Source organism: Cydia fagiglandana, chromosome 23 (assembly GCF_963556715.1).
Source record: "Cydia fagiglandana chromosome 23, ilCydFagi1.1, whole genome shotgun sequence".
NCBI lineage: Eukaryota > Metazoa > Arthropoda > Insecta > Lepidoptera > Tortricidae > Cydia > Cydia fagiglandana.
The window spans coordinates 9,679,353-9,751,441 of NC_085954.1; the positions used below are offsets into that span (position 1 = coordinate 9,679,353).

Here is a 72,089-nt window from a genome sequence, read left to right on the forward strand (position 1 = left end):
GTCCGTCTGTCACAGCCTATTTTCTCGGAATCTACTAGTCCAATTAAGTTGAAATTTGGTACACGTATGTAAATTAGTGACCCAAAGATGGACATGTTTTTTTATAATTTGAAAATACATGGGATCGAGGTTATTTAAGACAATAGCCAAAAAATAACCATCCCCCCCCTTATCTCCGAAACTACTGGGTCTAAAATTTTGGAAAAAATACACCAACTAGTTCTTTACCTATAGATGACAGGAAAACCTATTAGAAATGTGCAGTCAAGCGTGAGTCGGACTTATATACGGAACCCTAGAAACGCGAGTCCGACTCGCACTTGGCCGGTTTTTTACCTTTCGACTACCTATTGCATACATCAACACGCAATGTATTGGATTATCGTATTGTATACAAGAAAGAAGAAAGCTTATTCTATCTGTTCTTTATTTTTACTAGAGATGCACCGGATATCCGGATACTATCCGGCCAATCCAGCCATTATTTTAATATCCGGCCGGATACCGGATAGTAACATTACTTGATTTCGGAGTAAACAAGATTGGATTTAAGAAACAGTCACGGTCATAATCTTACTCGTTATTATTTTAAATCAATTTAAACATTCCATAGTCATGCACGTACACTCATTTTGAACCTAGAAATGAGTCCGCACGAACGTTCACTACTAAACAGGTCAAAATCTGCACAATGCGCACTTGAAAAACCAAAATGTAGGTATAGTTCCGCCGGCCGAATATTCGGCGGCCGGATACCGGATATGCGGCCGATGGGCAGGCCGCATATCCGGTATCCGGCCAAACAACTATCCGTTGCATCTCTAATTTTTAGGGTTCCGTACCCAAAGGGTAAAACGGGACCCTATTACTAAGACTTCGCTGTCCGTCCGTCCGTCCGTCCGTCCGTCCGTCCGTCCGTCCGTCCGTCCGTCCGTCCGTCCGTCTGTCCGTCTGTCTGTCACCAGGCTGTATCTCAGGAACCGTGATAGCTAGACAGTTGAAATTTTCACAGAGGATGTTTTTCTGTTGCCGCTATAACAACAAATACTAAAAACAGAATAAAATAAAGATTTAAGTGGGGCTCCCATACAGCAAACGTGATTTTTGACCAAAGTTAAGCAACGTCGGGCGTGGTCAGTACCTACTTGGATGGGTGACCGTTTTCTTTTTGCATTTTTTTTGTTTTTTTTTTTGCTTTAAGGTACGGAACCCTTTGTGCGCGAGTCCGACTCGCACTTGCCCGGTTTTTTTACCCTTTAGTGGCTATAGCGCAAAGCACGGCATGGCACCAAAATTGCTTGCACAAATCGACTGCACCATGCACGATTTGCATTTAGATTGGGTGTGCAATTTGTTGGGGTGAACAAAAATTGCTATGATACGAGTAATAGCAGTTTACGAACAATTTACCTGAATTAGATTGTCATGATTTCATGAAATCTAATTTACGAATATACAAGGAAAAACGATAAAGTGGATTCATTGTAAGTATGTATAATTAAGATAAGATAAGATAAGATGTTTATTTGTATAGTCATGTACAGTCGACGTCAAAGAGAAATTTACAGCCAAAGTAACAAAAAAATGTTTACACGACCTAAATGCTATGACAATAAAGTCGTGTAAATAATTTTTTGTAACGTTAGTCGTAAAGATCTCTTTGACGTCGACTGTACATGGAATGTTATTACAGTTATACAGGAAGCTTCCATGACACCCTGTCAGGCCTATGTATTAAGTTTAAGACTATTAAGCTAACAACCACAAGCAAATGAAAAGATGAAATAATTTATTAGGTTATTAAAGGGCATAACGCTCGGAACTTAATCGCGTATTTACCTAATTGTGCAATCTAATAATGTTTGATGATCGTGAAAGTTTAAATCAGTGGTTTTTATTATGTGTTGTATAAAACAAGAGATAGGCTGGGATATCTTAGAGCAACACCGGCTTCCGAGGTTATATGTTATATGTATATGTTAGTACAAAAATGTTTTTTTTTCCTTGTAGGTACTAGGTAGCTATTTTTACGTATAACGGTCAAACGACTCAAACGTGTCTGCCATCACCGTGTGCGTCTACCTCAAACTTGCAAGTTGCAACCCCAGTGTAACAGTAAAAATATACAGAGTAAGTATGTACCTTACAACTAGGGTTGCCAGATGGTCGGGATTTGGCGATATTCTCCCGATTTTTAGCACGTGTTCCCGATTCCCGACGAAGTGAAAATTATCCCGAAAAACAGCTTCACGTTATAAAACAATAATATCATGTTCCGAACTGTCGTCGAGCGAGCGAGCGACCGGCGTCGAGCGCGTAGCTAACGTAGTGCCAATAATGTAAAATATCGTTGTTTTTAACACAATTACTTTAATTTGAAAGTATTTTTTTCCCGACTCAAGTCCCAAAATCCCCAAAAATTGATATTTTTTCCCGATAACAGGCTTTCGATCTGGCAACCCTACTTACAACAAATGATAAAAATGGTTCTTAAAGAAAAATACAGTATTGTATGATACTACGGAACCCTCGTCGCGAGTTCGAGTCCCACTTGGCCCAAACTCAAAACAAAAACACTCGACGAAAAAGCATCAAGAAATTCATGACGCCTAGCGACATCTAGTTGAGAAGATAAGAGAAAATTTGTGACACTCAAATTAATAAAATTTACACTAGATGGCGCTCCACTAGGAACGTGTAGCAAAATATTTTATTATAAATTTGTTGTGAAGAAATAATATATATCGTGCACAAAAATTTAATCATACCCTAAAATAATCACTTTAGCACAAAAACAATTTTCTTAATTTTATAGCCAAGCATAGACAATTGAATGTAATCGAAAAACCGGTAACTTCCGACATGCTAATTTGACATTGAAGTGGGCAACATTGCTCGCTCCTAGTCGTTGGCCAAGCGCAGCAAACGGAGATGCAAAGAATTCGCAATCAGATAAATTAATACGTCATCTACCATTATAGTGTGATATTTTATCATACAATTAGTTCGGCTACAGTTGTAACAAACAAAAACACAGTAAGTAATCCGAGTGCTGAATCGCTTCGTCCTCACGCCACTGATGCGTTGTTTGGTTCGCGGTATCTCTATACAAATGCATAATATAACCTATTCTCGCTTTGCATAAATCTGTTTGAGTGTAGCCTTGTAATTGATGCAGTGTAAGTGGTAATAGCGTAATGCGATTATAGTCATAGTGAGCACGTCATCGGTGCGAAGCCATCGTGTAGTGATCGTTTCGCGCGTCTCGACCTCCACTGATACTGACGCGTCTGGTGTATTGCAGGCAGAATGCCGGCCGCGCGGGGCGTTAAACGCACAGCGTCGAAAACCAACTCTGCCACGTCAGCCAGCGTCCCGAAGAATAAGAAGAAACGCGCAGGTAAGATTTGGAAGTGTTCCCTCGCAATTGTTTTCTTTACCTTTTTGTCCAACGTCAATGACCTGTCAAAGTACGATGGCGGGAAATGCGTCGGTTTTCAGCCTTTCTTATTTTTACTTGTTTACTAAGCTTTGTATAGCCTTTATTAATAACTTAGTAAGTGTAATTGAAAATCAAATGTATGTTACATGTAATTATTATACTGTGTTAATTATAATTGGATTATTGAACAACTTATTAGATTTTGAGGTTATGCATTAAAATTAAATGTTTTAATCGTAAACATTAACATTTAATGAATAAAGTATTCTAATTAGTAGAAGTAGTTGTATGTTACTGCTACATTATGTAATAATCTCACCTCTCTAACGTAGGCATATTTAAATTTATGTCTTGGCTATAAAAAAAACTTCATGATAAGCCAGACCATAGATAAAATCATGGAAAGTTTACATGCAGCCGGCCTATTACTTAACACAATAATAACACGCTATAAATTCAGGGTTACGCAATGTTTACTCTAAGTGTTATCTATGACTCATAAGCATATGAAAAAATTGCAGTATATTGATACATGTATCAATACATCCATAAATCAATTTTTTTTTAACTGACTTGTCACATTTTTACTAAGCCGCTACATAAAAAAAAGTACCTATGGTGTATCTATACTTGGTCAAGGAAATCCTGTCAGTAGAAAAAGTTGGCAAATTTGAAAAATGTAGGCGCGAAGGGATATTGTCTCATAGAAAATTTTAATTTCGCGCCTTTTTCTACTGACAAGATTTGCTTGACCATCTGTAAGTATTCTTAATCCTCTTAATACATTTTCCTTATTATTTATAGTTCGTTTTGTTTAGCATTAGAAAGAACTTGCAAGAAGGTAAGCGATCTTGACATGTCTTTTAATTGAAAAACGCTTTTTAAAAATCAAAAACTATTACTTATGAAAGCAAAATAATATAAATGATTGTATTAGATTCATAATTGTTACATATTTGCCCTAAATTATTTTTAAAATGTCTTTTTCAATTTAAAAGACACATCAAGATTGTTTACCTTATTTCTAATGCTAAAAAAACGAACTATAAGAACAGTACTATTTCCTGCAAATCAATTTGAAAAGAATGATTCTGCATAATTCAATGTCGGCCATTGAAAAACCGTTTATGACCTTGACTGTGGAATGACTAACCATCTGTCTCACTACTCATGTAGTGGTAAATGACTACAATTATCTGTCTTGTTTACACACATATGGGTTAGGCTGCAGAGAGTTTCAACAACTGCACTTTTATGTAAGAAATATCAAAATTTGTAAAGTAAGAATGTAAAGAGAATTCTGTCCTGACCTTTGTAGAATTTAGACCTGTCATTTCATTGGCCAATAATTTAATTATAGAAAATTACAGTCTATCCTGTATAATGCTCTGACACATATGTTTATATTCCAGCGTTCCAGCTTGAAATACCGAGCGCGCCCAAGAAGAGGGGTTCCGTGTTCACATGCGGCCAGGGTGATGTAGGCCAATTGGGTCTTGGAGAAGATGTTATCGAGACCACTAAGTAAGTCTGAATCTGAATATATGTATGGGTCATTATCTGATTCCATTCCAATCATTGTATATACCTGATTTGACAGTTTGAATTAGTCTGTCGTTTTAATACAAAAACAGGATGATTAGGTTAGCTACTTGATGTGTCATTTTATTATTTGGGATACAAAAACACAGCTTAAGTTAAAAGTTATTCAGATTCGTTAAACAATTACCCACATTTAGGGAAACTTTGGCTGATGTAAAAAGTAACTTAATGTTGCTTAGCAATAAGGAAATCACCCTTATCAACATCCTACAGCTACATGTAAAAGAATAATTTTGTGTTTTGGAAAATTGTACATTTAAATTTTTTTTTCTTACTACAATTAGGACATTATATGAAAAAACTACTAAAATAATATCAAATTAATCATTTTTTTTTATTTGCACCTATTTTATTTCAGATTCAAGTATGTGTCTGGTCTTGGAGATAAAATTGTGGATGTATGTGCCGGTGGCATGCACACCATTGCTCTGGACTCAGATGGAAAGGTAACATAGAGTATTCCTTACACATGGGTTCTTTGCCCAGTAGTTTCCTTGCAATGCGGCTCATTTTTTGCTATCCCACTTATATTCATTAATCTTATAAGGTGTGTAAAATCTAAGAAAAAATCGTTTGATTGCTGAAGAATAATGCACTATGTGATACCACATTTTGTGGTAATTGATTATCAAAAGTCAACTTAACAATCAGTTACCACATATTATTAAATGGAACCGTACAGAGCCATCTACATTATCTGTCAATTTTGAGGCATGTATTTGTTTAAAAGTGCACACAAATTTATTTAATTTTACATTATTAGTACATTGTACGAGAAATAGAATTTAATAACGTAAAGTAGTATTTTTCATACATATATTATTGTAAGGTTCCAAAAAACCACCCTATATGTCACCAGGTGTGGACCTTTGGCTGCAACGACGAAGGTGCCCTCGGGCGCCCTACGTCCGGGGACGCCGAGGAGGGCGCCGCGGCCGCCGTGCCGCTGCCCGCGCGCGCCGTGGCCGTGGCCGCCGGCGACTCCCACTCCGCCGCGCTGCTGGAGGATGGGCAGGTGTACGCTTGGGGAGCCTTTAGGGTAAGAGGGAATTTTATTTTTCTCAAAAATGAACGGCAAAGTCTTTCTCAAAAATTCTCAAATATAGGTCGCGAAGTTCATGGTCACTCAAAAATTAAAAAGTTAAAAACGTTGCAGTCTCGATTTTGGGACTGCAATGTTGCATACAAATTCCTTTATTTGTCGTGTTCTAAACTTTTTAAAAGTTGAAATGGCCATATCAAATGAAGGCCCATTAAACAGCCAAACAGCTGTCTCAAATAGGTTTAGCGATGTTACGATTCGACTTCACAAATCGGTTCAAACCGATTTAGGTCTGAAGTCGACTAAATCGACGTGAGTGTTCCGTAAATCGACTTAAGATACGTTCACCCGCTCTAAACGCATCCTTTCATATTTGTTGATGCGTCACTTTCATTTGACATATTGAGGATTAAAATGTACGCAAATCGATTTCAAACCACGAAGAAAAATGTTGCCATGCACATTGCCGCCATTATTGAGTCGAGTCGAAACTTGGTATCTACAGGTAAAGTAAAATGAAACTTATTGTTTATGTTGTAAGGTTCAATTTCGCATGGGCTTAAAGCGATTGATTTGGCGGTATACTTGGATCGGTTTGGCAGTTTTGCGCCGCGTCGATTTGCTAACTCAACGATTCGCGGCAATGACACGAAATCGCACGAGACCGCACGCTCTTTCCTGCTTGCTCGTATAGTGCTTTCCCGTTTTAGCTTTAGAAATTATAAAATTGTGATTTACCGCGCAACAAAACTAAAAAAATATTACAAAACTTTTAAGTCAAAATTTTTGCTGTCGACAATTCAATTTCCTCAACTCAAAGACTACGGAGCGGTTTGAACTACTGATACTTAAAAAGTAGAAGTTAAATCGACTTGGCCAAATCGGTTTGCAAACCGATTTGGGTTTAAATCGGAGTCGACTTATTCGGTTTGAAAATTTTTCGATTTGGCCCGTCACTAAATAGGTTGGCGTATTTCAGGCAGAAAAATACACGTCTATTATTTTATTAAAAAAATAAAAAGGCGGCAAGGGCTTTTTTCTGTGAAAATATATACGTAACAACGTTGCTTTTGTAAAATATTTCTATGATATTTATATTTCTTACACCATTTTTGAGAAAAGCACTATATATGACTCGGCTGGAAGGCTACTTGCTGCAAGTAGCTACTTCCGAGCCTCGACAATAATGTACTATTAATTTAGCCACGCCGTTTTGTCGACTAAATAGTGTTTAGTTTTAAGTTTATGAAATACATTATGTATGTTAGTCTGTATTTGTAATATGGGTCTTGTTGCCTGAATTAATTATCTAAATAAATAAATAAAAATTTATCCAAGTTATCCTTGAGATCTTAACCGATTCGTTGCGTGTTCCATTTTCGAAAACTTTTGGCTGTGGCGCGAAACAATCACTTCATGACACGGCAGCCATGCCATGCGCCATAGAATATAATGACACCTCCCGTGTCATACGCCACGCGTAAAAAATATTGATGACACGGCAAGCGTGTCATCAGCCCCGAATCGGTTAATTCAAAATCATTGCTCCCGTTGGGAGCTTTTGACCGGGTCTTTAGGACCGAAGCAAGAACCTTAATCTTTTAACAGCCACAGACGGCTGTGACCGTTATCGGAAGTCGGTCTTGCCAAGGACGCCAATGACGGCTACAGCCGTCAGCTTCGCCAATAGGGCCAGGCAATAGGTAAAGTTAAATTTTGCGCTCAATGGTGATGGCGATCGCCTGGCGTCCGGAACACGGCATATTCCTTCGCTGTCTGGTTCCACCGTTCAAAAGGTCAACTCTTAAAGGCCCAAAGCTGTCCACTCTTTCTACTTGGAGAACGGACAGGTGTTCGCCAACAAATGCAATGATATATTTAACCTTTGAATGCCGAACGGCGCATCCATTTGTCGTGCCACTGACGCCACGGGGGTAAAATTTAGTTTTGTGAATAAATAATACCTAAAAGGGGTGTTTTTCAGAAGATTTTCATCAAAAAGCGATCGACGTCGAACGTCGTCTTGGCGTACAAAAGGTTAAAAAAATATAATTTGTTCCCAGGACTCTCACGGCAGCATGGGACTGGTGGTGCGCGGCCGCGAGGGCAAGGCGTGCCGCGAGCCGGTCCGTATTGACATCGGCGAGCCCGCCGCCGACGTGGCCTCCGGCGGAGACCATCTCGTCATCCTGTCTGTAAGTACCTACATGATGTAGCTTTTAGTATAGAAAGCGTTTATTCGCTACACAAAGAAAAACACCAAGTAACACAATAACACTGTATTTTCAATTCTCGTAAAGTTAGTTTATGTCTTGTCTAAGCTGCATCAGGATAAAAAACATTGTCTTTTACCACTAATGGCCACCGAAACGCTGATTACTAATTTTTAAGCGTTGTTGCCCCAGGAGCAGACTCATGTACTAATTTAAGTATTTAATCCCAAATTTGAATATCAATTATAGATGGTCAAGCAAATCTTGTCAGTAGAACAAGGCGCGAAATTCAAATTTTCTATGAGACGAAATCCCTTCGCGCCTACATTTTTCAAATTTGCCGCGGTTTTCTACTGACAAGATCTGCTTGACCAACTATATCTAAAATTCCCTCGTAAATGGAGGCATGTCTACATCTAGCCCTGTTTCGCGCAGCAATTTCAACGCAAGGCAACTTGGAGGAATGTTAACCTTTTGAATAACTAAAAGTGACAACTGATCGTGCCCACAGCGCCATGGACACATGAGTGTAATGGCGTACGCTGTGAAAGCAACCTTCACACTTTCAAATAAGGTTTACATTAGCTCGCTTGCACCCATGACCTTGGCGTGTGAAGCTTTTGATTATGGCGTGAAGCGTTCAAAAAGTTGGGGCCAGTTGCACCAAACCGTCTACCATTAAAGCGTTCGCAAAATTTTATTGTATGTGAAGTTTTATAGATCTCTGCTGCGTAACTTTGATCAGTGTTAACTGTGGTTGGTGCAACTGGCCCTTAATGTTTGTATGTTTGTTGTCAGACGACGGGTGGCGTCTACACGATGGGTTGCGGCGAGCAGGGTCAGCTAGGGCGCCTCGCTCAACGCTCCGCCTCCAGGGACTCGAGGCAGGGATTCAGTGAGTATCTAAACATTAAGGCCAAGTGAAGATGATAATCGTTTGTAGAAAACGCCAATTGTAATTTAAATAATATATATGGAAAGAGTCATGTGATTTTTCGCAGCATCTGTCATTTCAATACATTTTTACATTTCGTTTGGCGTTTGTCGATATACAATTATCATTTTGACTAGGCCCCCTACTGGTCATTCTGACTCGTTTATTATTAAAATGGCAGTTTGATTGCAGAACCAATCAAACAGTTATTTTTTTTAATATAAGCCAAGATAATTTGAAATAGAGAGTTACTTTCATGGTAAATTATGTAGCTACTATACATTTACTGCCATCTTTCGACAGAGGATAAAACTGTTAGAACGCCATTTGACTTTGATCATTATTCTTTCACTGATATGTGTTAACTTGTTCAATATTAATATTAACGCCAACTACTCGAGCGTAGGCTGAAGGTTATGGCGCTATCGCTCGAAAACATTGCACCATACCTTTGGCCTTGTGTCGAGTACATGGCGTTAATAATAATATTTAACAAGTTAACACACATCAGTGAAAGAATAAGGATCAAAGTCAAACGGCGTTCTCACAGTGTTAATCTTCTGTCGAAAGATGGCAGTATATTTAAAGTTGCTACATAATTTACTTTGACAATCCGCCGCTATACACTCTGTTCTCTGATATAAGGGATTAAAAAGTACAGTTTAGTACGGGTACTAAGGTCCGCTAACTTGTGAATGCTATTTTTTGTTATTTAAACTTTAAGAATTAGTTAACAAAATCCATGTTTTCATCAGGTGCCCTGCTGGCGCCGGCGAAGGTGACCCTGAAGTGGGCGGCGTCGCGCGTGTGGGCCGGCTACCACGCCACCTTCGCGCTCGACGCCGCCGCCGACAAGATGTTCGCCTGGGGGCTCAACAACTACGGCCAGCTCGGTGAGAACACAGCATCCATACTAGTGTCCATGACCCCACCAGGTGCTCTACTGACTCCAGAGAAGGTGACCCTGAAGTGGGCGGCGTCGCGCGTGTGGGCCGGCTACCACGCCACCTTCGCGCTCGACGCCGCCGCCGACAAGATGTTCGCCTGGGGGCTCAACAACTACGGCCAGCTCGGTGAGAACACAGCATCCATATCCATATCCATGTCCATGATCCCACCAGGTGCCCTGCTAACCTGAATAACTAATAATATACAACGTGTCCCAAAATTCAACGATACGCTTGCACCAGAAGATGGACCTGCTCATGACTACTCGAGAAAAAAAAAATATCTCAATTTATTATGGAATTACAAAAAAAATGATTGTTTCTAATTGAAATTATATGAATTGTTTCTAACAGGTATAACAGGAGAAAAACGCAAGACAGCATTATACGCGCCAACAGAATGCGACGCCTTCACTCAGGGCAGCGGTTGGCAGAGAGTCGCCTGCGGACAACACCACTCGCTCGCTTTAGATTCTAAGGGACAAGTGTTCGCTGTTGGTCGGTGCGAATATGGACGGTACGTATTAGTCAAATAAAAAATCAAAATTGTAACAGTTAAGTATTTTATCGACCCAGAAATGGACAGAAGATTGTCAGTGGCAAGTTTAAATTGTCAGGTGGTGAAATAAGCAAATACGCTCTTGGCATCTCGGTATAATTGGCGAGATTTCCGAGTGAAAATGGCCAGAATCGGAACAGCTGTCTACCTTACATCCAACGGACCAGTCAAAGAATGGCTACTGTTGGTTGGGCTAAAGATCAAATCTAGCCGTATCTATAGACTGTATCTTTAGGTGTTTAAATAAAAGTAAACAAAATCTACTCTCAAATGGCTCCTTAAGCCCTTAAGATGAAAATATTACATGATCAAATAATGTAGGTTAAAGTCGGGTCGTTCAGTGACAGATCCAGGCGGTTTTGTATTTGGTTGGTTAACCAATAAATGTTATAACTACCCGAAAATGTACAAATTATTTGTTTACTGTTATTTTAATACCTAAAGATACAGAGTATAACAGTTGAAATTTATGCTATATGTTACGGAAATTGCAGACAGGTGGAATGTTAATCTTTGTACGGATTGTACAAACATATTGGCCTGTTATTAAACTTATTAACGATTATCTAATCAAATTATCAATTCACAGGTTAGGCCTCGGCGACAGGGAGGGCGACGCGGAGACCCTCGAGCCGGTGCCGGCGCTCGTCGGTAAGAAGTGCGTCAGCATCGCCGCGGGGACCTGCAACAGTTTCGCCGTCACCGACACAGGTATCGTTCACTTCTAAACTCCTTTCGGGGTTGTCACATGGGGTATTTTTATTTCAGGTGTTACGGTCGTTTTAGTTGGATATTGTCATTGAGGTCGTTGTACGGCCTTTTTTGTTGTTTCCCGCCATGCTTCTCTATTTATTGCATTCCGCACAGATTTAAAGGTGACCCGGTAAGAGCTTTAACTTGGTCGGTCCATCGCATTGAGGGCCGCAATCTGGGTTTTGTGCCGTCCACTCTGAACAACAAGTCTCTCCATGGCGTCGACTTCCCTGCTGTTACGTTATTGGGCATTTTCACTTAAACTGTACCATTTACTTCTTTCGAAAATTCATTAACTTTTGGGTTATTTCTACTCAGAATTACGAGGATTTTCGATTTAAAAAGAAAAAAATATGTTCCAAAAATAATGACAGTTTTGTCATATTTTTCACATACATTTTGTAGGGACCGTTACAAAAGTGACACCCAAAATTTGTATAAAAAACTGGGGACACTTTTTTCTCCGTCTCATTAACCCAAAAGTTTATGATGTTTCGAAAAAAAGCCGTGTAGGATAGAAGAGTGTGTCCGGTTTAAATAATCTCATCTGTTCCATATCGGTACGAATGATTGTATTGATATTGCAGGTGAGATCCTGGGCTGGGGCATGGGCAGCGAGGGCCAGCTCGGGACGGGCGCGGCCGCGGACGCCGCGGTGCCCACGGCCGCCGTCGCTGCGGCCTTCCAGGCGCGCCGCCCGGGGAAGGTCGCCGCCGGCGCGCAGCACACTGCAATACTCGCGGTTAGTGCACTATCACACGGAAACACACCTTCTCAACAATATGTTCCTTATACGCTTTACTATACTACAATAATACATCAACTCCCAACATTACACATCTTGTAGTAAGGGATCATCCATTAATTACGTCACACGAATTTCTAGGATTTTTGACCCCTCCCCCTCTCCTTGTCACACTTGGTCACATTTTGCGAATCCCTCCCCACCTGGTGTGAAGTCACATTTTAAGCAATTTTGTTTTCAACAAAATCGGCAATACTAACTCGACATTTTTTTTTTAATAAAAAAATATTTTAGGTAAAAGAAATATTAGTAATTTTATAACACAAAACCAACAGATCATTTTAAATCAAATCTCATAGAAAAAGTGGCGAGCTATGATAACACCATCTATGCCGACCCCGATTTGGAATATTTGTGACAATTGTAACGTCCCACGATAAAGGTACCTTATAACGGTCGGCACTTACGCTATTATTAACGCCGCTCCCATAACAATGCGACATAAGCGCCGGCCGCCATACGGTACCTTTTCCCGTAGAACGTCATATTTAATAAAGTATAATATTACTACTAAAAAACTGTTCCTCCCAACAGCTAGACACGTCACCGGTCAAAGAAAAGTCCCCGACGCCAGAAATGGAGACGGAAGAGCAGCCAGTAGAAGCGAAGGAGACGAAAGGAAAGGAGAAGCCGAAGGGCAGACAGAACAAGAAGCAGAAGAGGGGAGAGCAAGAGGATGAGGTGTCTTCCACGTCGAGCGCGCAGCCCGAGGTGCCGGAGGAGACCAAACCGCAGGTACGTACTCGTAGCTACTTGTATAAGCTAACTTATGGCCGCGACTTCATTCCTGAGGGCGGTTCCAGACTCGCGCCAATAAGCACGTTTTTGGAAGCGCGTGTAGGCACGAAGGGAACAGTCGCTCGTTAGAAAAGGGCCGGGTACAGTGGCTCACTCGACCTAATTTCAACACGAGAGAGGCAATATTTGGGCGACTGAGCCACTGTTCGAGCTGAGGCACTGCTGTTTTCACTTTGCCCTTATAGACCAGCGGTCGGCAACCAGCGGCCCGCTAACCTCTCACTTGCGGCCCGCGAGCCTCCCTGGCTATTTTGTATGTAATATTAACAAATGACAATGTCTGATAAAGTCATAAATATTAACAAAGTTCGGCCCGCGTCAACTTCGGTAACTACTATTTGGCCCTTGGCTGCTAAAAGGTTGCCGACCGCTGCTATAGATCAACTGTAGTGAAATATAGCGCGCGTGTACACGCTTAATGCCGGAACGACCGTACACACGCAGAAAATACTAGTGTGAAACCACTCTAATTTCTATTATCGCCTTTGTGCTTTTTACCTTTAGGGGAAAATAGGAATAATGATTTTTAATACAAGTTTTTATCGCCTGGACGAGTACGTCGTATTTGACTTCTTACCACTCATTGAGATGATTCTATGACACATCCCCTGGATGCTTTCTTACTAATATTATAAATGCGAAAGTAACTTCCTATCTGTCACCTCTTCATGCTTAAACTGCTAAATTGATTTAAATGAAATTTGGTATGAAGATACTTTGAGGTCCGGGGAATGGAATATTTTTTGTTAAGGAAATCATAATTATACGCAGTCATGGGCAAAAGCTAGTGCATACTAAAACACGGCAAGTTCAATAAATTTAATGAATGAATGAATGAAAACATATATTTTCAGGCAACTATTGGCCCATAGATAAATACAGCATACATATTATTACAAAATATATCTTAAAACTTAAAACACAATTATGGTTGCTACAGTATTTTTTTTAATATTCTTTAAAACATTTAGGTAAAAAAGCGGCGAAAATCATCATCGTCAACTTCAGTACCGGGACGCAAACCAAAAAAGCAGTAGCGGCTCGGATAGGACAAGACATACTTATTTATAGGCACGAATGCACATTTTATTATGGAACCGGGGTATTGGTGGCATGGCAGCTATTAACTGTAATGACTTCTCATACATTTTTGTTAGAAAAATATTTTTTTTAGTTGTGGCCATTTTGCCTTAACCTAACCGACATGATACAAAACTGGTTAAACTGTGTTCTTATGTCCCAAATACTAAAAGGATCTAATCTACTACCCAGTATATCTTGGTTATATATTAAAAAAATGATTTAATTGGGCATATAGGCACCGAATAAATAATAGTACTACCGTACAGAAAGGACACTTCCTACAAAACCAAAGTTCAGGGACGAATCATGCTGTTCCTTTCGGCTATTTAGGGTTGTCAAAATTCAAGTCATTATTATATTATCTGTGGTCGTGCGCGCAAAGGGACGCCAAGTTGTGCCAACCCTAATAATTGCTCGGAGCAATGCTGAGCCGAACGGAGCCGAGAATGGCCGAAAGGAGGAGTGTCTCCCCACTGATATAGGGTAGTATATTGGGTAAACAACTTTTATATTAATATCTGGGATGTGAAAGCAGTGTTTAATACATATTTCAATCGAATCAATACATGAGAAGTCACTAAAAGACTGCCACCAAGATACCGGTGTCCGGTTAAGTCTAATAACAAACCTAAAGTAGAGTTTACATTATTTTGAAGGATCTGGTAATCACATATGCATTTGAATAGTGGTGGTTTGTTTATTTTTAAAACTTTATAGTCGAGTTGGGGGGTTGTAGAAAATAATCATCTTGAAAATTATTATTTTTAAAGGTAAAATGGAGTAGTAATAGGGTAAACTAACCAATGATTAGCCCTTTAACTCTTTTCGTCCTGGTGGTCATCTATACCAACCACCTATTTTTTTAGTCATCATAAGCCATACAATACTGCACGCTTTTATTACTAAAAATTGTATTATTTTTTAAAAATTGTGACAAAGGGTTAAATGTACTTTGATTGGCTGTTAAATAAAATTTAAGGGGCAATCATTCAAGGAGAGCCGACAGTCGACCAAGAGTAATTTGTATAAGTTACTAGTAAATAATTTAATAGGGGGTATTACTGCAATGTTCTGCCGCCAGAGTGCAGCACTAAGCTAGCTAGTAAACTACAGAGTAACTTATTCATACCGTGCCTTAAACTGTTTTTTGACAAGTTTTCACAGACAATAAAATATTGATGCATCAAGGCGGTTTGTTATTGTTAACAAACCGCCTTGATGCCTACTGAGAAATGCGAAAATTGAAATTTAGTTATCTGCCTCTTAATCGCTCGAATATGCAATAGTGATAGAGAGGTTAGATAACGAAATTACGATTTCCTTGTTTCGCGGTAGACCCCCAGATTGTGATGGATTCCGTAGATTGTTTCGCGTAATATTCCCTATTACTTTAACAATCGCAGTAGTATTATCATGTTGGGTAGCTCGCGGTATTTAGCTAGTAGTGATGTCCTGTGTCGTCCATTTTGTTGTGTTTTAGATAATTTACTTGAGAGTAATATTTAATTTGTTTTCTAGAAGGTAAATGGCGATGAGAAGAAGGAAACTCCTATGGAAGTAGACGAATCTGGTAAGAGTTTATTATAGTCTTCTTATGATTAAGTGTAATAACATTTTTTGTCTAACGCCGTGCCTCCTCGGGAGCTCTGGCCAACTTAGTTTTTATATAAGTCATAAGTCAATGAAATTTATATGGGATTGCGGGTTTAGAAATTAGAAGAATGTCTTAATTGAATATTGTATTCATATTTATTTAAAACAAATTAAACGAAACTAAATCAACAACAATGAGCCTAAGAAACTAGACGAATCTGCTGGAACATTTCAAACTTCCTAAAACTATTTAAATTTAGAGTAACATTCAAAAGGCATTAGCACTGTCTCACTCTTACTATTCCGTTCCAAGGATTCATCTGTCTCACATTCTACATTTATACATCGAGTTATCTAGCCTAGCCTTATAAAAAAAAACCGGGCGGCCACCTATCCAAGTACTGACCACTCCCGACGTTGCTTAACTTTGGTCAAAAATCACGTTTGTTGTATGGGAGCCCCATTTAAATCTTTATTTTATTCTGTTTTTAGTATTTGTTGTTATAGCGGCAACAGAAATACATAATCTGAAAATTTCAACTGTCTAGCTATCACGGTTCGTGAGATACAGCCTGGTGACAGACGGACGGACGGACAGCGAAGTCTTAGTAATAGGGTCCCGTTTTACCCTTTGGGTACGGAACCTTAAAAAAACTAGCCTTGTTAACGGATTTTTTATTCACAGACAACTCACAAGACAAAAAAGAAGACACGCAACCGGACACGGAAGCTGTCGAGCCACCAAAAACGGAAAAAACAGAAGCGGCACCCACAGAGAAAGCCTCAGAACCAACACCGGAACCAGCACCAGAGAAACCTGAAGCAACCAAACCAGAGCTCTCCGACAAGACCGAAGTCAGCCAAGACTCCCAAGAGACAGACAAACCGACAGACGTTGAGATGAAAGATGAAAAAGTTAACGGGGCACCGGAAGAAGAGAAAACGGAGGTGGAAGCCAAGAAAGTGGAGGCGATACCAAACGACACAGTTGTGGCCACTACGGCGTGATGCTAGAGTTTAGTTGTGTGCTTGTGACGAGATTATTGCATAGACTGTGGAAAGCTGTAGAGTTAGACCAAACTATAGCAGTGTTGCCAACTTGGCATAAATCATGCCAGATCTGGCATATTTTCACTCACTTTGGCACCAAAATTTTCCATTTAGCATCTGGCATATTTTTTTAGCATAATTTAGTCTAAGTCAAGTTTGCACCAACTTCATTGGTTCATAATTTCATATGAATTTTGACTTTTGTGGACGGATGGACGTCGATGGACTATATAAAGTTGGTCAAGCAGATCTTGTCAATAGAAAAAGGCGGCAAATTTGAAAAATGTATGATAAAAGATAAAAGATAAAAGATAAAAAATAGTTTATTCAAGTAGGCATATTACAATGCGCTTATGAACGTCAAATAAACCTTTACCGGCTCCAACCGTACACCTCTGCCCCGAGAAGATTTAAATCCCCCCTCAATTGGAGGAGGGTATCCCAATATGGGACCGGCAACAAACTCGGCGGGACACATCTTTTCAAAACATTATTACATCTTATAATTAACATGCATTACGAGTAATTAAGAAAAATACAATTTAAATTACTATAGAATTCATGCAATTATACTCAGTGAGTACATAACTTTATAGAATTTGATATAAAAAATAAACATATATGTACATGAAATCACAAATACGTAGCTCTTTCAGAAAACATATCAAATCTTACAAAAGGAAAAGAAATTAAAATCAATAAAAGAAATGAGAATACATATTATATGAATCTGACTGATTGTTATGAGATGCTTTCATACAATTTGATGTGCTTTCTTACCTGAGCTGAGTCACCTTTAACTCTACACATAATACAATATTTTTAATTACTACTTGTCGTTATTACAGTTTCTGGTTTGGACCATGCATGTTTGTCTGTCAAGTAGTCCTCGACTCTGTAATAAGCCTTCAACATCAATGACTTTTTTAAGTAATTCTTAAGAGCTGGAAAGGGTAATCTTAAGGCATCCTCAGGTAACTTGTTATAAAAATGAATGCATTGCCCAACGAATGACTTCTGTACTTTACGAACACGAAACTTTCTGATAGCAAGCTTATTTTTATTTCTAGTATTATAGTTATGGACATCAGAATTCTTAGTGAAGGAGTCTAGATTCTTAACAACATAAATAATACTATCATATATGTATTGGGAAGCTACAGTTAAAATATTAATTTCTTTAAAAAGATCTCTTAATGATTCACGCACCCTTAAATTATATATAGAACGAATGGCTCTCTTTTGTAAGACAAATATAGTCTGTATGTCAGCTGCTTTGCCCCAAACCAGAATACCATATGACATTACACTATGAAAATAACTATAATAAACAAGGCGAGCTGTCTCAACATTAGTCAATTGTCTAATTCTCCTCACAGCGTAAGCGGCCGAACTTAATTTGTTTGCTAGTGTTCTTATATGAGGACTCCATTGTAGATTTTTGTCCAATGTTAAACCAAGAAACAGTGCTTTATCTACCATCTCTAAGCATTCATTATTCAAAAGTATCTTAGTATCGACTGGTTTAACATTCGGCAAAGAAAATCGAATGCATTTAGTTTTCTTAGCATTAAGAAGCAAATTGTTCATAGTAAACCAGTTTAGTACATTAACGAGTGTGCTGTTAATTACACTGTAATCGGTAGATTTACGATCAACCTTAAAAAGTAATGATGTGTCATCAGCAAAAAGAACAATTTCACAAAGATTTTCTACTACACATGGCAAATCATTTATATAAACCAAAAACAGGAATGGACCCAAAATAGAACCTTGTGGCACTCCTAATTGGACTACAGTACCGCTAGACCGGGTTTTGTTTACAACAACTGTTTGTGTTCTGTTGCTAAGGTAAGAAGACATAAAGTTTAGGGCATTTACTGACAGACCATAGTGTTCTAATTTCAAAATGAGCGTTCCATGATCCACACAATCAAATGCTTTAGAAAGATCACAAAATATGCCAATTGCATCACAAGAATTTTCCCAAATATCATAAATATGTTTAATAAGTACCGAAGCAGCATCGGTCGTGGAACGGCCCTTTGTGAAACCAAACTGATTGCTTGTAAGTAAAGTATGTCTGTTGAAGTGACCCAGTAGATCATTTAACATTAACTTTTCAAAAACTTTACTTAGTACAGGAAGTATTGATATTGGACGGTAATTAGCCATATCACTCGAATCACCCGATTTAAAAAGAGGTATGACTTTGCTATATTTCATAAGATCTGGAAAGACGCCTTGTGAAATTGAAATATTATAAATTACGGTTAAGTAAGGCGCTATTACGTCCAAGACATGACTAATGACTCTAACAGATGTTCCCCATAAGTCTTCCGTTTTCTTTAAATTGAGTGACTTGAATGTTTTAACAATAATTGCTGAATCTACTAGACTAAACTCAAAGTTAATATTACATTTCTTAACATTAGCACAAAGTAAGGAATGAGCTCGAGACGAAGATGAATGTAGACATTTCGTGGTATTAATAGCTATTTTAGAAAAATAATCTTCGAATGCCGAGGCAACATCGTTGTTTGACATGGTCAGTTGTTTATCCGAGACAATGTTGACTTGACAATCGCGTGATTTACATTTACCAGCTTCCCTATTTATAATATTCCATGTTGTCTTCACTTTGTTGTCCGACACTTTCAGTTTAGAACTTGTATAGTTTGCTTTGGCTGTTAAACACACTCTCTTGAAGATTTTAGAGTAGTTCCTCACATAGTCCAGGAAATCTGTATTTTTGTTCAGCTCTCTCTCACCATAAAGTTCATAAAGCCTTTTTCTACTTTTATAAATGCCTACAGTAGCCCATTCACTAAACTTTGTTCTAGTTTTTGACCCACTAATAGTTTTCATACTGAAATTTTGATTAAAATGATAAAGAATTACGTTAAAAACATCTTCATACAAATTATTACAGTTGTAATGTGAAAATGGTAACATACAGAGACTTTTTTGAATTTCATTTTTGAATAATTCCAAGCGACTACTAGTAATGGGTCTATATGTTATTGTTTGTGGAGTATCATGGATATCGCTTAAGAAAACAGCCCTTTGACCGCTATGATCAGAATAAAAACAGTTAAATATTTGCTTATCTATACATTCACAATTACAAAATATATTATCCAGACATGTTGCACTAGTTACACCTACCCGAGTAGGTTCAAGAAACAAGTTAAATAAATTGAATGATTTAAACAAACACAGCATTTTAACTGTATTACTAGAGGACTCGAGCAAGTTAACATTAAAATCTCCACAGACTATAACATGTTTTTGGCCCTTACATACTAATTTCAGCACACTTTCCATTGTAGTTTCAAATGTGCTGAAGTCAGCTGATGGTGGTCTGTAAACACATACAATAATATATTTTTCTAATTCTACACAGGAAATTTCGATAATTCTTTCTATGGAATAATTTACAATATCTTTACGCTCTTTAGATTTCATGCAATTTTTAACAATTATCAGGGAACCACCATGAACAGCAGACTTTCTAGCAAAAAAACTGACTAACTTAAAGTTAACAAAATCAAATAAAAACTGCCCATCTTTCAGCCAATGTTCAGTGATACACATAACTTCAATATTATTATTATCTAAAAATAAACCTATTTCTAATTCTTTGCTGGAAAAACCCTGAATATTCTGGTGAATAATATTCATACTCAGGTGTTTTTCCGCTGTCTTACAATCTAGTTTAAATTTGGCATGGGGTCCTTGACTTTGTCAGCTGACTGAGAATTAGCTATAACACTACTAAATCTATTTGGCTCAATATTATAGGCCAATAAATCCACTAGGTATACTAAATATTTCTTTGGCAGAAATACCTTCCTTGGAGCTAGCATGAAGCGCTCAATGAATTTATTTAAGTCAAAGAAATGGTACTTTTTATTGACAGATATGGCATGGTACATCAAAGAATTGTAGTGTGCTACTTTACTATTATAGTCATAAGACATATTCTCTGCATAAGGCAGTGCACATAAAATGATTTTCCCCACACCAGATTTTTCAATAATACTTAAAGTGGACATCAACTTATCTATGCTAGGCTTATCTACATTAAGGCTATTTCCTAATAAAATTACAAGTGTAGTACTGCTATCATAACATCCCTTTGAAATAAGGTCACACAAGTGAGACAAAGTAATGTTTTGATAACAGTAATTTGAGACTTTCTGCTCTAATCTGTAGCCTAATAATGGGCCCATTCCTAGCCCAATCTGATCTGAAAAAACAACAGTCTTACTGACTGCTCTAGGGGGCTGTGTGACTACTGGTACAGCTGGCCTAGAGGTGTTGAGGGCCACATCGGCTTCAACAACTTTTGCTGGTGGCATTTGGCCACAATTACAAATATTTCCATTAAGTAATGACTTGCATCGCTCCTCTAAATTTTGATTTTCTTGCAGCAATTTATTAAAAGCCTTGATGTGCTCCTCAACTTGTTTTTTGGTGGTTTCATACATGGTGGTTATTACCAGAAGCTCATCTTTTAACCTATTTATATCGGCATGTAACTTCTGGAAATTTGATTCCTTGGTTTCAAGCTCCAAATGACAATTTTGAACCCTATTTTTCATAACTGATAATGCATGTTTTAATTTACTATATTTTTTAATGCATGCCTGGCCTTTGATAAGCTTCTGGGTTCTCCTAATATGTGTTTTAAGTATCTAATTTCAAGTGATATTTTAGCATATTTCAAATAGCTTTGGAATAATCTAGACATTAGTCTAGCATTTTGTCAAAATCCTAGTTGGCAACACTGAACTATAGTTCATTTTTTTGCTAATGCTAAAAAGACTACGCCATCCATACGTGTCTTAATTGAAAAACTCTTTTTAAAAATCAGTAAATATCGGTTTTCCTAGGATGCCGTCATATAGCGGCCGTCTCCATACTAAATAATACGGCTAAATTAGGATGTCGTAGAATTTCTATGGAGACTGCCGCTATATGACGGCACCGCTATCCTAGGAAACCAGAGCATAACTATTACATATGAAAGCAAAAGAATTTAAATAATCGTATATTATTCATATTTGTTACATACTTGCCGTGACTTATTTTTCAAAAGTGTTTTTCAATAAAAAGACAACGTCAAGATTGTATACCTTTTTTCTAATGCTAAAAAAATGAATTATAGTAGCCGTAACAGACTGCCGCACCGCGACCTTGGTGCGGTCAAAATATCTCTTCCTTGCTCTAACTTATAGCTGCGTCCTTAACGTACGGCGACTACCTTACACACTATCGATATCGGTAGTCTGTTACGGATTTAAGTTAGCAGCGCTTTTGCTAGCCCAGACTGTGCATGTGTTATTTAAACGTCATAATTTCCTAGAAGTTTGACGTTTACAATAACACCTGCACTGTCTGGGATGTCAAAATCGCTGCCAACTTAGCTTGGTCTAAGTCTAGTAAGTACTGTTGTAATTTTCGTGGTGCCCGGCACAGGTTGAAAACTTCAAATGTTTAAAAATAAAATTATCTATAGACTAAGCTAACATTGCACGGCATTTGCTAACACGAAGTGTGGAAATGTCGTCATAAACGTCAAATTTATTTATGACGTTTATAATACTTCCACAATTTGTTGTCAAAATCGGTGCAAAGTTACCGTAGACGGACTCTACAAGCAATTTCGGTGTAACTGTCGTAATTCCTTCAAGCGTTTGTTGCGTAGACCGACAGCGCCATCTACTTCAGCTGTCAAACTTGGGGGCGGCTTGATTTTTTCTTAGACTAAACTACTACCATCAATGAGTCTTTGGACGTAATCAATCATAAACATATGTGACATTCTCAATCAAAATGTACCATTTTTGTTGCTTAGCATAGAGACGAAATTTGCTTGTCTCTTTATACAAACAACCTGTTAGAGAGTCCTTATGGCAAGCGACGAAGTGGTACCTTTTGCTTGAGAACGTCACATTTACAGACGAATTTTATATAAAACGTATTTCAGTATTCAGTGTAGTGACTCCAAAAAGGAACTTAGATACTTAGGTATCTAAGTTCATTTAGGTGTATAATGTAGATAAAAGATAAGATGAAGATTTTGAATGTGAACTATTCAAAGGGCCTACCGGGAAAACCGAAATTCGCAAATTGCGGGGATCTTTCTCTTTTACTCCAATGAAGGCGTAATTAGAGTGACCGAGAAAGATGCCCGATAATTTGCGAACTTCGTTTTTCGAGGTTACAGACCAGTAACGAGCTTTCATCAGTCCATGTCCAATAAAAGAGAGAATAACACTCGCTCTTGTCACAAATGCTGTCAAATTCGGTTGATGTAAGGCTCCTTGCACACTACCAAATCTAAAAAAAAGTATTTAAAAACATTAAAAAGTAACGGTTTATTTTTGTAAAACTTTCGAAATAAGTATAATGTCAGTACATAAGGAATTTAAATTACTGTGTGCGGGCCGCCTAAAATATTCGAAGTGTTTCATATCAAACAGTAATATACATACAATAGTTAAATTCTCTCTCGATAGCAAATTAGTTAATGCCGTACTTCGATCAGTAAGGATTAAAAAACCGGTTTTGTCTGCTCAAACGTGGTTTTGTCTATGGTCTGTTTAAAATCCTCTACTCACTTTGCAACAAATCGCATACGATTTTTTAATATGTTGCGGCTAAGTCGGCTGAGGCTGTATCAAAATTGCATGCGATTTGTTGCAAGATCAGTAGAGGCCTTAACAGTAGATAAAACTACTTTGTTGTATTAAATCCGGTTGTTAAGATAAAACCGGTTTTTTTCCTACATTAGCCGTTGATGTTCATTGTAATCAAATTGTTGTATATTTCATAAATTTATGACGAGATTTAAATATTAAGAGTTGCGGTTTGGGACGCCCGTTCTTTGACCTGTATTTAAGCTAAAATAATTTGTGTATTTCCGTTTTTGACATAATAATGTGATTTCGGTGTAAGTTGATGAAGTTTTTTCCTGCTATGTCATTGGTTCGCTACATTTAGTCAGGGTTTTTAAACCAATCAAATCGTACCTTGAAAATTTTGTCAGATTGTAAGCGGTTACATTAGTAACCAATAGTAGAACATTGAGGTTGCTAGATTGCTATTATAATATAAGTTCGTCAAATGTATGGTTGTACAAATTCTGGACTATCAGGGATCAGAACTTCACAGTAACATTTAGTAAACTATTTGTTGAATTGTTTATTTTATTTTATAGATATTTTCGTGCATGATTCTAAAGTACAAGAGTACAATTTCACGACGCTACTGTTTACTTGTTACGATAAAATGAACTATAGTTATAATGATTGTGTTTTAATAATAAAAACGTAGTGGAAATATTTGGCTTTTTTTTGGTAACCCCTGTAAGATAATCAATCACGTCTTCATAAGGCAAAAACTAATGTCATATACTATTATAGGCTATGGCCGACTGGCTTGGCGTTTAGTATAATTAAACTGCAAAACGTAATTCAAGACCAAAAAAGTAAGACAATGTTGCCATTGCAGTAATTTGTTTGTAAGATAGTAAATTCCTTTTGATAAATAATCACGCTAAGATAAATTATTTATTCGTAATTTTACTCCTACTATTTAATTATTTTTACATAAATACAAGGCGCGCTAATAAAAAGTGGCACACAATTATAACTCGAAAACGTTAAATTGGCATTAACGGATCACAGGCACAACGCCACATCATATAGTATATGTACATTCGCCATCAGATGTATCGGAGCGGCCAAGGTGTTCACAATATCTGCACACGCACACTAACGCTTTGACAATAGAGGCGTGTTTAGATATTTGTGAGCGCCTTGACCGCTCCCATAGATCTGACAGCGACTGTACATACAAAACTGGTATTATTAATATTATATGATCAGTTACTAAATATCGAGACTATAAGTTCGTTTTTTTTAGCATTAGAAAGAACTCCACAGAAGTAAGCGTACAGTTTTTATCAGGCTCTTTTATTGTTAATAATTATTGAATTATCTAATGTAGCACGGTCAATACATATAATTTACTTCAAATTATTACCGCTAAAAGTGCCGGATTTGGAACCACAAGCTTACTTCTGCGAAGTTCTTTCTAATGCTAAAAAAAACGAACTATAGAACGTGATATAAAGCAGCTCTACCTAGAGCGCGTACTAAGGAACGACACGGATAAGCTCCCAGTTAGTGCTTTTGATTTTATACCTTATATACTTAGCATAAGGTGCATAATTCATTGGGCGCGCCAGTGTGTCTGGTTTACTCAATTTGCCGCTAGATGTCGCTCCGCAACTCCAGTGGAAATCGTACATCGCGGTGTTAAGATTTTTCCTGATTCAATGACGCTCTCCGAACTCGTTTGTAGAGTTATCGCTTCTCGGCCTTTTGGCTAAGATCAAAGTGTAGTATCTGTTCTTTTCAGCTTAATATCTGAAAGTTCCCTCACTGAGGGACCAGTATATTAAACTGATTTTTGTAAACCGACGGGATGTTCGGGGCTCGCTCCACTCCCGTCACGGGTCGGCCCGGCATTGCAGTGCCGCCGGGATTGGCCCACAAAATTCCCTGAAAAAGTGATAAATAGTTGGTCAAACTGTTTTATCTATGATTGATCAAAAGACAAGATGACGTATAAATAAATAACACTTCTGTGCTATAAAAATCGATGCAAACTTGGTCTAACTCAACAAGACTGACATTTTATTCTTTAGAATGGAGGAGGGGTTAACCTTTTCGATGCTGTGTCAAACACAAAAGCTGTCACGCGGACGCCACGTCACCGAAGTGTCAAAGCTGAAATTGAACTTTATGCATATGCACGTAGGTCTATGTTGCTGTGTGGTCTGTGACCGTATAATCGGTCTTTGGCGCTGAACCTGCTGTGCGGATATATCGGTCATTGGCGTCCAAAAGGCTAAAGGAGGCGCAAAATAAGTTAAAATACATTTTATTTATGATATGGTTTATTAGTAAAGGTTTCATTAACCAGAATTTATTTAGATTACAAACACTACAGACTTTGAGCGTTTACAGAACATAGAGCCTACCGCGAACCGCGTTCAACGTGTTGCCTCTCTGTCGCACTTGTAAATTCATACGTAAGAATGACAGGGAGGTAACCCGTCGAACGAGGTTCGCGAAAGGCCCTCAGGGTTCGAAAGGAAAATCAACATCATCAAGAATAGTTTGATAAATATCGTTTTGGAAATAAATAACTCACTATATGGCATGCGGCATAAAAAAAGCGAATGTAGTAGTCGTCATAACGTCTATGTAAAATTCTTGAGCGAAATTCTCAGTTAAATAGAGTCGGACCAAGAAAAGTCTGCAGCGGATTTGATAGCCCACGCAGTGAAAATGTTAATAATACGTCATAATTTCATAGAAGTTTGACATTTAAAATAACACTTTTTCTGCGTGGGCTATTAAATCCGCTGTAGACTTTTCTTGGTCTGACTCTAAATAAAGCATTATACAGACCTGTAATAATTGTCTAGATTATTTCGAGCGCTGCTAGTCATACAAAATAACATATTATTACATGAATTCACATCTGATACAAACTTTAGTCATACTTCATCAATCATTCGTTTGGTTTATAACGACTACTAAAAAAATCCGCATATGTATGCATGCATACATTTTTCATTATTATCCTCTAGCCGCCCAGAGACCTATAAAAAGGTCTCCTGTTCCATTATAATTTGAACTTTGTGTTGACAAAATAAAGTTTCATTTTGCTTGGCAAGGTTTGACGTATGGGCGGCTAGAGGTTATAGCCATCAAGAAATATTTCTGTTAGTATACATTGCTCTGGAAGTGTGGCCAGACATAGCACTGGACACAGATTTGTGGAGAAATTGGGGGAGGCCATAGTCTAATAAAACATGGTCTTCTCTTCCCAGAGTGACACAAGCCTACGTCACAATAACATGGCCGCTATATATAGCGCTATCGCAAATTATCATATAGCGCTGTCGCACGATGACGTAAGCTTGTGTCGGTCACGTGACCACGAAAAGACGGGAAGAGAGTACCAGGCGGAGTATATTATTATACCATGGGGGAGGCCTTTGCCCAGCAGTGGGACACGACAGGCTCCAAATAACAATAATACATTTGCTTTATGTTATAATACAAAACCTTTTACGACATATTTAAAAAAAAAACTAGTTAACTTTATTGTGTGTGTGTTATTTAACAATGTGAAAATATAGGCCAGACAACAAAACACTGTCTAATATCGCCGACAGAATCATAGTGGCACATTCCAGTCTTCTATTGCACAGCCGACGCAGTGAGTCAAAATATGTCAAAATTTTAGTACTAACATTTTCGATGCCGTGTCAAAAGCTGTCACGCGCACGCCACAACTGAAATTGAACTTTATCCGTATGCACGTAGGTCTATGTTGCTCTGTGGTCTGTGACCGATTAATCAGTCATTGTTGTTGAACCTGCGGTGCGGATATATAGGTCATTGGCGTCCAAAAGGTTAAATACCAGTTAAATTATGAAGGAGATTATCAAACTTTATTAACATCTCATATCAAAAATTATAAATAGTATCGTATAATCATACGTATGAAAAAGGCGCCAACTCTACATACATATCACATTCACTCAATATAGCAAATACCAATGGGGTTGGCAACTGTCAAAGGTTTGCATAGATGGCGCCATCATAGCTTCCTTTCTCTAGTTTAGTTCTATGAGATTTGGCTTAAAAACCTGACATAAAATTCCATTAAATAAAAACAAGAATTTGACACAATTCTAGGGATTGACAGGGCAAGCTATGCTAGCGCCATCTGCTAAATACTTTGAATCCCATTGGCACCATTCGGGATATTTCAGGCCTCATACTAAAGTAAACACGTCTATTTTCTAGCGTTACCTTTGAATAGATATGATTCTTAAAGTAAACTATAATCGAAATAATGTTATTTCTATGTACAGAAAAAACACACTGAACAATTATAAGGCTCAACATTTTATTATGCTATAATCTCATACATTTTCATTCATCAAATATTTAATTCAAATTCAAAGCATAACAGAAGTACCTATACCATAGGTACCTACTTCCAAGTAGGGTAAATCGTCAATTACTGGCCACCGGCTAATAACTGGCCACCCTAAACTAAAAATAATTATTATAATAATGTGGCTAGTTATTGAAGGGTGGCCAGTTATTGCAAAACCTTATACTAAAATGAATTCAGTTTATAGGTGAATATAATTCAATTTTAAATTTAGGGTGGCCAGTTACTAAACAGTGGCCAGTAATTGACGAATTACCAAGGCACAATCAAATGTGATGTTTTCAGGAAAAAGGTACTATGTTGTCGAGTGTCAAAAAGTTCGGTATTTCTAAACAAATTCTTAGTACAGTAGCACTTACACTACCAACAATAATTACCTTTAAAAAAATTAATTATCCTTGTGCTTGAAAACAGCACTAATTATGGAATAGCCATCTTATTAAACAAACTGTAAGTAGGGTAATTCGTAAATAACTGGCCACTGTTCGGTGACTGGCCACCCTAACCTAACAACGAATACTATTCACCTATAAACAGAATTCATTTTAGTATAAGGTGGCTAGTTATTGAAGGGTGGCCAGTTATTGAAACCTTATACTAAAATGAATTCTCTTTATAGGTGAATAAAATTCATTTTTAGTTTAGGGTGGCCAGTTATTACCCGTTGGCTAGTAATTAACCATTTACCCTATCTTACTATAAAGCAAAACATTCTCCATACGTTCTTAAAAAGCTTTAAATTAACAACCTTAAAATAACTTAAAACAACAAATAAGCTATTATTCCGGTTCTCAAAACCTCTTCAGAAATCTACATTTAAAAGCCAATTACTTAAAAGACTTATTCGAAAAAAAGCTGAAAAATACTTGTAACACGCTCAAAAATATCTTGAATACCGACTTGAGTAATCACCAGTGGCGGCGCGTCCATAAAAATCGATTCCCACCGGCTTGCCTGTTTTTGGACGTTTAAGCAGAGTTGTAAAGAAAATATGTAAGCCAAATTAGCTCCGGCTTGCCTATGGATATGTTTGACGCGCCGCCACTGGTAATCACGGAGTCAGCTATCAAGTTGTTACCGCTACAGTAACAATTATTTAAAGTCCGACTCTGATCTAATATAATAATAATTATGATCATTGTCAAGAGGGCGCTGTTGTTCTCATATATAGGATGACAGTTCAGTATAGTATGGAAAATGGCGCGTGACCATATATTCCTGGTCAGGTTTCAGCTTGTATGATTTAAATCGTTTGTGAATCTTTCGTTCCGACCTCTACATTATTCCATCCGGATCTAAAAGAAACGTAAACAATAACGTTATGTTATAACGAGTCGGATGACCAAAACAGCGCGTGCCTATGTTGCACCAAACCTGAGTTCCACTAGGTACAGCCAGGGTTCAGCATCGGCTCAGCTTATACTAAAACCTTCTCCAAAATGTAACAAACACATTTCTGAAAACCGCATCAAAATCGGTTCAGCCAAACGCGAGATAATCGCGGACAAACATACATATATACAAACATACGGGTCATACTGAGAAACTCCTTTTTTGTGAAGGCGGTTAAAAACACTATACAGGGTGATCAATCTAAATGGGTCAGTATGGAGAAGTCAGAAACTATAAGAGATAGCGAAATCTGTTCTTAGGAACCATGGCTTCGATTTTAGATTTAATAATAATGGCATTAATTTTTTTTTTAAATCTATCATACATAACCGGGATTCGAACATGGTCAATATTCTTGTTGTTTGTTTGTATGGCAACTTTTAAACGATGCGTGATAGCTGGGGGGTGCTCGACCAAATATCATAGAGGGCCCCGAGACAAAACAAACTACATTAAAAAAAATTCAAAATGGCAGACTTTTTTTAATTTTTTCAAGTTGGTCCGAGCGCGCTGAGATTTGGCATGCGACGAGCCTAGGAGCCCAAAATTAATAATAATGCAGCTTGTGGCGAGCTGACGGTGAGTGGCGACACCGCGGACCCCTATTCCAGAGGGCCCTGTCATCTAGCCCTCGCCTCTGTGCTTGCCTTGATTGGCCGGCCAGAGTGGAGTCGCAAGAGCGGGACCTATGCTCCAGGTTGGAAGTGTAAAATGTCATAACGCCGGCGGCCTGCTGAACGGATCACCGGGATCTGGCTACCGCAGACTCACCTCTCGACAACCTTACAGCCGCTCCGAAGTGTTGCCCTATTGTCGCACTGTGCGTGCGGCCGTTGTAGGGCCCACTAAATGAGTAGGCGAGTCACCACCTGTCTTACACAATTTTGAGACTGATTGTTCAGGCAGGTGTCCGCTAGTCTCTCCCATAGCCCATTATCCAGTCCATCCAACTTTCAAATCTATAGCCCATGACCTTAGTTCCCATCGCAGCACAAAAGTGCTACACTCCAATAGTCTTTGCACCTGGCGGGGACCATCTCCGAATGTATCACATTGTGCGTTCGGGGATGGTATCCGCCACGTGTATCCCTTGCCTTTAGATTAAATTGTCTTAAAGGGCCTCTGCGCTGTTGGCTTCGGCCCCACGCACGCCTCCCAAAAGTCCGGGATCCCATGGTCCCGAGATGTGGAAAGGACAAACAAATAATAATAATAAAGCCTTTTTTTTATTTCCCAAATACATAATTTACATCGATATTAGTTTATTTTATTACGTTTCTTAATTTATAGGGACCCCTCTTGTAGGGTATAGGCCTCCTCCAGATTCTTCCACCTCGTTCTGTCCTGGGCTGCTGTTAGCCAGCTTTTGCCGATTACTTTAACAAGATCATCCGCCCATCTTTGTCGTGGATGTCCGACTTTCCTTTTTCCAACCGGACCGGCCCATTTGGTAGCGGCGAGGGTCCAGCGTTGGTCTGTGCTCCTTGCTAAGTGTCCGGCCCATCGCCATTTCAGTTTTAAGGAATGATGTAATGCATCTGTCAATTTCGTCTTTTTTCTAATTGTTATACTTTTTACTTACCCCAAAATTACCATGTCAAATTTTTTTTTGAAAAAATCCAAAATGGCGGCGAACACGGCCAAAGTCAAATTTCCAAGTAGGTTAAGCGAGCCTGAAGGGCGAGCTTCAGGCCGGGAGACCGAAAGCTGATCCCGGCGGAAGGCCGAAGGCCCGGAGCCTCCACCCCGACTCCCAAAACGCGAGGCCGAAGGCCGAGCTGCATGAATGCGGTGCTTCCAAGCGTTTTACCAAATCAACTGTCTTGATGCGCGAAGCCGGCGGGCCGAATTCCCGACGGCGAAGCGTCGAGGCTTGCGAAGGCCAAAGGCCGAGCTCCGCGTAGGGCTGAAGGCCTGAAGCGTCACATGAGAGGGGGCAGTTGGAGCTTAAACACGACCCAACACTTTTCCTATTGGGAGTCGGGGTCGGCCTTCGGCTCTCCGCCGGGGTCGGCCTTCGGCTTCCCGGCCAGAAGCTCGCCCTTCGGGCTCGCTTAACCTACTTGGAAATTTGACTTTGCCCGTGTCCGCCACCATTTTGGATTTTTTTAAAAAAATTTTTTGACATGGTAATCTTGGGCCCCTAGGCTCGCCACATGTCAAATCTCAGCGCGCTCGGACCAACTTGAAAAAATTAAAAAAAAGTCGGCCATATTGAATTTTTTTTAATGTAGTTTGTTTTGTCTCGGGGCCCTCTATGATATTTGGTCGAGCACCCCCCAGCTATCACGCATCGTTTAAAAGTTGCCATACAAACAAACAACAAGAATATTGACCATGTTCGAATCCCGGTTAATTATGATAGATTAAAAAAAAATTGAATGCCATTATTATTAAATCTAAAATCGAAGCCATGGTTCCTAAGAACAGATTTCGCTATCTCTTATAGTTTCTGACTTCTCCATACTGACCCATTTAGATTGATCACCCTGTATACTATTGCTTCTAGTAATAAATGACCTACTTATCCATATTATAAACTCGCACTTGTCCGGTTTTTTAAAGATCCGAATGTATGTATAGATATTTTAAAAAGTTTTCATGTTCTCCCAGTCAATAAACGACCGCAAAGAGTAATCTTTAGTTACTGGCACCTACATCATCGTTAACTTTATATTGAAAAATTAAAAAAGCTAATAACCTTCCTAGGTTCACTCGTCCGCTATTTCATCTTCAGCCTCTGAAAGAAAAAAAGGGATTTTAATAGACCAAGATAAAAAAAAATAGTTTATTCAAAATGGCGTTTCGAAACAGAACCTTAAAACATTCGTGATTTTATGTCCCAGATTCTAAAAGGGTAGTTAGAAATGTAGTACGCAATTGTTTTCCTTCGTATTTTCTCGGAAACGTTCGTATTTTTCATGCCACTTCAGTCAATGTCAGTACTTTTTGAACCGAGACTGACTGAAATAGCAAGACGCGTTCGTACGTTTCCGTGAAAATACGATGGATAATTGGCACCACGTTAACCTTTTGAACGGCGCGCGTATCGTGCGCGCCGTGTCATCGTGATCCTTGCTGGCATGCACAAAGGTTGATATTGCGCTGTAGCCGCGAGCGTCAGTTGACATCTTTGGCGGTTAAAAGGTTAAAAAAACCGGTCAAGTGCGAGTCGGACTCGCGCTCCAAGGGTTCCGTACATAAGTCCGACTCACGCTTGGTTGCACATTTCCAAGGCTCACTTGCACCATTCCACTAACCCGGGGTAAACCGGTTAAACCTGGCGTTACCATGGTTACCAGTACAATTTGACACTAGGTTAACGGTTTAATCGCTTAATCCCAGGTTAGTGAATGGTGCAAGTGGGCCTAATAGGTTTTCCTGCCATCTATCTGTTTCGGAGATAAGGGGGGGGGGGATGGTCGGACGGACAGACAGACAGACGCACGAGTGATCCTATAAGGGCCACCCCACATCTAGCGTCTTTCGAGCGTCGGCGTCTGGTCAGCGCTATGGAAAATGACGTCGCTGCGCAGAGCGTCGAGCAGCGGCCATAGAGTTGTAGACGCCGACGCTCGAAAGACGCTAGATGTGGGGTGGCCCTAAGGGTCCCGATTTTTTTCTTTTGAGGTACGGAACCCTAAAAAACCTAGTTGCTAGTAGTTTGCTTACCATCTGCATGTGTTCCATTGGCGTGCTCCAAGCGCAGAGTCCGGAGGCGCGCCGCGGCGTCCTCGGGCGTCGCGTTGCTCTCTTCGGCGTCTTCAAACTCCTCATCTCCTGTACAGAATAGATTACATGTTATTGTATGCACCCCAACTAATGTTGATTAGCATTAAAAGATAGATAATCTGTTTATTTGTTTGCCACAATACACACAGAGTATTCAAATATAAAAAATGACAAAAGAAAAAAACAAAACAATCAATATAGTATAGAAAAAACAGAAAATACAAACACAACAAATAGGAGTCAGACAGATTTTTACGAAAATAGACAAAGAAACAAAAATATAGACAAATGGAATTCACATAAAAAAAAATAACTCTGTAACTTACCTATAGTGGAAAACCGGTATTCTCTTAATACAAGTATATATTTACAATATTTAAAAAGAGATACTAGCCCAATTACCGAAACATTGTATGCTACCAATTTTTTTTTTATTTATCGTCCGAGCGAAGCACGTTTCACATTTGTATATTATCCGTATCCTAATCTATAGCTACCCTATAGTTATAGCTAGCTAATCTATACCTTCATCAAATTCCTCCCCGTCCATATAAGGGTCGTCGTCGATGTCATCCTCAGGGTCCGGGTGTAGGGTCTGACCTTGAATCATGGCCTGGTACATGGGCTGGAGGTCTGACTCGTTCTGAGGGACGAACCTGGACAAGTGGGGTTTGGTTTGAAAGGTAATATTTAACAGATTTAAGTACACGCTGCATTTTTGATTAGTAAATTTCTCTTTTGATCCATTGTTTAATGTCTTTTCGGCAAAAATCAGCTATCAAGCAGATTTTGTCAGTAGAAAAAGGTGGCAAATTTGAAAAATGTAGGCGCGAAGGAATATTGTTTCATAGAAAATTTGAATCTCGAGCCTTTTTCTACTGACAAGATTTGCTTGACCATCTACATATATGTTCTTAATTTCTATTTATGTCACACGAACGCGCCGCCAAATAACCGCTTCCATACAATTGAAACACATGTTTAAATTACATGAAACTTATCTTGAACATTTACGTAACCACAGAATAAATAATAGTACTAGGTACAGAAGACTCACTCTCTAACAAAACGCGTCTGCTACGATCAGCACAGATATGGTCGCTAGGTGGCGACAGCGCCACGCGCGGCTTATGGCTTTCCCCAAAATTACCCTACATAGGTACAAAGATAATAGAGCAAGCATAATTTTTATGTAACAGTTTTTTCAAATACATGGCTCTCTTTTTTTGGCTTTACCACAGTTGGATAATTTAAGAATAGATGGTGTACAGTCAGCAGCAGAAGTTGCTAAGCGGGCCAGGTGTTCAAAATGATCTTGGCGCGACTTTATTGTTAAGAGAATAAGAGCGTGTCGAGGTAATTTTGAATACCTCGCCCGCCCAGCAACTTCTGCTGCTGACTGTATGGTGTATAGCAGCCATTCTCAAAGTGTGTTCCGCGGAACCATAGGGTTCCGCAAAGCCTCTGTTGGGGTTCCGCGAAAATACTTGTAATAATAAGAAAAAAACCAGCACTTCTATAGGTATATCTGGTCCACAGTGACGAACGAAATTTTTTTATTTGAGGTTCCATCAAATATTTCGCTTTCCAAAAGGCTTCCGTCACCAAAAAAGTTAGAGAACCGCTGGCTGGTGTATAGTGTATACTCACAGCAGATTTGTGGAGGGCGGGTCGTCAGCATCAAACTCATCATCATCATCATCCTCATTGGCATCGCCTGCTGCCTGGTTTAACTCTGGAAGCCTGAGAAAAAATAAATGGTCAGAAATAGAGAGCACTAAATGGATGGAAGACTGTGTAGGTCAAAACAATTGAACGGATGTTTACAAAAACAACATAACTGACTACACTGGTTGGCACCTGAAACGATTAACAATGTTCTTAAAAAAGTGTCAACCGCTCTAAGCAGTTATGTTGTTTTTGTAAACATCCCTTCAATTACTCTTTATAATATTTCGTTTTTTCTTATAACGACCAAGGGCAGCTTTAATTCATAATTCATATATTTATTGCATCCATGGTAAGTACACAGGTGTTACATAGGTAATAGTTGTTTCACATGGGCCCTGGTAGGGCACGGCAATATTCTTAAATCTAAGGATTGAGTTTGTATGTATGTAGGTACCATTAACAATGTCTAATTTCATTATGTTGCTTTATTGTGCACATAGTGCCATGCCTTATGGGAAACGGTCGCAGAGATAGTTCAGAGCCGGAAACCGCTACCAACTTTTAGTATGTTATTGGGCATGGCATTGGGTCTCCAAAACTGCCGGGAGACGGCGGCGCCGGCCATCTACTTCAGCGGAATGACGTCATCAAAATGACTCCCGCTTCGTTGCGAATATTGCATACTGCACCCAAATTATGCATAGCACATACACGTGTGGGGTATTAAATGAAAGCCAATTAAATAAACTATATTTTATTCATACAAAGTGTATAAAAATATGCAACAGTTTAAGAAAAAATTACAAAATAATAAAAATTACGTAAAAAAATATTCGATTATTTGGGTTTTGCAATCAAACCAAAAGTCGGACGATAAAGCAATGTACTACAACATTAAAGATGACGTCTCAAGCCATACACTGATATCAATAAAATCAAAATTAAACCAAATATGTGGAAATTATGCATCAAAATGTAGATATTTGCCCATACAAATGCATAAAAGTTAAAAAAATCAAAATTGGTCATTTTCAGGATAATCCGCATAAGCTTCTAGTATGTTATTAGCAATATGACCTGGATTCTAAAACTGCCGGGAGACCATCTCTGTTGTTCCTCAGTTACAAATAATGACGTCATATAAATAATCACTGCCGAATTTCGTAAAATGTAAATTATAGCTATTAGTACAGTCATTATATCCAAAAAACCGACCCTACCCGTGAATAATTAGTTCTTGGATTTTTTTTTCGTAGGTCCCTCGGCGGGGTCACTGGGAGTGTAAATTCAAAAAGTAGGCTGAATCAGGCTCCTGCGTATATTCGAAAAATGTTTTTTTTTCCAAAAAAACGGTTTTTCTTCAATAACTCGGCCATTTTTGGTTTTACAGTAAAACCGTAAGGACAAAAATTGTAGGAAATTTGATTCTCTACAAGTTAGTCCAGTCATTATATCCAAAAAACCGTCCCTTCCCGTGAATAATCAGTTCTTGGATTTTTTTTCGTACGTCCCTCGGGGGAATCACTGGGAGTGTAAATTCAAAAAGTAGACTGAATCAGGGTCCTGTGTATATTCGAAAAACGGTTATCTTGAATAACTCGGTCATTTTTGATTTTACAGTAAAACCGTGACGACAAAAATCGTTCAGAATTTGATTCTCTACAACTTTGTTTCCCTTCATTTATGCCGTAAAGCGTGGAACATAGGAGATAATGATAATATTTTGAATTTGTCGCGTTTTTCAGGTTTAATTTCTAAAATATTGATTTTGGGGGAAAGAAGGTGGGAACCAAAATTGTTCAGAATTTGATTCTCTACAAGTTTAGTCCACTTCATTTATGTCGTAAAGTTGAAAATAAACGAGATGTTGAAAATATTATGAATTTGTCGCTTTTTTTAAATTTTATTTCCAAACTATCGATCCTAGAAGAAAAATTGTGAGGACCAAACTTGTAGAGAATCAAATTTTCTAAAAATTTTTCCTCACTGTTTACTGTAAAATCAAAAATGACCTAGTTATTAAAAAAAAACCGTTTTTCGAATATACACAGGACCCTGATTCAGTCTACTTTTTGAATTTACACTCCCAGTGATTCCCCCGAGGGACGTACGAAAAAAAAATCCAAGAACTGATTATTCACGGGAAGAGTCGGTTTTTTGGATATAATGACTGGACTAACTTGTAGAGAATCAAATTTCCTACAATTTTTGTCCTTACGGTTTTACTATAAAATCAAAAACGGCCGAGTTATTGAAGAAAAACCGTTTTTTTTGGAAAAATACCATTTTTCGAATATACGCAGGAGCCTGATTCAGCCTACTTTTTTAATTTACACTCCCAGTGACCCCCCCGAGGGACCTACGAAAAAAAAATCCAAGAACTAATTATTCACGGGTCAAAATCTATAATGACTGTACTATATACCACGAGTCTCACATACACGTGAGTTACATGTAATGAAAGGTTATTAAATGTATTATGATTCACTTAAACATTTTTTGTAAAAAAAATGTACGGTTTCAGAGAAAACAACAACGAAATACCACTTTTTATGGAAAAAGTAGATATGTATCAATTTTACAGCTAAACTAAAACCGTCAAAAATTTTTTGCGTATAATATTTGAAAAACTAGTTATTCAACTATATATCACAATTTAAATTTTACATTTCCGACAAAAACTGTGGTAGGTGTGGAAAAAAAACTAAAGCGCCCCAACAATTCTACCTTAATGCGCTCATATTATGCAAGGAATAGTTCTATTTATCGAGCGTATTAAATGAATGAACATTACATAAAATACATGAAAACGACATTTTCGAATGGAACCATAATTAAAAAAATAATAATTTACTTGATAAGTAAGCAATATACTGTTTCTTTAAGTACCTAATCTCCTCCTTTCAAAGTCGGTTAAAATGTAGCTTTTGTGACCTGGGCTACAAAAACAAATAAATTGACACCTCATTTATCAAAATCAGGTCACAAAAGCTACATTTTAACCGACTTTGAAAGGAGGAGATTAGGTACTTAAAGAAACAGTATATTGCTTACTTATCAAGTAAATTATTATTTTTTTAATTATGGTTCCATTCGAAAATGTCGTTTTCATGTATTTTATGTAATGTTCATTCATTTAATACTCGATAAATAGAACTATTCTTTGCATAATATGAGCGCATTAAGGTAGAATTGTTGGGGCGCTTTAGTTTTTTTTCCACACCTACCACAGTTTTTGTCGGAAATGTAAAATTTAAATTGTGATATATAGTTGAATAACTAGTTTTTCAAATATTATATGCAAAAAATTTTTGACGGTTTTAGTTTAGCTATAAAATTGATACATATCTACTTTTTCCATAAAAAGTGGTATTTCGTTGTTTCTAGCTCTGAAACCGTACATTTTTTTTACAAACAATGTTTAAGTGAATCATAATACATTTAATAACCTTTCATTACATGTAACTCACGTGTATGTGAGACTCGTGGTATAGCTATAATTTACATTTTACGAAATTCGGCAGTAATTATTTATATGACGTCATTATTTGTAACTGAGGAACAACAGAGATGGTCTCCCGGCAGTTTTAGAATCCAGGTCATATTGCTAATAACATACTAGAAGCTTATGCGGATTATCCTGAAAATGACCAATTTTGATTTTTTTAACTTTTATGCATTTGTATGGGCAAATATCTACATTTTGATGCATAATTTCCACATATTTGGTTTAATTTTGATTTTATTGATATCAGTGTATGGCTTGAGACGTCATCTTTAATGTTGTAGTACATTGCTTTATCGTCCGACTTTTGGTTTGATTGCAAAACCCAAATACCCGAATATTTTTTTACGTAATTTTTATTATTTTATAATTTTTTCTTAAACTGTTGCATATTTTTATACACTTTGTATGAATAATATATAGTTTATTTAATTGGCTTTCATTTAATACCCCACACGTGTATGTGCTATGCATAATTTGGGTGCAGTATGCAATATTCGCAACGAAGCGGGAGTCATTTTGATGACGTCATTCCGCTGAAGTAGATGGCCGGCGCCGCCGTCTCCCGGCAGTTTTGGAGACCCAATGCTATGCCCAACAACATACTAAAAGTTGGTAGCGGTTTCCGGCTCTGAACTATATTCCCATAAGGCATATGACTAACAGTGCGATCGGACATTTAAAACTAAGTTCGGTTTTGCGAGCCATATACGTGCTCATCAGAGGAATTTGTAAAGGTCGCCGTTGTCGGACATGACATGGAGGACTATATATATATATATATATAGTTTTTAGGGTTCCATACCCAAAAGGTAGAAACGGGACCCTATTACTAAGACTCCGCTGTCCATCTCTGTCTATCTGTAATTGTGCCCCATGTCCAGGCTGTATCTCACGAACCGTGATAGCTAGACAGTTGAAATTTTCACAGATCTATTTCTGTTGCCGCTATAACAACAAATACTAAAAACAAGATAAAATAAATATTTAAGTGCCCCATACAACAAGCGTGATTTTTTCCCCGTTTTTTCGTAATGATACGGAACCCTTCGTTCGCGAATCCGACTCGCACTTCTTAGATGGTTTAATGCTAATTAAGAAAAAAATATAAAAAACACTAGTCTAGAATTTCTAGAATAAAATCTAAATGTCAAAAAAAAACATAACAAAAGAAGTAGATAGTATTACATCGGCATCGGAATATCCATTTCCTTATCAATAATCAAATATACCTAATAAATAAATAATCATTTCAAAATAACAATTAATCCCACGTTTCATGTATGATAGGTATACCTGAGTTCATGTCCGAGCACCACAAACAGTGCAGGCACGGGCTCCCGCTGTATGGCGTGCAGCGATATGTTGGGGTACAGCAGGGAGATGGTGGCAGACGCTCCACCGTTGGCGCCGACGCCGCCGCCCCACACTACATTACTAATAAAAAAATATTTAATAACTACAACTTGTAACAAACACTACGTATAGTTTCCTTGTGTTAGTATTGCTAACAAACTATTGATATAAAAAAGTCATTTTTAGGGTACCCATAATGTAAAAACGGGACCCTATTACTAAGACTTTACTATCCGTCTGTCTGTCACCAGGAGGCTGTCCATAAATTACGTCATCTATTTTTGACGACTTTTGACCCCCCCCCCCACCTTAAAATCATCCAAAAATCATGCTTCGAATGACCCCGTTTTCTCCTACATCATGCTACCATCATCCGATGTCCAGACCCCGCCCCCCAAATATGAAATGACGTAATTTATGAATAGCCCCCAGGCTGTATCTCATGAACGGTGATAGCTAGACAGTTGAAATTGTCACAGATGATGTATTTCTATTTCTATTGCCGCTATAACAACAAATGCTAAAGAGTACAGAACCCTTGGTGGGCGAGTGGCAAGTCCAACTTGCACTTGTCCGGTTTTTTTACATTCTCAATGTAAAATAAAAGACACTTTAGAAACACTAAAACATGAGTTTTGCCATAATTATACACCAAAATAATAGAGATATAAATGAAATATATACACTAAATTTAGAATGTCCTTTCTGAGACAAGGGGCATAATGACATTGTTATTTTGGGATTGAAGTACAATAACAACATCTTGGATTGCTTTCGAGTATTACATTATTTTGATGAATTTGCTATTTATTCTAAAGTTTAGTATAACGCCGTTAAAAAAATATGAGAGTTATGATGATAATTGTTTAACTACATATTTCATATACTTCGGAATAAAATAATAATTGATAAAATTAATATACACCTGATTTTTCTCTCAATAAAATTAAGGTTAAAATAAACAAATCGGTATAAGTAAGAAAACGTGGGACAACTAGACCAAACGGTACAGCGTTAATTAGAAGAAAACTTACTTTTCTGTGATGTATAATGTAGCAGTGCCTAGTTCTTGCCCATCGACCAGGAGTTTGGTGCCCGGAGTTTGAGACAATACCCCTTCCACGGGAGCCGAAAAGGTAGACGAAACAACAACCATTTTGACCACACTGAGTGATATATCAATTAGTTTAAATGAACAACTTATAAGGTAAATAGGTTTAAAAGGTCGTGAACAATAGAAAAGCGTGTAAAACTCTCACAAATTCGTGGGAACACGTTTTTCTCTCAGCTATTCACGTTTTGCATCAATAGTTTTTGTTAATAATAGTAAGGATGTTTTCTATTACGTTAAAAAGACATTTTTTATTCGTTTCTTTGTTTGTCTCGGAAACGTTTTGTTATTTGTTCAACTTTTCAAGTTAGGCAGTTTTTTTAATAAAAATTAACAAATAAGAATTACTATAGAATAAAGAAAAATATGGTTTTGTATAATTAGGTTAGCAAGTTTAAAAATATAACATTTTTTCCAATATTTCATATATTTCTTGATTTTTATGAAACATACGTGAAGCATTAACTAAACGCGGAAAAATATTAACCAATCATATTAAACATAACTTCCATTCCATTAACCAATCAAAATTAAGCAATACATTACAGACAACGAGAACGCACTTCCGTTTACGTATTGCCATAATTTGAAATATACAGGAATTCCAAAATATTTCTAAACTTTTTTCTTGTTCAACCATGCCATTTCTCTACTGTATAGTAGGGTTTTCTAATGTTTATTTTCTTTAGAATCATTGATATTTATGATTAAATTAATTTTAATTTTAATGATTCAAGTAATGTAAGTGGTTTATGTTGTAGGATACGATTATTGTTTTGATTTTTATCCTACTTATACAGTGGTAACATTGGTTTTTAGATGTCAAGTTGAAGTGTCATTTCATCATTATTTTCGTCTTGTCGAATTTCATCGAATTTGCTAAAGACTCTGAAGTAGAATAAAAATATTGAACATACGAACTGAACAAACAGCCAAATTGCTAACAGCAATTTGCTATATCGTACATTCATAAATAAAGTATTTTCCGAAGCAAACACAGTACTAAGAGACTAAAATGAAGGACTCAAGTTATCATTTTGTGAATGTTGAGGAAACCGTTGATCAAGACACCAGTAGCTCTGAAAATAAAGATGTAAGTTAAGATTTGCCAACTATGTAGAATCATACGAAATTACCATTTCTCACTAATTGTTAAATTATTGTTTTCTTTATTTATTTAGGGTCTGAAGCTATCAACTTTGGAGCAGGATTCTCGCGGCCTAACTGAAAATTCTGTGGACATCGCAAAACCTAAATACTACCGGCTGGACCAAGTAGTATTTGCTGAGTCTATCCATGTGGAAACTACTACAGAAGAACAAGGTATATAAAAAAAGTTGGGATAATATAAAAGTTCTTATCGTCGGTGACAAGCAAAAGTCACTAAGTACTACCAAAAAAATTAAAGTAACAATGCACTTTATTACACTTGTAACACAGTTCATTGTCCAATAATTTCAATGGTGTTAGTTAGTGACTTTTGCTTGTCACCCGATGTTATGTTAAGTTAAATATTTTGATGAATAAAAATATTTACACTTAAATATTTGCTTCAGAGATTGAGCAACCTTTTTCACTTTTAAAATTTTGTTGGTTAACCTTAAGGCATAATTAGTAATTAATTTTAACAGGTGAACAGGAAGATTTGGGTGAAATAAAATTTGTTGATAACATCATAGTGAAGACTAGACCTGGCAAAAGAAATAAATATTTGATTAATATCAAAGATGACTGCCTGGAGTGTCCTATGGTAAGTTAACTCTAGACATTAAACAAAACAAAAAATTATAGGCACTACTTTTTAAATCATTTTAGTTATAGTTTATAAGAAACTTTTTCGGCCATCTGACTTTCTAACTTTAAACAAATGAAGAAGGAGGCCTTAATGAGATTAGTTTGAATTCTTCACATTGTTTTCTTTCACCAAAACCTGCCTTAGGATGGTATTTGTGTAAAAATGTCCTATAATATTTATTTAACTATTTATTCCATCTGTCCAATTTCTTGGTCCAATGTCATTGCGCCTTACTCTTCTTCTTCTTTATTAGGGGCTATATAAGGCTCCAAAGCCTATGTATCACTGCGACCTTTCCTGATCTATTGTGATCGCCACATACTACAACTCTCGATCCAACCCTGCAACTTCAAATAGCTGCAGGATCTTTTTGGTCTTGAGAGACTTTACCTCCTCCGGGCGTAATATGTGTCCGCCCAAGATTAAGTCACGAGTACGCATTAGGCAAGGGCACTCTGTGAGGATGTGTAAGGGCGTCTCCTCTGCCTCCATGCAGAGTCTGCACCGCCCTATGTCACGTTTCCCCATGGTGTGCATGTGCTTATTTAGGCATTTGCGCCTTTCTCTCTCACTAAGCAAAATGTGATACGCAAATACACATTGGACAGGTGGAATAACAACCTTATCTACACTTTCATTTTTCCTTCATATTGATGTAAAATTATATAGGCTTAATTAAATTAAATAATCATTTTTCAGGCATTTACAACCCATATACATATGTGTTAAAAAACTTATAAATAGTAACATACAAATTGACTTACAAAAAGACTTAAAATAACATAAAAACCTAACATGCAAAATAACAAAGTACAGTGAAATATGATTATTATGAATGAATTCTTTGATAAAGTTGATACGGCTGATGGTACAGTTGGCTGTAGAAGTTGCTAAGCGGGAGAGGTATTCAAAATTATCTTGACACGACTTTATTGTTAAGGATTTAAGAGTGTGTCAAGGTAATTGTGAACACCTCGCCCGCTTAGTAACTTCTGCTGCTGATTGTACTATGGACTGGGACTGCACCATAAACTAGATGACCTTAATACATTTGTTTGCCTTCCTTTCTATTTGAGACATCTTCGTTTACCATAATTGACTTTTAATATGCACATTTTTTTTAGTCAACCTGCTCGCAAACTTTCAACACCAAATCCCTTCTAAAGGCCCACATTCGCAAAGTGCACTGCGCCACCACCAAGTACATTTGTGAGGAGTGCGGCGCGGGTTTCACTGCACCATATCTATTGAAGAGGCACTCCGCTGTCCACGGGGGTAAGGTGCAGTGTGGGGTTTGTGACAAGTGGCTCAGTCGGCGGACTGAGTAAGTATAACTAACTTCTTTTCATCCTGTTACCCTCTGTGGTCTCTGTTGTTGTGTTGTCTGTTGGGACTTTCAATCCGGAGGTCGCAGGTTCAACTTCAAAGCCTGGCTCCTACCTATAGCGGGGTCCACAAAGAGCAGCCACTTTCCACTGGCACAAAACAGCCAGTGTAGATGTGTCTCGCGCACGCCGCCTCGGCAGAGGCACGTCTGCACTGGCAGTTTTGTGTGCGAGGAAATTGCATCGCGCGTATGCTTGCTCTGTGTGGACCCGGGTATTGAGTTTTTCGGAACTTATGTACGAAATATCATTTGATATTTACCATTCGCTTTTCGGTGAAGGAAACATCGTGAGGAAACCGGAATAATCCAAATAAGGCCTAAGTTTCCCCTCTGGGTTGTAAGGTTAGATGGCAGTTGCTTTCGTAAAAACTAGTGCATACGTCATTTCTTGACTCCCATGCTCCCATGAGCTGTGACAAAATGCCGGGACAACGCGAGGAAGAAGAAGACCCTCTGTTGGGGTGTAGGCCTCAAATCTGACATCAGTCATGGGCCTAATACTTTAGTTTTACTGAGAAAGTATAAGTTTATAGAATTTCAATGTAATAATGAGGATAAACGCAAAAAGCTTAACGCAGATGGCGCTGTGGTCGCTTAAAAAAATTATATAACCCAAATAAAAAAAAACTATCCATAGACTTTGTTTGGTTCCTAAACAGTTGTTGCCATTATTGTCCGTTTTTAAACTCGTTCATTTGTTACCAGCCTGTCAGTTCACATGCGAACACACGGTGCGACGCGGCAACACGCGTGTGCGTCATGCGGCAAGCGCTTCTTGCGGCTTGCGTCGTTGCGGCGTCACGAGAAGTTTGTGCATCGAGACGGGGACTTGACCTGCGATCGTTGTGATGCCAGGTATTTACTTGACTGTCTGGCTGGCTTAAAGGATTCGCATCCAGGCCATAATAATTGTTTAAAAAAAAAATTGACTGTCAGTGGTGTCAGTGACAGACTGTCAGTGCACCTCAGGTCTTGCCTGAACTGTCATTTCAGTACAATATTGATACAATAAGTTAAAAAAAAAAAACATTTAAAAAGTTTACGTGTAAATAAGATTTTGTATTCAAATGAAATATCGGATGGACCTATTATTAGTGGACCTTATGCTGTTGCATTAAGGTTGAATTTTCAGTAAACAGTGTTAGATAAAGCCCAACGAATTGTTGGCGAAACATTAATGTACACATACACATATAATAAAATAACACTGTTTTTTTTTCAGTTTTGCTTCTCGGACACTGTGGAGTCAGCACCGTAGAGCACACAAGCGCTAAGGTAAGTGTTCTAGCTATGTGTGAAAAATAGAATGAATAGGGGGTATTACTGCAATGTTCTGCTGCCAGAGTGCAGCCTACGCTGGCTAGGGATCATCCATTAATTACGTCACACGAATTTCTAGGTTTTTTGACCCCTCCCCCCCTCCTTGTCACACTTGGTCACATTTTGCAAATCCCTCCCCGCCTGTGGCCTATCCCACAAAACTTACAATTACAATTTTACAAGTGTCAAGTTACAAGTTTGTAATAATACAAATGTGCGTACCACAAGTAACAAATTTGTAGTGGAAAATTCTTACAAATATGTAAATTGTATCAAAAGTCTACAATTTGTTGTATCACAAAACTTTACATACGCTACATATCTTTTCCGGAAAATTTACAAATTTGTAGCTGACAATTGTTTTGTGCTACATTAAATTGTAGTAATAATTATACATATATGTAGAATTGTACCTACAATTTAACAATTCTCTAAACGTGTGTCGCACCCTCTTGCTACAATTGCTACTATACGAATACTAGTAATTGCAGTAGTATCTTTATCATATTTAGCGATTCCAACCCTACCTACTACCTACTACGAAATATTTAGTTCAAGTAGCAGTGATAGTGATCCTAGGTGTCATGAATTTCATATATATCTACATATATAATCCCAATTTTACTTAGCTTTAATTTAATTTACGAAATACTCATATATACTGGACAAAAAAAATGCATATACTCAAATTGAGCTTATCTTTGTACGCCTTTTCCAATTTTGCCACATAGTGTCCCTTAAGTATTTCCAATCTTTCTCCATTATTCCTAAATCATTTAAATTTTGCGATTTTTCCTTCCATTTGTTTTACATAGTGTGCGTCAATTTATCACTAAATTTACTAAAGTTTTTGTTTTCATTTATGAGGTTTATAATATAATGGTCAGTTTAGCTTGCAAATCCATTGTAATGTCAGTTGGTATGTTCGTAGATAGATCAAGATCACTATATAAATACATATAATTGATGTAATTCTTGCGTATTGCGTATAAAGTGAAACTACCTTCAACATTAAAGAAGCAAAATAAATTGTTAAGTAAGTACATATTTGTAGTTGTAACATTACAATTTTTCGCTTGTATATTTACAAATCAACAATTCTACAATTATGTAGCTGTCGTGACATACCTTTATTCTTTGTGATACGCTTTAGCAAAAATGACATATTTGTATACTGCAGACTTGTAATGAATACATATTTGTAATTATTGTGGTACATTTTTTTGTTTACAATTTAACAATTTTGTCGAATTGTACACTTGTAAAGTTTTGTGGGATAGGGCACTGGTGTGACGTCACATTTTAGGCAATTTTGTTTTCAACGAAATCGGCAATACCAACTCGGCATTATTTTTTTAATAAAAAAATATTTTTGGTGAAAGAAATATTAGTAATATAACACAAAACCAATTAGGAACGAAAATTACCTACTTCCAAAACCTCATTATTTAAATGTACAGCGAATAAAAAAAAAATATAAATTAATTTTCGGTTACTGATAAATAGTGATGAAGTTAGTGACGTCACAATGTTTGTGACTCCTCCCTCCCCCATGTCACAACATGTCACATTTTCTTGACCCCCCCCCCACCCCCTAAACGTGTGACGTAATTAATGGATGACCCCCTAGTAGGTAAACCATAGAGTATCTTATACATACTGTGCCTTAAACTGTTTTTTGACAAGTTTTCACAGACAATAAAATATGACATTGATGCATGCAACGCGGTTTGTCAACAAGGGCCTACCGGGAAACGCGAAAATCGAAATTTAGTTATCTGCCTCTTTATCGCTCGAATATGCAAGAGGGATAGGAGAGTTTAGATAACGAAATTTCGTTTCTTGTTTCGCGGTAGACCCCCAGATTGTGATGAGATTGTGATGGATGGTGGTAGTGGCGCCCCCTACGCAGAGTTTTGCGTAATATTCCCTATTATAAGTGGCCAGTTTTATTAGGGATCATCCATTAATTACGTCACACGAATTTCTAGGTTTTTTGACCCCTCCCCCCCTCCTTGTCACACTTGGTCACATTTAGCAAATCCCTCCCCACCTGGTGTGACGTCACATTTTAGGCAATTTTGTTTTCAACGAAATCGGCAATACCAACTCGGCATTATTTTTTTAATAAAAAAATATTTTTGGTAAAAGAAATATTAGTAATATAACACAAAACCAATTAGGAACGAAAATTGCCTACTTCCAAAACCTCATTATTTAAATGTACAGCGAATAAAAAAATATAAATAAATTTTTAGTTACTGATGAATAGTGATGAAGTTAAAATGACGTCACAATGTTTATGACTCCCCCGTCCCCCATGTCGCAACATGTCACATTTTCTTGACCCCCTCCCATTCCCTAAACGTGTGACGTAATTAATGGATGACCCCTTATGCACAAGGCACATGCATGTTTCTTGTCCTGTCTTGTCTTGTGTCTTGTCTTGTCTTGCACAAGGCACATGCACGTTTCTCTAATGAGGTTTAACTAACGACGCTCCAATCCAATACTAATGCGGTGACCAGAGCGTCGACCGCCATAAGGTACCTTTTGCCGTGGAACGTCACATCTTATAGTTAAAAGAATGACCCGAGTACCACACATTGTGTAGATATCACTACATATCTACAGGTCGACACAATCTACAGTAATCTTCACATGAAAAGGGATTGTTCATATCTGGTGTGATTACAAGATTACTTTTTCGATTTATTGTACACGGTGTAACATGAGGAAACCGAATAATTTTAACCACGCATTTCTGAGGTCAAGAGAAGGAAAAAATGTAATATGAGTTTAGGTCAATTTCGCAAAAAAAAAATATTTTAGTTTTGTTTTTTAAATTTTTTGAATGTATTTGTACATAAAAAATAAATGTTATTGGTAAACTTGTCACTTAAAATTGATTTTTACATATTTTTTTCGTAAAACCCACTTTTTGCAAAGTGTTACTTGTCACTTTTTGACATCTATCAATAAGGATATTTAGACTACGTCCCATAGCAGCAACATCACCATCAAAAAGGCCTTTTATACTATGTAACAATAAAAACTTGTTTTTTTAAAATTAATATGTGTTATCTCTGAAACTAGGCGAATTTCAAAAAAGTTTATAGGACATTTTTGTCTCTAAATATGATCAGGAATACGCTGTTAAAATTATTCGGTTTCCTCATATTACACCGTGTATTTACTGAAACAAATTTTTTCATACTATTGAACTGTCACCCTATCAAGTGTCATTCTATGCTAACTTGCTAACAATGTAAACAAAAGTCACTAGAAAATTCATCATTCAAAGACAATTTCAATATGGCGGTTTGTTTACATAGTTAGCAAGTTCCATAGAATGACACTTTACATGAGAATAACAGCCCCTGAGCGCCCTCTTGACAATGATCAGGCTTACTACTTACCCGGGTATGTCCTTAAACTACGTCCAGGACCCGGGTATTAATCCAGTAAATTGTCGAATTTTGTAACCTGGCTATTTTGCGTCAAATCCGGTAGTTCTGATTTTTTGCAGGCTTGTTTATGATGTTGGCCCAATGAATAATCCAAGTTTGTGACCTCGAGCGCCGAACAAAACTTTGTCAAAAATCGAATAAACCGCAATTTTTTTTAGATTTCGGCGATTATAACCCTAAGTACTAATTTTTGGTAGTAACTTCCTAGGGCGTTTTTAAAGTAGACTAAATTTGCTACAATAAGACACTAGAATTGTCTCTGTACATCTAATATTTTCCGAGATAAAGCCTTTTAAAATTTTATAATTTTACATACAAGCCGCCAAGCTCAAATGGGATTGGGCAGGACACGTCAGCCGTATGCCGGAAGACCTGTGGGCCAAAACAGCCACCCGTTGGGTCCCACAAATTGTAAGGCGTCACGGTAGACCTCGTCGGAGATGGTGGGACGAGCTTGACGCTTTTGACAGAGACTGGTGGGAGACTTCTGAGGATAGGGATACGTGGAAGAATAAGAGGGAGGCCTTTGCCCAACAGTGGGACAATATAGGCTAATAATAATAATAATAAGCCCGCAGGGCAGCTTGTGGCGAGCTGTTGGGGAGTAACGACCCCACGGACCCGAGTGCTCCCGAGAGTCGGTCAGGGTCTCCGTCTCCGGCGTGTCTTCGTCGGTCGGAGTGGACCCCAAAGGGACCCGCAGGACTCTCAGCTCTGGCTTGCCTTGATTGGCCGTTCAGAGAGGAGTCGTTAGAGCTATATGCTCCAGGGGTGGAAGTGAAAGATGCATAAGACGCGAGTTGGCACAGTGGCTGTTAACAGCCACTGGGTAGAAAGCGGCGCACACCTCTCGACACCCCTGAGCCGCTCACACCGATGTTGCTCCTGGTCGTCTTCGCGACGGCAGTTTCAGGGGCCCATCTAGTCAGCGGCAAGTCACCACCTGCCTCGATAACGTGTTTTAGCATTGTTATGGCAGGTGTCCGGACTTCTCTACAATAGCCCAGTCTCATTGTCCATCCAAACTTCAAATCCATAGACCGGTATACTAATCACTTTTTCTGCAATAGTCCCAATGCCTGCTGCGACCGGTTCATGAGTGTTTATTGTTGCGCCTGTGAACGGGTTCCAGCAGGCGTTCTACATGACATTAAAGCTCTCCAAGGGGCCTCTACGTGTTGGATCTATATCCCCACGCAAGCCTATCAAAAGACCGGGATTTGTAGGCCCGTGAATTCCAAAGTGGAGAAACAAATAATAATAATAATAACCCCGCAGGGCAGCTTGTGGCGAGCTGTTGGGGAGTAACGACCCCACGGACCCGAGTGCTCCCGAGAGTCGGTCAGGGTCTCCGTCTCCGGCGTGTCTTCGTCGGTCGGAGTGGACCCCAAGGGGACTCGCAGGACTCTCAGCTCTGGCTTGCCTTCATTGGCCGTCCAGAGAGGAGTCGCTAGAGCTATATGCTCCAGGGGTGGAAGTGAAAGATGCATAAGACGCGAGTTGGCACAGTGGCTGTTAACAGTCACTGGGTAGAAAGCGGCGCACACCTCTCGACACCCCTGAGCCGCTCACACCGATGTTGCTCCTGGTCGTCTTCGCGACGGCAGTTTCAGGGGCCCATCTAGTCAGCGGCGAGTCACCGCCTGCCTCGATAACGTGTGTTAGCATTGTTATGGCAGGTGTCCGAACTCTTTACAATAGCCCAGTCTCATTGTCCACCCAAACTTCAATCCATAGACCGGTATACTATTCACTTTTGCTACAATAGTCCCAATGCCTGCTGAGACCGGTTCATGGGTGTCTATTGTTGCACCTGTGAACGGGTTCCAGCAGGCGTTCTACATGACATTAAAGCTCTCCAAGAGGCCTCTACGTGTTGGATCTGTGTCCCCACGCAAGCCTATCAAAAAACCGGGATTATAGGCCCGTGATATCGAAGGAGATACAAATAATAATAATAAGCCCGCAGGGCAGCTTGTGGCGAGCTGTTGGGGAGTAACGACCCCACGGACCCGAGTGCTCCCGAGAGTCGGTCAGGGTCTCCGTCTCCTGCGTGTCTTCCTCGGTCGGAGTGGACGCCAAGGAGACCCGTAGGACTCTCAGCTCTGGCTTGCCTTCATTGGCCGTCCAGAGAGGAGTCGCTAGAGCTATATGCTCCAGGGGTGGAAGTGAAAGATGCATAAGACGCGAGTTGGCACAGTGGCTGGTAACAGCCACTGGGTAGAAAGCGGCGCACACCTCTCGACACCCCTGAGCCGCTCACACCGATGTTGCCCCTGGTCGTCTTCGCGACGGCAGTTTCAGGGGCCCATCTAGTCAGCGGCAAGTCACCGCCTGCCTCGATAACTTGTGAAAACATTGTTATGGCAGGTGTCCGTACGTCTTTGTAATAACCCAGTCTCATAGTCCACCCAAACTTCAATACATAGACCGGTATACTATTCACTTTTTCTGCAATAGTCCCAATGCCTGCTGCGACCGGTTCATGGGTGTTTATTGTTGCGCCTGTGAACGGGTTCCAGCAGGCGTTCTACATGACATTAAAGCTCTCCAAGGGGCCTCTACGTGTTGGATCTATATCCCCACGCAAGCCTATCAAAAGACCGGGATTTGTAGGCCCGTGAATTCCAAAATGGAGAAACAAATAATAATAATAATTTTACATCAGTTCTTAGCTATAATATAAGGGTTAGGTAGGTAATTTATATGGAATTCATCACCGCCACGTTCTACAAAATATTTATTTTCAATATTTTTTTTTTTTTTCAAAAAAGGCACTCATACATTTTTTATGGAATATAAATATTTTGTAGAGCGTGGCGGTGATGAATTTCATATAAATTACCTACCTAACCCTTATATTATAGCTAACAACTGATGTAAAATTATAAAATTTTAAAAGGCTTTATCTCGGAAAATATTAGATGTACAGAGACAATTCTAGTGTCTTATTGTAGCAAATTTAGTCTACTTTAAAAACGCTCTAGGAAGTTACTACCAAAAACTAGTACTTAGGGTTATAAATTATAATCGCCGAAATCTAAAAAAAAATGCGGTTTATTCGATTTTTGACAAAGTTGCGTTCGGCGCTCGAGGTCACAAACTTGGATTATTCATTGGGACAACATCATAAACAAGCCTGCAAAAAATCAGAACTACCGGATTTGACGCAAACGCAAAATGTATAATTTTACTGTATTATATGTCCTTAAACCACGTCCAAGACCACCGGTGGACGGGCAGCAGCGTCCCTCAAATTTCGGTGTACTCGACTGCGATCGCCAACCCGCCTGCCAAGCGTGGCGATTATGGCATTCACCCCCCAAAAAAGGGGGAGGCCTATGTTCAGCAGTGGACGTCTTATGGCTGAGATGATGACTTACTTCTGAATTTTACTTTAAATGATCTCATACAAAAGACGACGGAGCGAATCGTATGAGATTGAGATTACGCATGCTCGTAGCGTACTCGTTCTACTACGCTTCTCTTACGTTACGACGCGGTGTGTTGAGGGCCTAAGCGGATTGGTCACTCTCTCATTAAGCAAAATGTGAGACGCAATACACATTCGATAAATAAATTGGATAGTTGGAATACCACCCTTACGTTAGGTACGCCACATAAAAATAGCGTAACCGCCAACCGTCCAAAAGCCGAAAGTCCCTTTTCATTCGTAACGACGTAAGGGACACATTCCATTAAATGACTAAGGTTTTTATACGAAAACCAATTATAATTAATCAATTATCATACAATTATTAATCAATAACTAATTAATTTTATACCTACAATTTATCAAGCGAAAACGGAGGTCTCCATTTTAGCTTCTGCAAAAAATTCGTATGTACGTCTGTCGTGACCTGATGTGCATATTTCTCAACTGATTCTAGTGAAGTTTAGTGAGCAGGTATTTTGAAGTTTAGTGAGTATGGTTATAGGTATAGAATTTATTGGTCGATTGAGTTTACAGATATTTTTAAAATAATTAATTGATGGACACTTTTTTAGTGGAATTCATTCATAAAGTAGCCATACACTCTTGCGGCTCCTGTGCCTTCTTGATAATTATACGAATAACTATTTATTAGCACATCGTCGCCAAATAACTAAAACGCATTTAACTGATTTGCAAGACAAACGTGATCCCATAAGTGTTCCGTGAACAAAGTTTTGTACGCAACACTAAAAATATGCGACCCAACATGAAAATTCACATTAATTCACGATGGCTATGCTATAAGTACAGCTGTTCAATTTGTATGCAGTCTGCAGGGGTGCTAAACTAATAATTTTGTTGACTGTACCTATATTATAAGATGCTATAGAAGAGTATCGTTCTATGTATGTCTGTATCGCTTAAAAAATGAGACTACATACCTATTTAATTTTACGCGTGACGTGCACGGTACTATTAATTTGACGCGTGTATAACTTAATCTCGTCGTCGTCACATTAGTTTAAGACATTAAATAACAACTATATACACCTGATTATTGTTATAAGTAAGTGTTCGCACACAAGTACTCGGTCACCGCCCATTGAAACTAAAATATACACCGCGATAGGAAAACTCGATTATTAACCTGCGAATTGATCAAGGCCAGTAACGTCGTTTCATAACACCTCCATTTTAGTTTACGTCTAAGATATCTCAACAAATTTCAACCTAATCCCTTTGCAATAAGGCGAAAAATGTATACATGCTTTTGGAATTTACATTCGTATTTTTTTCTTAAAGTAATTACGCACACAATGTTTTGATTTTATGAAAGTAAATATAATTTTTAGACATTATTGGACGTTACGTTAATTTTTACATTTAAAAGATATAATAAAATATGAAAAATAAAATTAAAATCAAATTGCCCGTACGTGTTTATTTATTAACAGGATGGTATCGCAACGAACTCTGAGCTCGCACCTATTCCGAGTTTTTAAGCTCAAATGTCGTATCCGCCTATAGCTTTTATAGAGACATACGACGTTTTGATATATTACGGTAGTATTTGTTTCGTCCCAGGCGCGGCCATGTTGAGACCGATGCGCTGGGACGATTTCCCACCGCTTGACTAGCTACTCGCCTTGAATAAACCATTATAAGCACGAGTTCTGAGTTGTTAAGGATATCTAGGCCATGTTTATATTGGTCAGTCTGAAGGCGAAGACTCGCTTGCGCTCTGTATACGATAAGAATAACTGCCGCTACTTGCTAGTCCCGCCAGTTTAACGCGGGCGCTCGGACGTTACCGCTGTGCCTGCGCGAACGAAACGCACGCAATTCGAAATTCGAACGCGCGTGAAAATTGGAACTTCCGAATTTTAAATTACAAAAATGGTCAAAACCAAAGACGGGGACGGGATAAAAAGCAACCAGATTATAATGGAAGTACAGAAGAGACCTTGCCTATTTGATTCTAACCATCCCAATAATGGTGACAGGGCTGAAAAGGCAAGGTGCTGGGATGAGGTGTACGCGAGCGTGGTTCCTGGGTACGCAGCTCTCGGGCTCACGGAGAAGTTTGCGGCTGGTATGTTCACGCGAGTTTTCCGCGTCAGATATATGTCCACATTATTGCGCCTTATTCCGTTGTGATGAGGCGAAATATGTGTACATATTTTTGGATTATTATCGCATGCGGGCGCGGCGTTCCGCAACCGGTCGACTTCAACTGTCGCTGCGTGTTCTTTGTTTGAACCGTCGTTTAGTACGGCTTTCGAAATAACGCTCCGTGTCCGATTGTACCGGCACGTGGTGTATCTTTGCGCTATTATGAAAATGTTATCACACCGCCATTTTGTATTATTTTAAATTACGATTCATTTGTTTTCGCCGCCTCCTAGATATTCGGGAGTCATCTGTTTTTCTCTAATAGAGATTGTTTGTGAAAAACGAATGACTTACGAATATCTAAATTCTTGTTTTTCACAATACGCACCTTGCTTGCGGGAGTTTTAAAGTAGTATTTCGTTATAATCTCGACGATAACGTCGCTATATACGTAAGTGGTATAACTATGTATTATCGCTGGGCGTCAACGCCACTTGCGTGACTTGCCCGGCGTAGCAATAATAAGTAACTTATGAAAATACTCGTAAACAAAATTGCAGTAAACTACTTGCATGGACAAGTTATTTATATACTAATGTACATACTAGTTTTAGAATAATTATGGATATTGGAGAATGTTATTTATTACATGATGTTACGTCATCGTTTTATATAACTAATGAGTATCTATATCTACCCCTGTCGTGAGGAAAATGCTGCTACCTGCTTAGGGCACACGTATTGACTTAGAATACTTAGTTTAAAATGAGTACCTCTTTTTTGAGTCTGACTGAGAGTATTTTTGTGACCGTTGCGTTTTAGCTTGGTACAGAAAAATTTAATTAGTTAATGAGATGTGCTTACATAATGTTTGCTTTTAATTATGTAGAATTTTTAAATAAGTTGATAATGACAACCATAAGTATTCTTGTTATTTGTTGAGTACGGGTTAAAATAGCACTTACGTCGCCTAGCGCGTAGCGTAAGGCGTCATTAAAAATGCCGTAAGCGCCATTACTCGAAGGACCGTTTTTTTAAAGGGTCGACAAATATGATAATTATATAATTAATGAATGTTTTTAAATACCCATTGATAAAGCTAATCAGTTGTTTAATTAAACCAATCGCTGTTATAGTAATTAATAATTTAAATAATAAATTCAACTTTCTTCAAATAAAACCATATTAAATTAAAACGAATGCAATTATTTCTGAGTTTATCGTATACAGACAGACACAAGCGGGCATTTCCGTTTACGATACCTATCCCGACCAAACGCAAAATGTCGAATCGTACATCAGATGAGACTTGGAGATACGACATTTGGGCTTTTGCCGCAAAAAATATAAATAAACTAAGTTAATTAAATTAAGTAAAAGATCAGTACGTAAAAAAACGTTGTTGTTTTTGAAAATATTTATTTCTTAAAAAATCGGGTGCAAGAAATTTGAAGCACACTACACTTTATTTCTTCATATTAATGTAACGGTGAAATATAATTAACGTTTGGCATTAAATACGCAGTAAGTAGATGGTGAATATTTAAAGCATTAAAATAGAATGTACCCTCTCGTTTTTTTCTTACGTATCTGTCTTATGTATCGTATTCGAAATTTTAAGACGTCTATAACCCAGTAGATTTTAATTTACACTATAGTTAACTACAAAATATCTATGTAATTTGTATGCAGGGGGTGTTTCTATACAGCTGACTGTATCTTTAGATTCTTTGGTATCTTTTTACTCCTTACTAACCAAATTTGTCTACGAGAGTAAACCCGTTCCGCGTGTCTCCCGGATATGATCCGTCAAACTGCGACCCAAAATAATTGTTATACAATTCATACCGATACTCAGGTAATATTTACAATACTCTGTTTTTCTTATGAACTTTAAACGATTTTATTGAAAAAATACATTATAAATTATAACACCTATAACAAATTAGCGTAACCGCCATTTAAATATATTTATTATTATTTATTATGTAATTTATTTAAATAAACGTCAGTACAATAGCTATTCTAAAACACGTAAAAGGTACGTAACGTACTACTTTTGTCCTAAGTTATTGTTTTGTTAATATGCCATTGCCATATAAAGTTTTTGCTTAGTAAGATAAATGGTACCTATACTAGTCTCGTTAAGTTGTTACTAACAGGAAGTACAGAACGACCGTGGTTTCTGTCGACTTGTATTACAATGGAAATTACAGCTATCAAATTTACTTGCAATAATTATATTAGAGCACAGATCAAGCAAATTTGCAAGATATTTCATCAACACTTGTTACTCATCATCATCAATGCAGTGCAAGAATAAAATAATCTAAACTTCGCGCTCGAAAAAAAAGACAACCGTCAACGTGTCACCAAGAACCACCATGATGAATCAATCATAGAACTAATCTTACATACATTGCGTGCCTTGTAAGTACTTCTCAGCGCTTTCAATAAACTAGCCATGGTAAAGGAGCAATGTATGAATGCACAGCGATGTAGTAGTCAACTGAATTATCAAGTTGGCTGCATTGGTCCGCGGTGCGGTGTTCGTGACTCAATAGACGCAAGGGGCCGGCCCGCCCGTCTCTCATATCGAACATATACTATCGAAACCTCGTATCTATCTTTATCATTCCATTGTAAAATACACCTTTTGTCTTGTATATAGAGCATAATTTCAAAACAATGTAGAGGATAGATATGAGGGTGTGAAAGTGAGGAGTGTATAATATAACACGTAATGTACTGTACGTCTCAACGCTAATCTATACAATGCTCGTTCTACACGACCTTTATTGGAGTCTCTGCAAAGAAATACGTCGATGAAAAATAGGAAAATTTGGCCTTTACAACCTCTTTCAATTAGGAACATCAAACGCGTATATATTCCGAATGGTGTTCGTTCCATATATGTCGATTTTCAACGTCCAATATTTAATTGGATAGTATTGTACGATACGACACTTTAACGAACGGGTGGATAGAATTGTTACTTAAATTTACATATTTAATACTTAAAAATTTTATATCGTACCTTTTTAATAACCAAAATACATTTAGTAAACAAATATAATGCTTTTCGTGGCTGGGATGGAAAACAAAATAAGTTTATGCGTCATTTTTGCGTAGGTATGGCGTATGGCACAAAAAACATTTCGCAGTATACCTATGGTGATAAATTGATAATAACAAATCGTGACACTTATTTAATATCCAAGTTATAATAAAAACCCTATAATTATGTTGTGCGGTTGGAAGAATTGATGAGCAAATCAGCGTAATTTCATTTTCAGATGACGAATCGCTCACAAAATGGCTGAATTGAACGCCAAGTGTACAATCATGCCACAGAACTTATTAATTATATTCATACAGAAAACGTTATTATGCTTATTTGGATAGAATTAAATAGGATTAAATTGAAATACTAAATTACTTGCGTGTGATAAATATAGGTACAAAATATCGTCGCAAGGAAAATACTATGCACAAACGCATGTATTTTCTAGACATCATTATTTTACGCGACGTTCCGTATAAAAAGGAATCGTAGATCAATTAACGCTTCCGGCGCTATGCGTCATATTTGTCTTAATGCATCGTTAAAAATGCCGTAAGTGCCAATTACATCAAATAAAATCTCCACTTACATGAAAATTGTTTCTAAAATCACACTGCAATCATAGTACCCTTTTTCCAGTAGCTAAAGCTAATAAAATCGCCGAATAACAACTTTCTTTAAAAAGGGCGTATGTGCCATGAAAATGTGACCTTTGGCCGCTACGTTTTATTTTTATTTTGCATAATAATATACATCCATTGTACATTGCCGTCTATTACGAATTTTCAAACCTAGCCTAACAATTAATGGTTTCAGAATTATGACTAATGATAATCTGACAATCATTACATTATGACTCTCAGTAATTATGTCAAACAAAGGGATCCGATTTTATGAACGTATCCGCCATACGTATTCTGGCGAAATGCCCCATCAAAGGTGCTCATATTGCTCAGGCTTTCGAGAAAATAAGGATAAAATCAGCCAGGTTCGCCTCTGTATTTTCCTTAAATAAAAATAAGATCGGACTTGTTGCGTTTATAAGGAAATTCTTACGGAATTTTCTGTTTTTATTATTCTGCGGATAGGTTTTTACGTTAGCCAAAAAATGCTTATTTTTTATTATACAGAGATGGAAACATGATTATTCATCAATTTCCCATTTATTTCCACATGAAAAAATATGGGTTTAACATTTAGTACCTAGTCTTATTTTATTATTCAATTTAAGTATCTACTGTATTTAATAAATTAATTATGAGGCTTTACACGAAAAAGTTTATTTGCATACTTATAAGCAGAGTAGAGCAACTTGTTTATGTGGAATTGGCTTTAGCGCCCACTCGTTTCGTTTACCTATTTGTTATATTATGCAGTAATATGTCTAGTAAATAAAATATTTTTAGTAACCCACCCGACCAACTTCAGGGCAAAGTGTTTCTGAAGAAAGAGCATAAAACAATGATTTAATAAAAAAACGCATTGAATTAACACGTGAATCTCCTGTTACATAGTCGATTCTAAAAGAACCGAATTTTCGTGAAAAATACGCAACATTTGCAAGGCGTTCTCCATAATTCGATTATTTACTCGCAGAATTAACAAAGGACATGACGGGTCACTTTGATTCGGACGATACAACCCCCGAATAAGAATGGCGTAAGTGACATATTGCCACTGAGACATTGTATTCTACGTAAGTGGACGTAAGTGCCATATTGCCGTTAGGACATTGTATCCTTTTGGAGACGAAATTGTTTTATTTACGCACTTGTTGACTATCCGGTGGAATTAACGTGCAATATAGATGGAGGATAATTAAAAGTGATACGCGTGATTTTTATTTCATCGGGTATATGTGCGAATATATTTAAATATTATACTTATAGTTTTAATTATGTGTGTTAGTATACTAACTTCGATATAGATGCTTGTATAAACGTTGTTTAAGAGTAAGTAAACACTCACATTTCTATTTCAATAAAGAATTAAAATTTAAGTAAAGTTTTATACGTTTCGTCCCTTTTATACGTTCGACGTTAGGAAATATGTCGTATGTCACACTATGTGCTGATGTGACTTATTATAAAAGATACGGGTTTTTAACTAAGCTGTAGTTTCTAATGTAGCCCACACAACTATGTTTCATATTTAAGCAATTAATTGATTATTTTAAGTAAACATTTTATAACTATTTTTTAAATAAAATAGTGTAGGTAGGTCGGGATTTCACATGTAGAAAGGTCCCAATCCTAGATGTATTCATACTCAGTAGACTCATTACTAATAGTATTAGTAAAATAGAAATTTTACGTATGAGGCTTCATATAGAATTTAATATGAATTGTGAAATCTAACGTGGGCAAATAAACTTTTAGACAATACTTACTAAATCTCTCCATATTTCGCTTAAAAATAATGTATATTATTATGTACTTTTATATAATTTTATGTTACAAGGAATTTAATAAACTTAAAATATAGACTAATATTAAATTGGTAATGATTTCTTGGTCCATCTAACTCCAGTTGTTTTACGCTATGCTACGGTAAAGCCAGAGACATGAAAATCGTTGGTCTAAAATTTGAATGAGTATAAATGAGGAGTAAAGCCCAAAATACTCAGATATTCACTCAAATGAAATAAACAGCGTAACACGATGCAGTCGTGACCCGGTTCCACACAAGCGTTGCTCTTCAACAAGCTAACCCACCTTTATATTTACAGCCAAATTTGACTAGCCTATAATAGATCTTATGTATTCGCAATAAGGTATACAAATGATCAGTTAAATGTGACAAACTATGTTTGTATAAACCAGTTTAACACAGAGCTCCTATTGCAAAGGGATGTTATGAATGAAGAGGCCGCAATATACTAGATACGGCATACGGTCGAGAGTATAGGTTGCTTATCTGTGACGTGGTATTGTAGTACGTAATCTAAGTATTTCTAGTTCTAATGAGTGTCGTTAACATGGTAGCATTTCTAATAAAATAGGTAAACTTGTTGTTGTTTAACGGCCTCCTAGCCTAGTCGGTAGTGACCCTGCCTACGAAGCAGGAGGTCCCGGGTTCGAATCCTGGTAAGGGCATTTTTTGTGTGTTCATCACAAATATTTGTACCTGAGTTATGAATGTTTCCTATGTATATAACTATTTATATATGTCTGTATATTATATATATCGTCGTCTAGTACCCACAATACAAGCCTTATTAAGCTTACTGTGGGACTAGGTCGATCTGTGTAAAATTGTCCTATAATATTTATTCTCTTTATTCATTTTTCGTCTTAAGTTAGGTTAATTATAATATGAATATAAAAGTAAAATATAAAAACACTTACAAAACAATAAAAAATACATATAAACACATTATAAAAAAACCTAACCTAGGGTGCCGCCGGCAGCGGGGCAGGGGCCCAAGCTGCCGGTGGTCAGGGCCGCAGAGTGAGGAACCGACGTACTATACTATATTTATTATTATTATTTACATCGTATTGGGGGTCACAATATTGAGCGTTGTTTAGATTCCCACCAATCGGAAGCCTGAACGCATTTTAACACACATTTTCCTTTTTAATATAATTATATTTAATAAAGTCATAAAAACAAACTTCAATGCAATAGGAAGAGAAATTATTAAGGCCATATTGATTAAACCTCTTTAGTGTTTACCTCGCAACAAAAGATAACTGGAAGACTCTTAGATGTACCTATATCGTACGTAATAAAACAAAAACATTTTTTTTTTATTTAGTCGGTGCTTGCTTCGGATATAAAATTACCTTTTTGATAACATTCGCCACATATATTTTTTATCCCTTACTTAGCTAAGGCGTAAATTATCTGTAGAGAAAATGAGCACGTAATATTTTGTATAGGTGCGATCATTGAATCGCGTTCGCCGTCTAAAGTTACCATTATAAAATTATAATATGCAACTCGGCGAGAACGAAGAATTAACAAGAATATAATAAAGTGATTTCTCGCGGAAGCTTAACGGACCAATTCGAGCGATGCTTATAACATATCTCAGCGATACGATACCGATCTGTCAGTGTCTTAAGTCATTTCTTCAACCGAAAACTCATTTTGACACTGACAGATATATCGCATCGCCAGGGGTGCGAAACTCATCCTTTCGGTCATTCTCGGCTCCGTTCGGCTCGGCATTGCTCCGAACAATTATTACGTTGACACAACTTGACGTCCCTTTGCGTGTACGACCACAGATAGATAATTAGTTGAATTTGACAGCCCTAAATAGCCGAAAGGGATAGTACCATACATTAGAAAGGGACAGGGGTTCGTCACTGAATCGCTGTCAAACTTCTGTTTTGTAGGAAGTGTCGTTTCTGTACGGTAGTACTATTACTTAAGGGGCCCACTGACTATGTACTAGAGTTTGCCGGATGCTATCAGCCTGTCAGTTAAACGCAAAATTTGACAGCTCCGAACAACTGTCAGGCTGATATCGTCCGGCGAACTGGTTATCTGTGGGCCCCTTTATTTTGTGATGTCGCTGTGGCATCTTATAATCATTGTTCGAATTGCACAAACGGGTCTACCGCGATATAATTTCATTGTTTTTACCTTTAATTCCGACCACAGCTGGTGCAACTCAGCTGAAACGTCGGAATTAAAGGTAAAAACAATGAAATTATATCGCGGTAGACCCGTTTGTGTAATTGAATATGTGTACAAAACGCGAGAGTTTAAAGTGTTATATTGTTCGAATTGGGCCGTAACTCGGCATCGGGACCGGAGCATTTTCCCGGAAAACGCTCTATCGATTCTGCTTTAACGAGAAACACGTGTAGGTACATTACTTTCATTATGTTATTGAAAAGGTTTTATTGGAAAACTTTGTATAATTTACCTACAATAAAATCTTTTCTCTCGCTTGCTAAGAGCAATGGATTCGGCCGCTTTCGGAATAACCGAAATTTGTAATTTGCTTAGTTAAATACATAATTGTGACGTTCCACGGAAAAGGTACCTTATGGAGATCGACGCTTAAGTCACGTAGCAATGCTTTAGTATTGGAGCGTCGTTAATAATAGCGTAAGGGCCAACCGCCATTAGGTACCTTTATCCGTGGAACGTCACAATTATAAAGAACTTTTGAAGAATTCCGTCTCAACACTAATGGGTTATTTAGTAAAGTTTTATTTCTGTCTCTGTAATATAAAAAAAATACTTAACACCACCGTAAGGTACTTCAAAAATTTAAAGTACATACTTTACTAAATCCGCTACTACCTTAGGATTTTTAACGCAAAATAAAAGAAAAGCGGGAAGTGCGTTTCCGTAATTTCCACTATTATTAAATAAGGCTAAATAATTAGTTACTAATTAGTTCATACGAGTAAATAACAGTCGCCAGTTTTTAAAGTATTGTAAAATGTCTTCATGGACTCATGAGGCGTAATACATAACGCTTTTTTTAATTCACATTTGGAATGACGCTCCCAAGGCGCTTAGTCATTCTGCCAGCCAGTGACTCCATCCAGAAACGCGCCTCGGTCGTTTACGTATCGCTGTGTTGGTTAACATTCTCTTATCTGTGCCTTTTCGAATATTTGTTTATGTGACACGTAGCTTCATAATATTTTATCGGTAAGCTTTGCTGTAGCTTATGGTGGTTGAGTTGAACTAAGAAAAATCTGCAACGATTTTAATAGCATATGCAGTGCAAGTGTTACATGTTTTAATCGTCAAACTTGTATGAACTGTCAAAGATTTTTATGGATAGCGCCAGCATCTCTCCTGTTTTTAGTTTTGTAATATGGAATTGGGTTATAGAGCCATAAAATTAAAGCCCATAAAATTAAAAAAAAAATCATTTTAGACTGTTCGTAGTTTTGACAGATAATACCAATTCTGGCACTTACGTCGCCGCGCATTGTAGTTACAACCCCTTTAAAAATAACGTAAACGCCAACTTTGAGTACTTAGCTGAAGTCTCTTCACAAAAATCGTAGGTTCGTTCTTATCTGTTCCTTCCATGTTCGTTCGAATATTTGTTCATGCGATACGTAGCGTAGCTTCAAAATATTTATCTACATATAATAAAGCTACGTATAGGAACGCTATTTATTTTTTTATTCGCCAAAGATAAAATTTCTTGGACCTTTTTCTATTGTAATTACGCTAATGTATACATAACTTGAACGTAGTCTGTCCTAATTAGTGATGTGAATTCGCCTGTTTCAAATCTGAACACGCCTCAAAGAGCCATTAACATTTATAGTCATAATTACTGCTTTTAGAATGCTAGATAGTGCTTATATTGTATTTGTAGCACATCTGTCCACAGCGAAACCTCTCATTGGCGCTGCCGCGGCAAGACTAGTTTGAGTCGGTCTCAGAGGTGTTACTCCAATAGCTTTTTGAACATGGGCGAGCTAATAACTCGAGCTAACCAGCATAAGTGTCCCGTTGACTTCTCTTAGTTTTTGGGGCTCATCTTACACTGGAATAGCTAAGAACTGTGGTCACGTAAGCTGTGGGAATACGCAAGCAGTTCTCAGTCGAGCTATTTGAAAAGAGAATCTTTATCGAGTGCCCGCTGCAGAGCGGAAAACAGAACGCAAGCGTTTCATGTTTAAATTTAATATAATGTAATTGAATTTTGTGTCATAAACAATTTTTTCTTTTTTTCTGTGTCAATGCATTAGTGACGTGATTAAAACCGATAAATACAGTGTCAAACTGGTTTTTAAGTAATTGTTTCTGCTAAATGTCTTTTGTTTGTTGGAAGTAAAAATATGCAGTGATCATTCGTATTTTCAGTAGTTATTCGTCGTCGAAATGGCTGGTACGTAAACTAGTTATAATTAAAAGTGTTTGTCTTTGCGTTACTTGTAAAAATAGAATTAGTTAATTAGTTGTTGTATTTTAATGTAATGATATTTCTGAGTAATGTGGTCAGTAGAGTTGATATATAAAATATGAATAACGTTTTCTAATTAGAAATAAATTATTGTTTATGATTTTCTTTGTTACGTTATTGTGGAAACAACCAATAAGTGTTTTATCATTGTTTTAATATTATAAAATATATAGAGAATTTAAAACAATATGATGAATATCATATTTTTAAAATATGTACATAAATTCAACTTCATAAAAATAACATCTAGAATTCTATAGTGTCTTATGCCGATAAAAATAATGTCTTTAATTAAAATTGATTACCTGCTTCTTATTACTAACAGATAATAAAATACCTCTTTAGATAACTCAGAACCTAATATGTTTTTACACAATTATCGTCTGGTGATTTAGAAGTAAACAGTCGTTTTCAACCGGTAAGCTACCGTGCCAAGTTAAAAAGGCCGTATGTACATACTAGTTTTGAGAAATTTACGGCTTTTCAACTTGGGATGGTCGTATGGAGTCCCATTCGCTCGTCGACCTCCGCGGAGGTCGCATTTGGTCTATACAGCAGATTTAAGCTAAAAAGCAGTAAGTCGGTTTAATTAAAGCTCATATCAGGATACTACATTTTTGGTTAGCGACTAGTTGCAACTGTCTGAAAAATATTTACACATTTTACACACAATGTCAGTTTTTTATTGCTGTGAAAAGTTGGTCATTATGTTTTTTGACTACTTTTTTTGCGACATACGACGACGTGTCCGATATTATTGCCTTTATATTAATTTAATGGCTTAACTGCGTATTTTTGAGATATATGTGTATAAAGAAGTTGGTATTTTGCGTTTTGCTGGGTGACGTCATAATTTTAAATATACCTGTTGTTTATTTATATGTAATTGTACTATAATATTAATATGCCATTACGTATTCAAACTCAGAATTCTCAATTCTCACAAATGTTTTTGCACGTTATTATTTGCTTTTGCAGTGGCATTTATGATAAAAAATTGAGAAAATAATTCATTGAAATATTTGAAATACTTATTGTTCTAATAATTGCAATCACCACATTTAACATACTGCAGTTATCCATGGTTCAATAAACAGCCTTAATGTGACATTATGACATATTGAAACTGCCGCATTTAGGTATAATCACGTCGCAGTACAGTCACAGTTATGAATTGATAGACTACCTATATTGACTTAACTCTGAAAATTTTGTCAGGAAATCTAAATTTGTATTTGGTAACCCTAATCACAGTAGCACTGCGACTGCGACTAACTTTAAAATTATTAGAGTTACACCAAGACTTGTATGAAATTATGACGTATAAATAACACTAATATTGCGTGTGCTATCAAAACCGTTGCAGACTTATCTTGGTCGAACTCTAGCGGGGTCGACTAAAATTTTACAGATCTTACACATATATTAAGTATTTAAGTAAATAGATAAACCAATCACTTAATTAAATAGCTAATAAATCACATGTTTATTAAACCATGATTGTTCGCGTTTCCTTAAAGAGAAATGGAGGCGTGCGGGCCGCGCGGTACATTGAGCCTTCAAGGTTAAACCATGCTAAACCGTGCTAGCTGTGTTATTGTACCAAGTCGACATTATTAAGTGACTATTAAAATACTCTTATTACAACGGTAAAAGGTGTACAAAAGTTAGGTACACAATTACCTTAATACATAAAAGTTAAAAATATGTGACGCTATTAAAAGGGACCTTAATGTCGATGGCGCTTACGCCCTTCCGATATAAATACAATGACGCGCGTTGCTGTGCGGCGTAAGTGCCAATAAGGTCCCTTTTCATAGATAATGCCCCATATAAGGAAGCTAAATTAAATCGTAAATCGTCAGCGATATACCATAGCTAAGCTTGCATTTTCGAAAGACCAGTACTGTCAAACCAAAAGGTCGTATTTCCATACAAGATTTATAACGAATTACGGTCTTTTTGAATAATAGGCAGGGATCAACGACGGTAAAGTCACGTGTGGATTCAAATGATTCTTACGCTAGTCTGAAACCGCCCTTACAGTAATAATTTAATAAAGGAGACTTTCGTAGGTTTCCGGAATGTTAAAATTATTATTATGTTGGTCAAGTCTACAGCAGGGTTGTTACACACTTTTATTTAGCTTCACTGCGTATATGTATACTTAAATCACTTTATATACGGCGCTTCAAATCTTGTAACTTACATTTGAACCACTTCCGGGTGTCTTTCGCATACATACTTCCATAGTTCCGATGACAATGCAATAATATGCTAACATGGAGCTGATCTGATGAAGCAGTCGGTAGCCAAAGGAGCTCTTCGATGGAAAAACATAAACACATTTTATTTTAAGCTCAATTGAAAGGTATCGAGAAATACTTGATAGATGTTTGCATGTGCATAGGAGAAAAAGTATAGTCGACAATAAAAGTGACAGTTACTTGTTTTTATAAATAACTGCCAACATAGCAAAGCGTTCTAAAGCAGCTCTGTATCAGTTCCATTCACGCCTGTTCCGAGTAACCGCCGTAAGATCGATCTCATATTACGCTAACTGGCAGTTCTGTTTATAATAACATTAACTGAACAATGCACACACGGCGGGCAGGTAAATAAAATACACTATTGTATAGTTAAATAACTGGGCTAACTCAACAGAGTGTTGAACGGTCGCCATCAAGTAAATCGGAGCGGCCGAGGTGCTCAAAAATATCTGAACACACACTAGCGCCGCATTAGAGGCGTGTCAGGGCTATAACCGCGAAAATCGAAGTTCGCAAATTGCGAGCATTTTTCTCTGTCACTCTAATTACGCGTTCATTGGAGTAAAAGAGAAAGATCCCCGCAATTTGCGAATTTCGGTTTTGGCGGTAGCCCCTCAGATATTTGTGAGCACCTTGGCCGTTCCAAAATATCTGATGGCGACTGAACGCCGTAAAGTCCGTCAGTTCACTGAATGTAATAGAATAATGTAAAAGAGTGTCATTATAAATGTGATGTTTTCTCGAAAATTTGATATCAATAATGTAATGTCACAATTAAATACAGGCAACATTCCTATTACAACATTTCTTCTAACACATTTCGCTCCACCCAAATAATATAAACTCGTTGGGCAATAGTAAGTACCTACAGTAAAGTTAGAAACATAATACTTGGGGTTTTGTGGGTGTTGTGGAAATATGTGACGTTCCACGTGTAAAGGTACCTTGACGGTTGTCGCTTACGTTTGTTGGAGCGTCGTAAATAACAGCGTAAGCGCCGACCGCCAAGGGTACCTTTACAGTCAAGTGGAACCTCACTTATAAAATAAACTCATTGAGCAATAGTACCTACAGTAAAGGGACATAATACTTGGGGGTTTGTGGGTGTTGTGATAGAAGATATGATCAAGGTTTGTATGTGGGATGTGTTTCGTAATACAGCGCTTCTAACGCGATTTTAGAGAATTCTGTGAATTATAATCACTGTAAAAATAAGAAAACAAATAATATAACGTCAAATTACTTCTGAGTCTTATGACCTGTCTATAGTACGTCTGCGTCTTCTCATAAATATATATGTGTACTACCTACATACATATTTCAAATCCTAATTCATAATTTTTGAAAGTACATAGTATTTTATTTTATCCTGTTAAAGCACACCCATACAAGCAAACAACTCCAAAATTTGCTAGTAAAATTTGAACCTATTATATATGAACTTAGTGTTGAATTTGTTTTGCTTTAAATGTTCTAATTGAACATGATTTAAATTTCATCGAACTTAATAAGAACTACATGTAGCCTATGTAGGTAGGACCATGGGCCTTAGCCTTAGGAGGTTATAATTATAATTACAAATATTAGAGTAAAGTTATGTACCTACAAAAGGCGAATTTAGGGTTGGTAACCTTATTTTCAATTAATTGCACCATTGATTTGTGTAAGAATGTCATATAAAATTAATGTGACGTCCCACGGATAAAGGTACCTTATGGCGGTTGGCGCGTACGCTATTATTAACGCCGCTCCAATATTAAGACGCTATGCGACGTAAGCGCCAGCGTAAGGTACATTTTGCCGTAGAACGTCATATTTATTTATTGGTAGCGGGGTTTGATTTAGAATTTGCTGTTAATACAGCATGATATGAGTTATGACGGTTGGTTCGTCACTAAACAGCTGACAGGGATTTATCATTTATCGTTATCGTAGGCAAATAATTACAGTAGTTATGCGAACGCTCCACACACACCTGCTGCGTAACGGTCACGTCGGTCACATAATGGAATCACTAGCGTACTCGCGCGACTTAGTCCGTGTAGAAGCACAGAATAAATAATAGTACTAGGTACAGAAGACTGGCTCTCTAACAAAACGCGTCTGTTACGATCAGCACAGATATGGCCGCTAGCGACAGCGCCACGCGCGGCTTATGGCTTTCCCCAAAATTGGTGTGGAACGGATGTACTTTTAGCTACCTGTAGCAAAGCGACGAAATCGCGGAGTGAGCAACGCCTGGTAGAAGTTAATATTCAATAATCAATGTCTTTATTGCGAATAAGGTAAAATCCATACAAGTTCCTATCAAATCAAACATTTAAAACTCGTGGATTAAAACAAAACAAACACAATAAAAGTCATACGAATATTTCAAAAAACTGTCAAAAATTGTGTAGGTCCCTAAATTAAAAGGCCGACCTTTGCCCAACTCAGGGTCCCTTTTGTGTCCCCATAACCGAGGTTTGTATAGGTCCCCTTTTCAAATAATGTCTCTTTTGTCAAAATGCCGTAAGATGGATCAGATTCCGATATAACCGTGTAACGGTGATAGGTATATCACTTTGTTCGGGTCTAGTGAACGAGATATAATATATGTCATGCATTAGGGAGGGAGGGGGACAACATGTTTCGTAATCCGCTGTCAAACATCGGTTTTAGTAGTGTTGACATTGTTGGCTGTAGTTAAAATTAAAATACTTACATACCTACCTATACCTATGCTTAACTATTATTTCACGCCATGTTGAAAGACACTAGAAAATTGTCCGAAAAGGCAAATTGAAGTGGTTTTGGACAAAATTTTATATTTATACTTCTTCTTGATCGGGTGACTCTTGACAGAGCGGTCGTGGTCATCATTGGAAGTCTCCCTTTGTGACACGTTTGACGGCTCGCCTTTACTCCTATATTTATACTTATACTTCATAGATAAAATTAGATACCGCACGTAACGTCACGCAAGTATTTCATATACTTAAACTCCATATCTGGCTATTGTTTTGACTCATAGAAAAACTATGAAAAAAACAGGAAAAAACCAGATAAGTGCGAATCGGACTCGCCCACCGAGGGTTCCGTACTTTTTAGTATTTGTTGTTATGGCGGTTGTTATAGTGTTGTTATTTCAATCTATCACGGTATTCACGGTTCATGAGATACAGCCTGGTGACAAATAGACAGATGGACAGTGGAGACGCTGTAGTGGACTTAGTAATAGGGTTCCGTTTTTACTCTTTGGGTACGGAACCCTAAAAAAGATATATATGAGGAGTACAGCCTACAAATATATTGACCGTTTTACAGTTACAGACCACACCCGGTATAATGACAGTTCGATTAGTCAAATTACTGGCCGATCTTCCTGCTTATGTAACTTTTGTTTTAAAATAACGGATTGGTTTGGCAAATTGTTAATTTAGTATCTGCGGGGACTCTTGGGTACCTATTATAGTGGGTGGGTATTATGTACGTACTACGTAGTCTAAAACGTACTAATATGTGACGTCCCACGGGTAAAGATACCTTATGGCGGTTGGCGCTTACGCTATTATTAACGCCGCTCCAATATTATTGCGACGTAAGCGCCAGCCGCCATAAGGTACCTTTTACCGTGGAACGTCACATATCTATTCTGTGACTGTACGTAACAGAAATGATTTAACGTAACCGACCTTGGGGCGACGTTAGTATCTTGGCATATAATATCGCGAGGTCACTCGAACGTTCAAGTTGAAGGTCGAGTTACTCGCGCCAGTACTCGTCTGCTGCCAATGATTAACAAGGAAATGATGGAAAAGTTCACTAGAGTTACACCATTAAAAGTCTGCAGCGATTTTGATAGCCCACTCAGTGCAACTGTTATGTATACGTCATAAGTTCATAGAAGTTTGACTTTTAAAATTACACTTGCACTGCGTGGGTTATCAAAATTGCTGCAGACTTTTCTCGGTCTGACTAAGTAGTTTTTCCTTGTTAAAATCTCACATTCAAGAATGACATCACACGGGTTAAGGTACCTTATGGCGTTTGGCGCTTACGACGCGTAGCAGCGTATTCATATAGGAGAGCGTAAGTGCCATGAGGTACCTTTTCCCGTGGAACGTCACATTAAGTTAACTGTTATTTTTCCGTACAAACGTAGTCCTATTTACAAAACGTAGTCTATAAAAAAAAAGAAGAAAGTGGACTGAATTTCTGTTGAGATATGGTTTTTATTGGGTCATTTTGATGTCATGTCACCTATAACGGCTATAACTCCTAGCTTATCCTAGGATAACAACAAGATAACTAAATAAAGCATAGAAACGTTGGTTAATGACGTATCACATTAATAATCATAATCATAGTTCGCTTGTTATTGTACTTATTATATGTAATAAAATGCAAATCTGCAAGGGACCATAATAATACATGGTGTGTCTGACCATGGGGCTTTAAATCCAGGGCTTGATTTTACTCGCTAAACTGAGCTACTTTTACTATGGGACCAACCCTGAACGCGGAGAAAAATGTTTGGCTTTTCCATAGAAAACGTCGACATCTAATCAGCTAAAATGTATGAAAATGTAAAAACATTTTTCGGGATTTCGGGGTTGGTGCCATAATAAAAGTAGCTCAGTTTAGCGAGTAGAACCGAGCCCTGGATTTAAAGCCCCATGGTCAGACACACCCTGTATACCTACATACATTTACATACATAGATACCCCGGGGCTTCGGCAATCATTACATGTAAACTTTTTTATTGTAAAATAAGTACCAAAGGTATGTAATGTCCAAGTGTGTTTAGAAATTTTTTGACTAGTATAAAACATTCTCGCATTTGAAACCCCGGGGTGTGCATAAATTAGTCAAACAACATTTATTCGACCCATATTAAAAGCGACATCACACGGGTAAAGGTACCTTATGGCGTCTGGCGCTTACGACGCGTAGCAGCGTATTCGTATAGGAGAGCGTAAGTGCCATAAGGTACCTTTTCCCGTGTAACGTCTTATTAAGTTAACTGTTATTTTCCGTACAAACGTAGATACGCTTGCGCAGGATAGGGAAAGCTGGAAGATACTCCACCGATAAGAGAATAACTCTTAAGTTAATGATGATGATATTAAAAAAAACTCATTAAAATTAAATCATTATTGTCAACAGGCAAAGAAGTCCAAAAAAGATGGCGCTCCATACGAGACTCTTACACCAAGGCGTATCGCCAGGGCAAGTGCGTACCCGCAGAACAGTGTACACCCGGCAGCCGAAGATACCAATATCACGCACAGATGTCGTTCCTGCTTCGAGCGCTGAAGAACAAGTGAGTACACGGGTTATGCAGGCCACACACGTAACGATAAATCGTAGCACTAAAACTGTGCAGTCCGATTTGCGCAGTTTTATCTGCCGTGTGTATGACGAATCGTTGTCGATTATCGTAACGATTTGTCATACACACGGTAGATAAAACTGCGCAAACCGGACTGCACAGTTTAATCGCTGCGATTTATAGTTACGTGTGTAGCCGGGGTTAATGGGTGCTAGGGTACCCGCTGGAAAATTTAGTCGGTCATACCAATGTTATGCGAAATCTTGTTACGTGCGCTAACATCACATACGCTGATGTGCGGACCAACACAGGTTGGTACGTATGTGATACTGGTTTATCAATTGTATCACGCATTGATTTATATTATTCGAAGAGTAAA

At 37.8% G+C, this 72,089-nt stretch overlaps 3 protein-coding genes and 1 non-coding gene across 5 annotated transcripts in view; 3 read left to right on the forward strand and 1 right to left on the reverse strand.

The window, feature by feature from the left end:
* The first annotated feature begins 2,880 nt into the window (after window positions 1–2,880).
* LOC134675933 (regulator of chromosome condensation) lies at window positions 2,881–17,105 on the forward strand. The gene is made up of 14 exons (XM_063534277.1): window positions 2,881–3,036; window positions 3,305–3,400; window positions 4,855–4,966; window positions 5,403–5,490; window positions 5,904–6,083; window positions 8,150–8,281; window positions 9,098–9,194; window positions 9,989–10,126; window positions 10,535–10,697; window positions 11,329–11,450; window positions 12,080–12,234; window positions 12,832–13,032; window positions 15,697–15,748; window positions 16,457–17,105. The coding sequence occupies exons 2-14, from the start codon at window positions 3,310–3,312 to the stop codon at window positions 16,777–16,779; spliced, it is 1,854 nt and encodes a 617-aa protein (XP_063390347.1). The 5' UTR covers window positions 2,881–3,036; window positions 3,305–3,309; the 3' UTR covers window positions 16,780–17,105.
* An 8,096-nt stretch (window positions 17,106–25,201) lies between these two features.
* LOC134676040 (U2 spliceosomal RNA) lies at window positions 25,202–25,394 on the forward strand. The gene has a single exon (XR_010099873.1). It is a non-coding gene; the product is annotated as a U2 spliceosomal RNA (small nuclear RNA).
* Window positions 25,395–31,475: 6,081 nt separating this feature from the next.
* On the reverse strand, window positions 31,476–40,870 carry LOC134675706 (methylosome subunit pICln-like). The gene is made up of 6 exons (XM_063534016.1): window positions 40,567–40,870; window positions 39,473–39,613; window positions 34,651–34,743; window positions 33,526–33,656; window positions 32,941–33,048; window positions 31,476–32,008 (listed from the first exon to the last, which is right to left on the reverse strand). Exons 1-6 carry the CDS (start codon window positions 40,686–40,688, stop codon window positions 31,980–31,982), a joined length of 624 nt encoding a protein of 207 aa, XP_063390086.1. The 5' UTR covers window positions 40,689–40,870; the 3' UTR covers window positions 31,476–31,979.
* A 12,957-nt stretch (window positions 40,871–53,827) lies between these two features.
* The window catches only part of LOC134675888 (uncharacterized), a 22,445-nt gene continuing 4,183 nt past the window's right edge, over window positions 53,828–72,089 (forward strand). Inside the window, exons 1-2 of one of the 2 annotated variants that reach the window (XM_063534219.1) lie at window positions 53,828–54,143; window positions 71,545–71,701. In XM_063534219.1, the coding sequence (XP_063390289.1) occupies window positions 53,948–54,143; window positions 71,545–71,701 (353 nt within the window). In that variant the 5' untranslated portion in view covers window positions 53,828–53,947. Of the gene's footprint in view, window positions 54,144–63,829; window positions 64,051–71,544; window positions 71,702–72,089 lie in introns of those variants that run through there. The other variant, XM_063534220.1, reaches the window with a different exon arrangement.

What these genes read in the sequence shown, in the direction of transcription:
- LOC134675933 (XM_063534277.1), top strand. Translation starts at nt 3,310, where the DNA reads ATGCCGGCCGCGCGGGGCGTTAAACGCACAGCGTCGAAAACCAACTCT. An exon ending in GATGTTATCGAGACCACTAA is followed by an intron (nt 4,967 to 5,402) that starts GTAAGTCTGAAT and finishes ATTTTATTTCAG; the next exon opens with ATTCAAGTATGTGTCTGGTC. An exon ending in AGCACACTGCAATACTCGCG is followed by an intron (nt 12,235 to 12,831) that starts GTTAGTGCACTA and finishes TCCTCCCAACAG; the next exon opens with CTAGACACGTCACCGGTCAA.
- LOC134675706 (XM_063534016.1), bottom strand. Translation starts at nt 40,688, where the DNA reads ATGGTTGTTGTTTCGTCTACCTTTTCGGCTCCCGTGGAAGGGGTATTG. An exon ending in CGGGGAGGAATTTGATGAAG is followed by an intron (nt 33,049 to 33,525) that starts GTATAGATTAGC and finishes TATTCTGTACAG; the next exon opens with GAGATGAGGAGTTTGAAGAC. An exon ending in CAATGGAACACATGCAGATG is followed by an intron (nt 32,009 to 32,940) that starts GTAAGCAAACTA and finishes TTTTTCTTTCAG; the next exon opens with AGGCTGAAGATGAAATAGCG.